The 72,089-nt window shown below is 40.2% G+C and overlaps 1 long non-coding RNA gene across 1 annotated transcript; it reads left to right on the top strand.

Moving 5' to 3' along the window:
- Nucleotides 1-13,308: 13,308 nt before the first annotated feature.
- Nucleotides 13,309-26,615, top strand: LOC134292455 (uncharacterized). The gene is made up of 2 exons (XR_009999705.1): nucleotides 13,309-13,840; nucleotides 26,087-26,615. It is a non-coding gene; the product is annotated as an uncharacterized LOC134292455 (long non-coding RNA).
- Nucleotides 26,616-72,089: the final 45,474 nt, after the last annotated feature.

Here is a 72,089-nt window from a genome sequence, read left to right as displayed (position 1 = left end):
CCCCCCCCCCAGCCACCTTAAATGCAGTGGTTCCCAACCTTTGGTCCTCTGGGTCTTTTCAACTTCAACTTCTAGAAGTCCCAGGCAGTTTACCAGCAGTTAACAATTGTGGGAGTTGGAGTCCAAAATACCTGGAGGACCAAAGGTTGGGAACCACTGCTTAAATGGCTGTGTAGAAATGCCCAGAGTTAGGAATACATTTTCCTTGGCATATGTTTTGTATGGGGTGTATCCAAACTGCTCTGATTGAAACACAGAAATAAAAATATCAATGTGATGTTTCTGTTTTACATAACCAAATGGCTAGATTAAAACCTATTACATATCACCTTGAAAATTAATTTGATTTCATAAGAGCATATTCCATTTTATTTGATTTGACTTATCCTACGAGCCAGTAAGATCACTAAGATCATCTGGAGAGGCCCTGCTCTCGGTCCCACCTGCCTCACAGGCGCGGCTGGTGGGAACGAGGGACAGGGCCTTCTCGGTGGTGGCTTCCCGGCTGTGGAACGCCCTCCCTGGAGATATCCGACAGGCTCCTACCCTGCTGTGATTCAGAAGGGCCCTGAAGACATGGTTATGTTCCCAAGCTTTTGATGAGTAAATGATAAAGTTGACATGGCCTGATTTAAGGATGAAGCATGAGGATCTCGGACGAACAGAATTAATTATATATACGTTTTTAAGGTTTTTATAATGTGTTTTAACAATGTTATTAATTGATCTGTATGTATTGTTTTGTTTTTATGATTGCATTTTTGAGTATTAAGTTTTGTCAATATTTGTAAGCTGCCCTGAGTCCCCTCGGGAGAAGGGCGGTTTTTGTTTTTTTTTCGTGTCAGGAGCAACCGGAGTTGCTTCTGGAGTGAGAGAATTAGCCGTCTGCAAGGACGTTGCCCAGGGGACGCCCGGATGTTTTGATGTTTTTACCATCCTTGTGAGAGGCTTCTCTCGTGTCCCCGCATGGAGCTGGAGCTGATAGAGGGAGCTCATCCACACTCTCCCCAGGTGGGATTCGAACCTGGCAGCTTTCAGGTCAGCAACCCAACCTTCAAGTCACTTAGTCCACTACGCCATCTGGGGGCTCCTAAGACCAGTAAAAACATCAAAACATCCGGGCATCCCCTGGGCAACGTCCTTGCAGACGGCCAATTCTCTCACTCCAGAAGCAACTCCAGTTGCTCTTGACACGAAAAAAAAAAGGGCGGGGTATAAATGTTGTAAATAAATAAATAAATCCCAAGTAGTGCAAATGCTGAATTTTAATGAAAGTTGTAATCGGCCTGTCTTTTGGATCTTCTGGGGAGGCTCTTCTCTCTGTTCCACCAACCTCACAAGGTCCACCTGGTGGGAACACAGGAGATGGCCTTTTTAGTGGCTGCTCCCAGGCTCTGGAACTCGCTTCCTGGAGAGGCTGGAATGGAACATTTCTTCCAAGGGATATGAAGATTTTCTTCTTGCCAACAGGCTTTTGAAAAATGATTTTTCTTTTTAAGGGCAGGGAACACGGCAGGAACAGACTTTGTGTAGTATGCTGAAATTTTTATTTGTTGCTTTCATTTTGTGGTTTATTTTTAACTGCTTTGATCCACCACTTAGTTAATTTATATTTTACATTTTATATGTTGTGAGTTTTATTTATCTTTTACTATTTGAGTTGCCAAACTGGAGAAAAGGTGGAATAACACGAACAACACATGAAGCACTTAAAAAAAAGATTAAGTACCCATTTCAATGGCAAATAATATGAAGTTGTATGTTCACAAAAGATCATTTCTTAAATACGTACGGATGAATGGCTTTCTCAGTGAAGAAAGAGAGAATGTCAGCTGTATAACAGCTTTACATGTCCTCCATGTTTTGGCTCACACCCTCTGTAAATCTCTTTTTGGGCTATCCCAAGGCCCCTGTTGCATTCCTCAAGGATTTACAAGGCACAAGAGAAGGAGACACCAGCTCCCAATGAATGTGTTTATTCAGAAGTGTCTTGAAGCTTTTCCAGCTTTTCAGGTACTTCTGTCTGATTAATCTTCCTGAAAACTTTGGCAGTGTGCGTAAAAGCACTTTAGGTATTACTCCACTCCGCCACTTTTCAGCACATCTATTGTAGCCTCTTGATGGGAATAACTGCCGTAGACCTGTGTATGAAAGGGATATTGAATTGGAAGCTGGGGATGAGGCTGTAAATGTAGGTTAAAATGAAATTTCTTGCAAAAGATTTACCAGCTGTGTAATGGCCCAATTTTAGAGTATGGAAGAGATTCCAGTCTGCAGCAACCTCACTTATCCCACTGTGATGAACTGATCCGTAACAATCCATTCAGATGGTCTTTTCTGTTAGTTTCCATGAACTTTGGCTCAACATGTAAGGAAGCTTTGCAGATACTTTTTAAAATGAAGTTATTCTCATTGCAACTATGACATCCATTATTGTATCTTCCATTATTTTAACACAGTTTAATAATGGTATTGGTGGGTCTAAATAGGGTCCACACAGACTTCATTGTTTCTCGATACTCATTTTCTGGGGATAAAAACATCTGGTGAACTGATCAGAATTAATCATCAGTCATGATAGTGGAGGGGAGAGGAATCCACTGAGGAAATGTTGCTTGAGCCACCACCAATACCTTCTGCCAACACACACATAAAATCCAGAGCTGACCATGCAAATCGCTATCATTCATCCTAACCCACAACTTGGAGACTTTAAGAAACCAAACTGTCATTGCGAATTTCTTGGTAGAAAAATGGGATGCTAATGAGGCAAGGGGAAAAGTTCTGAAATGGTGGCATTTGCTACAAGTATAGAACAACAGGAATAGCCCATCTGTGATTTACATTTTGCTTTTCGTTCTTGTCTAAAGGACTAGAAATGTACGCTTTCACTTAAATGGCACAATAATCAACTCCTTGTGCAATGTTTGGGTCTTGTATTTAGGACAAAAAGGAACAGTAATACATTTTAAAATATCTAGGTGATCGCTTGAGAAGACTGCTTGGAAAAGTGGTTCTGGAAAAAAGTGGTCATGTTAATTGGGGAATTCTGGGAGTTGTAATCCAAAAAATAACTTTTCCACTTCTAGATCTCAACATTTTAAACTAGTTGGAGAATACTGAGTAAATGCCTTAAAATAGACATCCTTCGATGGTGGTGTTATTAACAGCTAAATGTGTTACTATATTGGAAGGGTGTCATTAATTCAGTTATTGAGTTATAATATAGATCAGGGGTTCACAAACATTTTCAGGAGAACACCCAGGCACCCAGAAACCCCCAAAAATAAGCCCTTAAAAATTAAAACAATATACCTGACCACCATTAAAGTACTTCTGGAGTCCTCCTGGCGCATAGAAACGATGCACCAGGAGGGAGGGCAAGGAGCAATTTTCCTCCTCACCCCCGGTCTCTTGGTGCATCATTTCTTCGTGCAGTTTCTCAAGTCACTCCTGACACGAAACAAAGATTCTACGTGCAGGAGAGCTCAGAAGTACTTTAATGGTGGCCAGGTACATTCTTATTTTGGAGTTTTTGGGGAGGGAGTTGATGCCCCCTTGGTATTCCGAAGTCATGGACCCTGAAAAACCCACAAGGGCTATGTGGATGGGGCTTGGGGATCGCGGGCCCAATCCACACTTGGCCCACACTTGGAAAGCCCCGGATCTTACCAGGTATCAAATTAATTTGGGACAAAGCAGGGTTTTCCTGCTTTGTCTTGAATTAATTTGCTTTTACCGGAAACGTTTAGATGCCTCTGGTAAAAATGCGAGAGCTCTAGCATTTTGGGCCCTGTCTGGATGGGCCTTCCATGCTCATGGAAAAGAATCCCATTCATCCAATGAACATTTCTAAGGAAATCCTGAAAACTGTGATAGGTTCCTGGAAATTATTGTCCTTGGTTTTTTGTTTTATTTATTTATTTATTTATTTCCGGCATTTATACCCTGCCCTTCTCACCCGTGGGGACTCAGGACGGCTTACAACAGTTGGCAACATTTAATGCCAATAACATAATAATAAAACAAAAACAGTACGTGTCATCAATTAAAACTATAAACATACATGATTAAAATACATTATAACATTTAAAACATATGTAAATTAGATCCATTTCTCTAAAAACCTCATGCTTCAGCCTTCAATCAGACCATGTTGATTTTATATGAATATTTCATATTTATTCCAGAAAAATGGATGTTTTAAATTGGACATGCTATAATTTTATTTACATAAGGGAAGCAAGGTTTGGAAATGTTACTATCACAGGTCATCTCTCCCAGAATTTACCGACCAGAAAGACAGATTAACATTTTCATAATCGAGTCATTCCATGGAAAGGATGTAGACAGTCCCAAGAGTGCTCCTTATCTCCATTGGACTTGATCAAGGTACAGTAGAGTCTCACTTATCCAAGCTAAACGGGCCAGCAGAACCTTGGATAAGTGAATATATTGGATAATAAGGAGAGATTAAGGAAAAGCCTATTAAACATCAAATTAGGTTATGATTTTACAAATTAAGCACCAAAACATAATGTTATACAACAAATTTGACAGAAAAAGTAGTTCAATACGCAGTAATGTTATGTTGTAATTACTGTATTTACAAATTTAGCACCAAAATATCATGAAAACATTGACTGCAAAAATGGCTTGGATAATTCAGAAACTTGGATAAGCGAGGTTTGGATAAATGAGACTCTACTGTACTACAGAATTTCAGGAATTGGAGACTAGCTGGAACTGGCTTTGCTAGCTTGTGGACTTCAAAACAGAGCTAGAGATGTTTCCATGTTGGGCACGGATCATGTCAAGTAGACAAAAATGAATCATGTGGCCTCTTATACATCACCAAAATTGACTTTATCACAACTGTCTGTTTTCTTGCAGTAATCGCATTGTTGAAGCAAAAGGTAATGTACAAGTGGCATATGATTTGAAGACAATCACATCCACACCTGTCTTTAGTTATGCTATTGTATCCCATCCTTACTTCTCCCTTCTCTGGGTTCTCTTGTTTTCCCTGTTGGGCCTCTTATCCCCCCGCCCCAACCGACCTTCTTTCTATCGGCTTTGCAAAATGGATTTTTCTACCTGAATTTATTTTTAAGTGTCAGAGAAGCTGACACAGGTCCCTTCTCTTTCTAAGTTTCTATTTGAATACATTTACTCTGTTGGAGGGGACAAATCTGCTGGTGTTTGGAGGGAAAGCAGTATGGAGGAATCGCCCAGAGAGATGGAGTGTTGGATTAAGGAGAGGGACTCATTTCTCCATATATATAACTAGCCTCAGCTCATTTAAGAATAGTGAGGGGGATACAGGAACGGAAGAGGATGTGATCATTGGATTTTGAAAAATTTGGCTTGTTGTGGAAATAAGGATTGGTGACGAAGCTTCAGTGGAGACAACTTTTCCCCATTATAGCTAATTCAGTAGTGAATTTCCCTTCCGAGGAGTAGATTTCTCTCACTTCCTGTGGTCTCACCCTCGTTTATAACTATGAATCATTTATAAACTGGATGTTTGCAACTTGGCGGTTGCCTGTATATGTATGGATACAAGTGTAGGTGTAGTTATTATAATGTAAATAAGAAATATCATAAAACATCTCAGAGTGGGATAGATTGAACAGTTGACTGTGTCTGTTCTATCTTCCATCCAATAATAATAATAATAATAATAATAATAATAATAATAATAATAATAATAATAATAACAACAACTTTATTTTTATACCCCGCCTCTATCTCCCCAAAGGGGACTCAGGGCGGCTTACATGGGGCCAAGCCCGAATAAAAACAATAGCAATATAAAACACAACAATAGACAAAAAACATGCACAATTATAAAAATTTAAACATTAGCCAATAAAAACAAATGACAAGAACTAATAAAAACACGGATTAAAACGGAGAGGTTGTAAAACGGAGACTGGGTAAGGTGCACCATATAAATATTGCAAACACGAGGTGACTGATAAAGTGCTGCAAATTCTTGGAAGTGAATACCAAGTATTTAAGTGCTGAAGTGAAACTTCAAGACCACCTTTCTTCCTTTTTGAAGTTCTTTATTGTGAAACTTAACTTGGATAATGTCCCAAATGAGAATAATTTTCAAATAGAGGACTGTCCTCCAGCACACTTTCAAACAGAGAACTCATCTCTGTAAAATACGATACAAGTCCATTATGCAGAACCTGAACTATAAATGAAACGATTGTAAATGTAGTTGTAAAAAAATTATTTGCTCCTGTGTATAGTGGTAGTCTGTACCCCGCTCAGTCCTATGATAATCTATAATTCGTAATTACACAGATAATAATTTTATTTCATTTCTGGTATGGGGTAGATGTCCCACTGCACCACTGAAATGAAGGAGCACTGATGTAGCCTTCTTTCTTTTAAGTGTGTGGGATTTTTTTAATCATAAGAAAGGCTGTTAGTGAAAGGTATTTCAGCACACCTAACAACTCCAGATGGATTGATTAAAATTTGAGGTTTTGCAGAGCAAGGTTTATTCCTGGGAGGGGCAGGTGTGTTCCATTGGTGTTTTTAATAGTTGAACTAAATCTGAAGTAGCTCCTTCAGTTTCACTTACTTGGGATTAAGGAGATGATCCAACCGCAATGAAGACGGAGAAATGGCATGTATCTAAGTATAGTTATGGGCTCTGGGTAAGACAATTGAAGCAGGGTTACCAAAATAAGAACTTAATCCAATAACACCACTATATTTGCTAACACCCATGAAATGCGGTTTAGGTTTTTATTTTATTTTTTAGTGGACTGACAATATTTATTACACTGTAACTCTTTCCTCTTCCATCTTTATAGTGTGGTTTTGCTCCACTGGGTCAACATACATATGCCAGGTCACCCCTTCTGAGAGCTTGGAAAATCCCCCCCCTCCCCGCACCAGGCTATGGCTCTTAGAATAACTAACCAGGAGGGAAAGAGACAAATCAAAGGAGTTGTAGTCCCAAAATATGTATTTGTTTTCTTGTTTCGAGCATTTACATCCTAGCCTTTAACCAAAATGCTTTCCAGAGCAGCTTATAAATTGTTGATTTGACATTTCTATTCCCATAGGCTTACAATCTAACAAAACACAACACACAGGGAAAAGGGGATGGCTTCAGGGAAGGAGATTAAAGCCAACAAATGTTGGCTATTCTTCCCAACTTCAGGGGCCACAGCAATGGCAGGAAGAATGGAGAGAGGACTGCTTGCCAGCTGCTGGGACCAGGTTTTGTTGTTTGGTTGTTTTATAACATATAACTCACTAGCTGTGCCCAGCCACGCGTTGCTGTGGCGAAGTATGGTGGTATGGGAAATAAAGTATTGAGGAATTGGTGGTAGTGAAGGTAAAGGGTAAAGGTTTTCCCCTGTAGAGTAAAATCTCACTTATCCAACATTCGCTTATCCAATGTTCTGGATTATCCAACGCAGTCTGCCTTTTAGTAGTCAATGTTTTTGTAGTCAGTGTTTTAAATTCATTGTGATATTTTAAAGCAGATAATATAAGATTATAAATGGGTTATAGCTGTGTGGAAGGGCCTTGAGTCTACACTACCATATAATCCAGTGCAACTCTGATAATCTGTATTTTATAGGCAGTGTGGAAGAGGCCTTAGTGAGGCCTAACTCTGCCTGTCCCCTGGGCTGAGTGGGTTGCTAGGAGACCAAGTGGGCCGAGCTTAGCCTTTTAACTGGCAGCAATTGGATAAAAACAATTCTTCCTCTCCCTCTAATTAGGACTTTATATTTCTATTCTTTTTGTTGTATGAATGTAGAGGCATGGATGAGGGGTTGTGCTGCCAAGTTTAGTGTTTCTGGGATGTGTAGTTTTGTTGTTTTGTCCTAGGCCGAAATTTCATTACCCTTTTATATATATAGATGAGTTTGCTGCAAGCCTACTATTGAAGTTGTAGATAGAGAAAAATTTGGAGAATTATGATGTTTGGAAAGGTATGACCTTGTTAGAAATCATAACCTTTTGGAAAATGGAAATCTCCATAGCCTTTTGGAAAATGGCATTTACCATCATTTTGGGAAAATCAGGAATCTCCCTGAGAAGAGTTAAAAACTAGTTCAGTCAACCTTCTCCTTAGTAGTAAATATCCACTAGTATTCATGCAAGGCACACTCAGTGGAATAATGTAAAAGGAAGCAAGGAAGTCTTAGGATAAACACAGTTCTTAGTCTCTGTTAAATTCCCAAATCAAATAGCAGTCTTACTTCAGACAAAGAAACAGCAATAAATCCTTAGGAGCAGTTTCCCAGATGCAGACTTGAAGCAGGCACAAGGAGAGCAAAGAGCCAGTTTGTTACCAGCAAGAGCTGGCTGCACCTACTTTTGCTTTATAGCCCTGAGTCCCCTCACAGCTGCTAGGGCAGTTCCTAATTACTCAGCTGCATTTCTGGCAGCTATTCTAGCTGAACGACATCTCTGCTCTGTTTCCTTTCACCTCTCCTAAAATGTGGGTACTTGCAAAATCTCCTTCTCAGATTCCAACTCACCCTCAGATTCATGAACACTTTCATGAATCCCTAACAGCATTTCTCTGTTCTGAGAGTTTAATAGAGTCTCTGTCTAGTCTGAAAGTCCAATGGAGTCTAATGACTTCTGCCTCTGGCTGAAAGCATATATTTTCAAAAATGGAGTCTGAGTCCTGAACAGTCCCAATTCTGATCACATGGTCTGCAGCTCCTCCCACAATATAGAGTTAAGGAAATCGGCATAACAATACACACCTATACAATACAGTAAGCAATGTGAATTACATACTTAACAAATAACTAGTGGAGACTTGAAGAAGGTTGCTATTTCCAACAGAAAATACATTAATATGAGATATAAGGACCAAAGGGCACTTTATGATAGGCATAATATGGTTACTGACTTGTTCAAACACATATCCTCACATATTCCCTCTTCTTCTAGTGTGACATTTCACTTATCAATAAGACCAAGTTATCACTTTGTATACTCCTGCAGAGATGCACATCAGCATGCTAGAGGCGTGCAGAATTTTTTAAAAGGAAAAGTGACAGTTAAGAGTGGAGGTCATCCATTTCCCCTCCCAGGATTCAGTTAACCCGCTACTGCCAAATCATGCCTTTGGAGTCTTTCCTGGCAACCCCTGCATTCCGGCAGGGGCAGGTATCTACAATGAGATCCTTATTTTGCAGAGCTGATTTAGCCCTGAATCTGGGACATATTTGGATCTGCTGCAATACATTTGTTGGTTTAACATGGACTTTCCTGCAACATAATTTTGTTCGTTGCTCCACGTGCAATGAAACCCTTTCCCATAAGAATGGAATGTGTCTATGCAATAATTAGGGAGGGAAATCTTTGATACTTTTAATGGTGTCATTTCTAAAACCTGGCATATTGCTTCTTTGCAGGCAGCATTCTGAACTGAACAACCTCCCCACTGAGTTAGAGAAAAATAATGTTAATTTGATTTAGTCTCATGGATGTGTTCCAATACCACAACAGCTGGGGCAGCATATTAGCAAGGAGCTAAATATTTTGAACGTCAGATTCCGGGAAAGGAACAGACTTTGTGGGATATTCTCTGTTTCCCTTTAAGCATTCAACATATATACTCTTGTCATCACCTTCCAAGCATTCTTACACATACCCAGTAGCCATCTTTTATCTTTTACTCCTTTGCCTGGTGTCTTCACTGTCACATTCTGCACTGTCAAACTATCTTTACTTTTCTTAGATTGTATTTTATTCTCCCATGCTATATCTTACACCAGGATCTCCATTATAAAAATCCTACACAGAGCATCATAGTAATAATACTAATAATACTAATACTAATAATAATAACAACAACAACTTTATATTCTGCTCTATCTCCCCAAGGTACTCAGGGTGGATTACAGAACATATATACGGCAAATATTCAATGCTGTTATACAACTAACAGGGACAGACAATACATAAACAGAGGTACACGCTTTTCCCATCTTTTCAATTTCCGACATCTGGTGACTGTGCTCAACTCTGGCCACAGTGGTGGTGGTGGTGGTGGTGGGGGGGGTTGATCCATCTTCTATGCTGAAGAGCTTTGTTGTCCTTAGACGTCCTCCCGATCAAATCACCAACTTGTCCTTATGGGTGCCTTTATTACCTCCCCACTTAAAGCGGTACCTATTTATCTACTCACATTTCTGTTTTCAATCTGCTAGGTGGGCAGGGAGCTGGGGCTGACAATCGGTGCTCGCCTCGATCCAGGCATGAACGGCCAACCTTTTGATCAGCAGGTTTTTCTGCATCTTAGCAATTTAACCCACTGTGCTAAGCCCGCTTCTTGGATTTTACATGGATAGGCAAAACCACCAATAATAGGAAATCTTATTGAAATGAAAAACCTCTAACCAAAGAATACAATAGAGTCATGTTGGAAGACCTGGAAAATGTCTTGAGGGCCATATTTTTTTCCAAAAGTGGATATATGAAATCAGGGTACAGGTCCCATAACGACAGGAGCCAAACTGTACTTATTTCTTTACCTTCCAATAATTGTATTATCTAACACTTCAAGGAAATCACAGCATTTTCCAGACATTTTGGCAGGCAACAGTGTCACTCCCCTTGCCTTTTACCAAGAGTTTCCATTAACAAAAATCCACATAACAAGGAATCATGGGAATTACAGTCCAAAAATTCTTGTGGACTGTTATGTGGCCAAAATGGCTGTAGAGTCACACTGACAGACCCAGAAATTCCTAGAGACATTTTAAAACTCAAATCCATAAGTAATCAAATTTGCAAAAGTCAACTCCACAAATGTGGTGGGCCAACAGTAATTGCTGATCTCACAGGTGCTATTAGACTTCTTTATGCTTTTTTGAAGTAGACTAAAAAAGGCATCTCTTTGAAAGATACCTTCACAATTAGAAGCAGCAAATTTCTCGGTAGGATTTGCTTAGGAACAATGGCAGAGAGAGATTTCTGGTTGACCACTTTGGGAGATGGACACTCAACTGGACAAGCATTATGTTTTTCCAAGCCATCAGAGTTGCTACACATCCTGGCCAATTCCTATATTATAACTGGGCTTTTAATCAATTTTTAGAAAGTGAAAATGATCAAAATCTTAACTTTTTTACAAACATTGACATGCCATGATCTAAGCCAGAGAGTGACAGATTTTCAGTGACAGGAAATGCTCCACACCTGCATTGGTAATAAACCAATATGCTCCTTCTCAACATACAATTAGCAACCTGGCTTTTCTAGAATTTAGTACAACATACCTTCTGAATACTCTTCCATTTATTTGATGGTGGGAATTCCTTTTCTTTAAAAAGCCACCGCTGCCTCTCCTTATATCCGGACACACATGCTTGGAATTACAGTTAAATAAAAATTGAACCTCATAAATGATTTCTTTTAATGCAGCTATAACCTAATGGATCTTTTATGGGAGATCTGAAATGTAATTCTTCCATACAGAGCCTGACCAAACAATTTGGGATCGTTTTATACAGCCACAAGTGCAGAGCTGCCTTGGCTGACACTGCCTGTGGGTGAAGTGTAGATTTTATGACCCAATAGACACAGATGAACCTCAAGCAGAGTCAGCTTTTATAGCTTGTAAAATCAGCGATTGGAAAAAGATACAGCTTGATGTAAAGGAAACTTAAGGAGATGAGGAAAGACAATGGTCATTGGCTCAGCCAGCAAAAGGATTCTGCTAGAACAGAAAAAAAAGAGAATAGTTGTGATTTCCAAGTCAGTGGGACTGGGTTCAGCACCTTCAAAGTTTAGACTAAAACTTTGACCACCTCATTGACATGAAAGCTACCAGCTGCCAGGGGAACAAATTTATCTCCCAGAAAGAAAACCATGGCAGTCTTGTTAATGGTGCCGTTTACTCTGCCTATTTTAAATCATATCGTTGGAACTAAAGGCAAACACTCAAAGGAAGAAGAAGAAGAAGAAGAAGAAGAAGAAGAAGAAGAAGAAGAAGAAGAAGAAGAAGAAGAAGAAGAAGAAGAAGAAGAAGAAGAAGAAGAAGAAGAAGAAGAATACAAATGATTCAGTAAAGAACTGGTGGGATCACAAACCTGCAAAGATCGTGGAAAATGAACACGCAAAGATACTGTGGGACTTCCTAATCCAGACTGACAAAGTTCTGGAACACAACACACCAGACATCACAGTTGTGGAAAATGAAAAGGTTTGGATCATTGATGTCGCCATCCCAGGTGACAGTCGCATTGACGAAAAACATCAGGACCTCAAGATTGAACTTCAAAGACTCTGGCAGAAATCAGTACAGGTGGTCCCGGTGGTGATGGGCACACTGGGTGCCATGCCAAAAGATCTCAGCCGGCATTTGGAAATAATAGGCCTTGACAAAATTACGATCTGCCAACTGCAAAAGGCCACCCTACTGGGATCTGCACACATAATCCGAAAATACATCACACAGTCCTAGACACTTGGGAAGTGTTCGACTTGTGATTTTGTGATATGAAATCCAGCATGTCTATCTTGTTTGCTGTGTCATAATAAAATAATAATAATAATAATAATAATACACTTTATTTATATGCCGCCCTTCTCCCCTAGGGGACTCAGAGCGGATTACAGCATTAACATACATAGGCAAACATTCAATACCTTTACAATAATATACAATGGGACAGACAAACACAAACAAAGGCAAAAATATACAAATTAATGGTAGAAGATAAGGAATTTATGATTAGAGCAATACATAACAAATGGAATGGGGTTAAATCATTAAGCATACAAGAAATAGAGGAAATAATTAGGAACATGAATAAAATAAAAACAGAAAAATATAACGAATTAGAAAAAAGATGGTATTAAGATGGTATAGAACTCCTGAACAACTGGCTTACATGATAAAAGGGAAGAATTTGAAGTGTTGGCATTGTAATGAAGAAAAAGGTACTTATTCCCTTTTGTGGTGGGAATGTTCTGAATTTTAAAAAATTGGCTAATGATACAAGGAAAAACTCAGGAGTTATTATGGATAAAAATACAAATTAATAATGATTCGCTACTTTGGGGAGTCTTGGATCATCCAAGTATAAAAACTAACTGTCAAGAGTTATTTAAAGTAACAATAAGAGCAGTACTCACAGTGATCGCTAGAGGATGGAGAGACAATTCGAAATGGATGTTAAGTAATTGGAATGATTATATGTATGATCACGTGTTGTTAGACATTACAGGAATTATGTCTAAGCAAGTAACAAGAACGAATAAACAAAAGGACATTACAAATAGATGGAAGGACTACTTAAACTGGGTGAAAAATGGAGGAGCCAACAATTACATCAAAGAAAAAAAAATACAAAGATTTTACCTGTGGATGGACCTGCAAGATTAGTAGAAATATACTGTGGTTGAGGAGGGAGGATGAGGGAAGGAGGGAAAAATATAAGATGATTTGGATAGCAAATGTTAAAGAAAGGGAAGTACTACTGTTATGATTATGTATATAAAATCCAATAAAAATATTTAAAACCTCTTTAAAAAACAAACAAAGGCAGAGGCTTCTTCTTTAATTTCCAGCTTCTGGAGACGGTGCCCATCTCTAGTTCTGTGGAGATGCTTTTTTCCTTATTTTAAGCCAAGGAGCCTGTGTTCTTACCGGCAAGATTGCTTGGAGTGTCTCTTTGCCTTTTCCTGCAGAAGCAGTACCTATTGATCTACTCACATTTGCATGTTTTCGAACTGCTAGGTTGACAAAAAATGAAGCTTACAGATGGGAGCTCACCCTGTCTCACAGATTCGAACTGCAAACCTTCAGATCAGCAATTCAGCCAACCTTCAGGTCAGTAGTTCAGCAGCACAAGGGTTTAACCCATTGTGCCACTGCAGATCACAAGTAGAGCAAAAGAAGTCATTCTTCTTGCAAAGTAGAACACAGCATTTACAACAGGAAGGCATCACAGTGACACCTCAACTTCCCTGATTTGTGGCTGGATGCATAGTTCTTTCTATTCGCATAATCATCAGTCATTGCAGTATTCTCATGTATGGCATCACTCACTCACTAGGTAAAGGTTTCCCCTGGTGTTAAGTCCAGTCGTGACCGACTCTGGAGGTTGGTGCTCATCTCCATTTCTAAGCCGAAGAGCCGGCATTGTCCATAGATATCTCCAGGTCATGTGGCCAGCATGACTGCATGGAGCGCCGTTACCTTCCCACCGGAGCGGTACCTATTGATCTACTCACATTTGCATGTTTTCGAACTGCTAACAGCGGGCGCTCATTCCGCTCCCGGGATTTGAACCTGGCACCTTTTGGTCCGCAAGTTCAGCAACTCAGCGCTTTAACACACTGTGCCACCAGGGGCCCGACCACTCACACACTAGTTGGCCAGAAAGAAATGGAAGGGAGGACATGCATGTGAAACTATGAATGTCCAAAAAAAGAGCCCCAGCAGTCTTTCTTTCAATATTCAGTCTTCTTACAGAAGGAGCAAGAGAATTGCATCCCTTGAGTTTGACGTAGTAGGGAAGAAGGGTGGAAGGAAAAGAGGAACAAAGAATGGAAGGGCTCACTCCCTTTCACCCATGAGGGGCCTTTTTTTCTTGCTGCCTCTCTCCTTCCACCTCTTCAGCAGCAGGAACAGCAGAAAAACAGCCTAGAAAAGTTGGATTCAAACTAAGACCTGTTGTCAATAAAGCAAGGCACATGATCATCCCTTTAAATCTTATCTAGTATATTGCTCACTGCTAATTTTATTTGGTGCCAATCCCCTAGCCCAGCAAATGCTAGGATAATTTTAAATCCTTTTCGAAGGAGAAGGAAGTGCACAAAGAAGCTGGGCACATTGGCCAAAGCCCCGTTGTTCCTCATAAAGAGAGTTGATCCATTAGGGCCCCTTCTACACTGCCATATAAAATCCAGATTATCTGTTTGAGTTGGGTTATATGGCAATGTTGACTCATATAAACCAGTTCAAAGCAGATAATCTGGATTTTATATGGCAGTGTAGATGGGGCCTGGTACTTATTGATTGAGATTTGTTGATTCACCAATGCAACAGTTGATTCAATATATAAAATTTGGGCCATTTCCTTGGGACAACATGCTGTTCAATGTCTTGCTTGCCAGCAAGAGTAGACAGTTGCCAGGAAATAAGATAAATACAAACTTGACTATCATTTTGAGTGGATATGTGTGTGTGGCCCACTCAAGGAACACAACAAGCTGCTTTTAGAGCTGGTCTTTTCTATTAGGCTTGTTCAATTCAGCTGGAGGGCGATCAGTTTTTAGTATCCAAATTTTGCTGGGTGCCCAGATCCATTTTCGGGAGCCTCCTGAAAATCAGCAAATAGAAAAATCTGTTTTTGGCTAGGCAGCTGAAAGATCCGGGATGATCCAGCCAATTTGCAGCAATGGGGAACTTACAAGGCTCCCCTTTCCGTTCTTGGGATCCTTTCATTTCTTCCCTTCAATGGAGATTGGGTTTGAGGGACGGGGTTAAGGAAGCACCCTTCCTGGGAGCCTTTCCTTTCTTCCTTTCAAGGGAGCCTGTGTTTGAGGAATGAATAGAAGGGAAGAAGCTGCAACTGGCTGCCACATGGGCCATTTTGGCTGAAAAAACAAGGCAACTGAGCCCTTACCATTATGGCCAGCCAAACAAACTGGATTAGCTGAAGGGAACCAACCAAATTGAATCTATGCACAAGCCTATTTTCTATCTCTTCCCTAGAGAACAAGAGTCTCCCAAGAGACTGAACTATTGCTTTTTTAGGTGGGAAATGGTGTAACTGAGATTAAAAATCAGTATCACTAGAAAGGAGATGATCCTTCCCCTCCGTACTGCCCTCGGCAAAATGTTTGCCAAACCACCTTGCAAAAAACACACATTTGTTTAAATGCAATGTACCACCATGTTTATAGCCTTCACCAGAGCTGTATAACTCCTGATTTTATATTTATGCCATAAACTTAGCTTACTCCTTGAGAATGAATCTAGACATACTTGCAGGAAGCAATGGAATGTGCGGTGCCTCCCTTGCTGCAAACCAAACCATAAAAGTTTTGCTTTAAATTAAACAAATGTAACCTGTCTGGCTCGGGCAAGCCAGAGCTGTTGGTTAAGCTTCAGGAAACTCTGGCTTCCATCACCGGGAGTTTAAGAGCCACCACTCAGAATGTTGCACATTCCCACACAGACAGACAAAGAAACTGGACCAGCAGGAGAAATTGATTGGCAGTTGGTTCACAGCAAACAGAAGGAAGTACTTCTTCGTGCAACACTTAATTAACTCATGGAATTCATTGCCAGAGGAAGTTGCAACAGGCAGTGACATTGATGACTTTTTTAAAGAATGCAATTAAGTAAATTAATGAAGAATAAGTCTATCAGAGAGATAGGAAAGTAAGTAGGCAAGTGCCACTGCATTACATTTACCCTATACACCTTTGTTAAAACAGCAGCAACCCTTAAGTCAATTATAGTTCTATTAAATGGGGAAGGTTTGTTTTAATTTTATAAATTCTACACCATTATTTAAATGTATGTTTTTACTATATTGCTTCTCCATGTGTTCTTCAATCCACCTACTCGGATTTGTTTTTTCTTTTTTCATATTCCACTCCACTTTCTGTGAGTCTTTGGTCTCCTGATTCTTTCCTTTTGCTCTTTTCTTCCCCATATATCTCTCATCTTCCACTTCTCGTTATTCTTTCCCCTTAATTTCCATCCACCTTCATTTGTAGCTTTGCTTTCTTGCATGTCTAACTGTGCCAAGGACTATGGCACTGCAGACTTCCTCTTCGTGCTCCTCCCTCCTGTTCCAAGATGCCCATTGTACTACTTACCACAGATACTGCACAATGAAAACCTAAGTCAAGAGGAAACAATTTAGCCAATTAAATATCACATTCTTCCTGGCACTTCTTCCAAAATGTTGTCAAATTATTTTAAATTTCACTGAGAGAAATGTACTGTACACTCTGGTTTATTATTTTAAAAATAATGTAACAAAATTAATATTAGCAAATTGATTATTATTGTTATTATTATTAAGATTATTTTTATCTTGCCTTTCTCCCTATAGGAACTCAAGGTGGCTTTCAATAACTCCTGATCTTTCCATGGGTTTTATGGTACAAAACTTCTATGAGTGTGCTTCCATGCAATATACTTCCCTGTCTATAGAGGCTGTACACCTCTGATCAATTCAGACAAAGGTTATGTAAACTCCAAAAAAATGGAAGAATCATAGCGGAAGGGTACAAGAACAATAGTTTGGACAACAATTTGTTCAGAATTTTGAAACATTTATTTATGGACAACAACATTTGAATCTGCTGGTTGGAGAGCCAAAGGAGCTTCAGCCCAAACTAGTAATCATTCTAAGCTGTGAATTTGATAAGGATATGTTGATAACTATAATATAAAGAGAATAAACAGAGAGTAAACACTGTGCCCCCGGTGGCACAGTGTGTTAAAGCGCTGAGCTGCTGAACTTGCGGACCAAGAGGTTGCAGGTTCGAATCTGGGGAGCGGAATGAGCGCCCACTATTAGCCCCAGCTTCTGCCAACCTAGCAGTTCGAAAACATGCAAATGTGAGTAGGTCAATAGGTACTGCTCTGGCGGGAAGGTAACTGCGCTCCATGCAGTCATGCTGGCCCCATGACCTTGGAGGTGTCTATGAACAACGCCAGCTCTTCGGCTTAGAAACCTTTACCTTTACTAAAAAGAGAATGCTCTAGACCACTGCTTCTTAAATTGGGGATCCTGACCACAAATGGGGTCCCCTTTAGCTCCCCTTAGCTCAATGTTGAGGTTGCGAATAAATTGGCAACAGTTAAAGTTTTCTGATTGCCACTTAGCGGCTGTTTTAGAAATTTATACAAATCTGATAGCAACAATGTGCAGTGTTTACAGTAGACTCTGCAGAAAAAGCTTCAAATGTACTTCATCAAAAGGAAATTCAATTTGTTTAGCAAACCTTGCAAATGCTGATTTATTATTATTATTGATTGTTCAATTTTTATACCTATTTTATATGGTGTTGTGGTGTTGTGTAAAAATGTTTCATGTGGAAAGGGGTAGAGAGTGGAAGAAGTTTAAGAAGCCTCGCTCAAAACTCCACATTAGTGAAGAAGCAGCCAGTTATCGGTACTAATGTTCACATCGTGTTTTGTTATGCTACTGACAGAATGTCCACTTTGCCTCCGTCTGTTAATGAATACATATCACTGATAAGATCTCATCATAATCTCTCATGTACAACCTATGTGCTTATTCTAACAGCAAAAATCTTTTTATCCTCTTTGGAACATGAATGCCAGCACCCGCTGACCCTTCTACCCCATGGAGCTGGATGCATTCCAGCTCCCGTTTGCCGAAGCAGCCATATCAGCAAATCCCATTTATAGTCATTCCAAGAGCGGTGTGCTCTAGCGATAATAACCGTAACAATAAGCCACATACTTAATTCAAAGATTTACAACATCGTGATCAACCGGGAGTCGCAAAAGCATGAAGCAAATCAGCATGGAAGCCCTGCTGGTTTAAAAATTAAAGCTCTCCACACTCATTAATGCAGGAAATGAAACCGAGAGATAGAATAAATCACTTTTAAAAACATACACACACAACACAACACATAAATCAAAAGCGGTGTCAAGTCTGCTGTCACAGAACTGAATAGAAACTCCTAAGTCTGGATTGGCAATGTGGAGACCCCCACTCTTTCTAGATATACATCCCTCCAGGGGTCCGCTCCTGCCATCATGTGACAGGAGAAAGACAGAAATACTGAGTGCACTCAGCAGTCCTGAAATAACAGCCATCATGCTAGTATATTTACTGTAACCATATGAAGCCTTATGCTGCTGCTACTGAGCCAGGAAAACCAGAGGGAGATGGAAAGCAGAAATAAAATCCAGGCTCTATTTAATTAAATGTGCTTTAAGACATCTTTAAAGGCAGGGTACAAGATAAAAACAATAGTAGGGCAAATAATACAATCCAACACAATCATTATCTGTTACAGCAGTTATTGATAAAGTCAAGAGCCCCGTATGCTAAAAATGTTTTTTTCCCGAAAAAGTGGTTTTTCAAAGCTTTTCTGAAAGATTGTGTGATAGTGAGTTGGTAGAGCCACGTTCTAGAGCAGTAGTTCTCAACATGTGGGCCACGGCCCAGCAGTGGGCCATGAGAACGAAAATCCAGTCCACAAATCTCTTTCCTCTTTGTTCATTTCATTTCCAGTCCTTTCCGTAGAGCTGACCATTACATTGGATAGACCACATCAGCTCTAGATTATTAAATATGGTTTTCTGTGGGTGAGCAGATGGTGACTACTGGATGGCATATGTTCTGTATCAGAAACTAGAACTGGTGTGGTATATCCAGTGTACTTTTGTGAATCATCACCCCAAATAACCAACCCGAATCTAAAGTTGACCAAAAACTGATTCGTAACCCTTTCGGTACTAATATTGGGGAGTGGCTCATGGTCAAAGTGGTCCCTGGTCAACTGGGCTCTGGTCAAGAAAAGGTTGGAAACCACTGTTCTAGAAGTATGGTGTTATCATGGAAAAGGTTGTTTCATTTTCACATACTAATCTAGCCATGTAAATACAATACCTAGGAGACACACTACAAAAAGGTGTGTTCCAGGGTTTCTGCAATCACAACTTTCTGACCAAGTCTAAGCAGATGATAACCAGGAGCAGGACCTTCTCAGTGGTGGCCATAAAATTTTTGGAATACTCTTTGTATTCTCTAGGTTTGAATTCTGTTGGGTACTACTTGTCAAATAAAAAGGTATTTCATTTATTTATTTTTCCAAACTTTTTATGGTTAACATGGGGGATTTTGTTGCTGCTGTTAGGATTCCAATTCACCTTCTGTTTAATGCTTCCTTTTCAACATTTTATTGCTGTTAACAGATTATATTTTATCTTATCCTTTTAAGGATAATGGCAATTTTTAAAAGTCAAAAAAAGGTTTAAGTGTCTCAATAAAAGATGTCAAATAAGTATGTTTTTATTTTCTACTCCATCCAAATAGAAGCATGTATCTATCTTATAACTAGGATGACAGGTATGTTGCCATTCAAATATGTATGGACAGTAACTCCCTAGGCAGGATAACCAATGGTGTTTCACCCCAGTCATAATCTAAATCTATTGAAAATCTGTGTTCAGGCATGTTATCTGTGCCATGGTTGTTGTTATTCTTGTTTGTGCCTTCAAAAGCCTTAAGGCAAACAAACCTATCGCTTGATTTTCCAGGGAGGGTTTTCCCTTACCTTGCCCTAAGGTTGAGAGAGTGTGACTTACCCCAAGACACCCAATAGGTTTCTGTGTCAAGCAGCAATTTGAATTTTCATCACCCGGAGTCCTAGGGCCCTTCCACACAGCCATATAACCCAGAATATCAAGGCAGAATAACCCACAATAGCTGCTTTGAACTGGGTTATATGAGTCTACACTGCCATATATTCCAGTTCAAAGCAGATAAGGTGGGATTTTATTCAGCTGTGTGGAAGGGGCCTTAGTTCAACAATCAAACCACTTCACTTTCTTGGCTCGTTTTGTGTAACACATAACCTTCTAAAAGAATTAAGATAGAAAATGTTTATACTGAAAGCACTGATGTAGAGAGCTGATAAATTGTGAGTAATGTCAATAAGCCTCTGTGTTAAATAATGGACCTGAATCTGTTATTTGAAATCATCATAACCTTGCAAAGATAATAGCTAAGGCTGGAAATATTCAAGTCTTTAGATCCAAACAATTAGGGACCTCATCGCACTTACCTTTTTTAGAGTCCTATGATGCTAATGGGCATGCTGCCCATCACACAATGTCACTAGATTTCTTATTGAAGCTCCTCCTCCAACTGGAGTGGAAGCATTGCAGGACACTTCCCTCCTAACACAGGTAGGTTAGCGTCGCGTGAAGAGGCGGGTTGTCCATGTGATGAAATCATAAGAAAAATGAACAAATTATTCAACATAGTGGAAGAATTTACAGCTGCTTTGCTGATTGATTAAATAAATCCCCATGTGCTTTCAGGTTGCTTCCAACATGACCCTAAAGCAAACCAGTCATTGGGTTTTCTTGGCAAGATTTGCTCAGAGTGGGTTTGCCATTGTCTTCTTCTGAGGCTGAGAGAGTATACTTGCCCAAATGTCAATTATTGTATTTCCATAGCTACATGAGGATTTGAATCCTGGGACACACCTACACTGACCACCTCAGTTGATGGGATGACCAATTAGTCCTGCAGCGGCTAAATGTCACATGGGGGTTCATCCAGATTAATCTGGGGGGAAACCCAAATCTGGATACACAATTCAGGTGGTGCCAAGAGAGCTGGGTCGGTTCCTAAACAATCTAGCTCACATGTGTCAAACTCAAAACTCGTGGGTCGAATCCAGCCCACCATGTCATTTTATGTGGCCTTCCAGTTGCTGGACTACAACTCCTGTATTCCTCATAATTAGAAATCATGACTAGAGCTGATATTATTTATTTATTTTTATTTACATAATTTCTATCATGCCTTTCTCACCCAAAGGGGTTCAAGGCGGCTTATAGAGCTGGCAAAAATTCAGTGCCAATAAAAACAACAATACAGTAAAAACATAACAGTTAAAAATGATGAGAGTTGTAATACAGTAACGTCTGGAAGATGGCAGTTTGCTTCATTTAGGATAGTAAGGTTTGGATTTAGATACATGGTTTGGGGATATGATGTCTGATTTTAAAATAGCCCTTAACCTTTCCCCAAACTCAGGGTCACAAGTTCTGTAGGGTTGCAATTCCCATTATCCCAAATCCACATGGGAGTTGTCATTCAATGACATCTGAAGACCCAAACTGGAGCACTGACCTCTATGTAAAACAGTAATAGTTGGTATTCTGTATCCACAGATTCTCTGGCCATGGATTCAATAGCCCTTTGAAGGCAACCATAAAGCCAATGTGGCCCTCATTGAAAATGAATTTGACACCCCTTCTAGTCTGGCACTCAAACCATTGCCCTAAGTAAATAAACTAGCATATTAATCAAACGACCCATAAAAGGAGTAATCAACAAAATAACAGCTATAAATAAAAGCTCTCTTTGTCAGAAGAAAAATGTGTTGCAATGTTTTCACAACATACCAAAGTCACTACAGCATGCTTTTTCCATGCTTTAAGGCACAAGTTAAAATTGGCTTCCTAGCTAAAGGTTTACTATTTAGATCATTAATTACAACCTGCAGCATCAGTTTAGTGAAATCAGCTGAAAAAGATATAAATGCATACAGATGTGCTCACATGTGTGTGCTCACACACCCATCAAGTGTTACTTTCAAGTAGTAAATAAATGGATAGGCTTGAAAAGCTGATGCACTCATTCTAAAATAAAGATGCCTCTGGAGAAATGTTCTGTATTCCAGATGTGCCTCCAGTTGACTCTCAACATTTCTAAGAAAACCCATGATAAAGCTGTAAAAACTTCTATTGCCATGAGAGTTGACAACAATGCATTTCAATGACGGGAGGGGGTGGGGGGAAGGTTCAAACTGTCTCTCATTTTATGTAGGAAATCAAAGACAGGATGAAAATGATATCACAGGTGTGCACATATGTGGAACAGAGAGGAAACGGGAATTTCCCAGTTTGGGGAAAATTAGGAAGATTGATATTCCATCTAAAGTTCTACAGAGAGCAATACCATCCTAAGCAATTTGTGTTGCGATTCCAAATATTGTTGGGTTGGGAAAGACCCCTGCCTGAAGCTCTGTAAAGCAGTGGTTCTTAAACGTTGGTCCTCCAGGTCTTTTGGACTTCACAAGATTATCACGATGCCAAAAACATCATAACTTTGTCTAAAGGCATCATGAGCAATTTTAAATGATAGTTCAGGGTTTTCCATCTTTAGAACGGTCAGATCTGAAGAAGTGACACTAGTTGACCTAAGGTGTATAGTTGGACCCCAACATTTCCAAACAATGATGAGTGCTGACACTTGGCTATACAACAGAACCAATACCAAACTGAGCTATGGGTGAGAAGGGATTGGTTGATTTTACCCGTGTGAATGTCAGAAAGCAGCACAATACATTCCCAAAGAGGCCAGGTCTGTTTTTAACACAATTAGGCATAACATACTTTTTTCCATTGTAGGCTATACTCAGGATGTGGTGAAGTCAGTCTCTCAGAAAATTGCTTTGTAGCTGACCAGGAATCGGCAATGTTTATGAATATACATTATTATAACATGGCATTTCTTGGATCCATGAATGAAAAAATATCCTATTTGTTTCTGCATTTGCAGGAAAGTTTTATTATTAGAGATCTCTGTAAGTCCACTCCTTTGAGAGAGTGTTTGAGATATTTGTGTATTTTTAAATAGCCACATTTAAATTGTCAAAAGATGCCAACAAACTGTGAGGGACAGCCTCACGCTGTTGGTAATTGCCAGAGGGCAATGATCAATAGGGGTCTTTTGTTAGCATTACGGGATCACTATTGACTCAGGAAGTTCAGTGTCTCAGTGGGTTAGGCTGAGGCTGAAACGGACAGGCATTCTTGCCCTTGGCTGCTCAGAAGCCAGTAACCTGCACTTAGTCCATTAATTATTCCTGTCCGAGCAGCAGCGGATCGTTATGATCTGCAATCAGCTGAGGAAAAGGAAGTCCCGAGCCAACACAGAGGCCCCATTTAGAGAACCAGGAAACCCAGCCTTCCCGCCATTCGCAGCTGGAGCCATTGTTTGGTTTTGCTCATGGTTCCTTTCATAAATAGGTAACACAGCACCCAACAATCCCATCAGTATCCTTGAAAACATAGCACTTTGAGAAATCTAGCATGCATGTTGTAGCTGCTGCTGCTGCTATTATACATGGTATAGGGTGAGTATCCCTCAGATTCGTCCAATCCACACAAAACCCATAGCTCACTAGACCCACGCCTTTCATGAAAGTGTGGGTCTAATGGGCTATCAAATTAATTCAGTTTTATTGGATACGTCGTTTGGACACCTCCGGTAAAACTGCGAGAGCTCCTGCGTTATGGGCCCAGTGTGGATGGGCTCCTAGAGGCTTCTAGGAAGAAAACTTATGTAGGGATCTCTAGGTCCTCCAATTCAATTCTATGAGCAGCTTCAACCAGACATTGACCATAGAATATGCTGGAGGACCTAGATATCCCTAGAGAAGTGTTCTCTCAGGCTGAAAAAATATCGATTTTTTTTAGGATGTTATCCTATGTGTGTGGGGAGGAGCATTAACTTACAGTTAGGGTAAGTCGTGTAGAATTACACAACACATACTGTATATACTCGAGTATAAGCCTAGTTTTTCAGCCCTTTTTTTAAGACTGAAAAAGCCCCCCTCGGCTTATACTCAGGTGAGGGTCCTGGTTGGCTTATATTTGGGTCAGCTTATACTCAAGAATATATGGTACATTTATTATTTTTCTCTATTATTATTGGTATTATTAAATTTATTCTTTTTCTCTATTATTGTTGCTACTATTACATTTATTTTACTCTATTTTTATTATTATTGTTAATACATTTATTATTTCACTCTGATCTTATTATTGTTGTTGCATTTATTATTTTACTCTATTTATTGTTATATGTATTATTTTCCTGTATTATTATTATTATTATTATTATTATTATTATTATTATTATTATTACATGTATTATTTTACTCTATTATTAAAAGGATACATAAGCACATTTACATTGAAGAAGATGGGAATAATGATTTGATCAGAGTTGGACAGTCTTATCTTAAATTTGAGCTTGATGTAAATATTCAAAAACATTTAACCTACTGATGCCTCAATTAATGTAATTTTATTGGTATCTATTTTTATTTCTGAAATTTACCACCCTTGGCTTATACTGGAGTCAATGTTTTCCCAGTTTTTTTTTGTGGTAAAATTAGGTGCCTCGGCTTATATTCGGGCCAGCTTATACTCGAGTATATATGGTAGTTCAGTTTGTCATTCCTTATCACACGTTGTTCTTTTTTTGCCTTTTCTTCCAAGATTATCAATTTTCAGATTTATCACATGAGCAAGTGCAATTCCTGCCCACTACATTAAAAAATGAAAGCTTGGGGGGGGGGGGATTCTTTGGAGATAATGGACTTTCCTCTCCAGTCTGAGTATTCCCAATCACAGAAATCTGAGAGGTCTGCATGGATTGTTCCCAGGGATTGTGTGATGCAGTCCTTGGGCCCAATCCACAACTTCAGTGATGGGTTAGGGATGGTAATATCCGTCAATTATGATTTCTATTGAATGTGAGTGCTTTAACAGCTCAAGGGCTTGCTGTTCTCAATGTAAAGATGTTTGTGAATTTTCATCAAAAATGAAACTGATGACACAGGCTGGATCTGCACTGCATTATATCCCAGGATCTGTTCTCAGATTACCTGCTTTGAACTAGATTATATGAGTCCACATTGTCAGGTAATCTGGGATAAGAAGATAATCTGGGATCAGATCCCGGAATATAGGGCAGTGCAGAGCAGATTGAGCCTGTGTCACCATTCTCCTCATTACAGTATTGTATATTTAAGGGTCTTGCACTTACACATACAATCAGCATAATTTTTGTGCAACTCTGGCTGCATCCATACTGATTAAAAAGATATAAAATTCCAGATCTTGTTCCTTTTTTTCCAATTTTATTTTGGAGATCCATACATGTTTTGTTTACCCCAGAATATTTTTGGTCAGAGACTTTTCCCCAACCAGGGGGGAAATGAATGGGGAGAAAAGACTGAGTATGCAATAGTTCCCAAACTGTTGACTATTCCTAGACATTTCAAGATGTCTACAAAAATCACTGTGCTTTATATCTTGGGTGTTTGCTCCTTCCAAAAGAAAGCATTAAAGCCTGGGAAGAGATGCAGAGAAAGTAGCTATGAGAGCGTATGTTCTTCAAGTCCGCGGCTTCAGCACAGAAGTAATTTAACAAAATAAAAAAGCCAGTGATCCAGACACACCTCAAAGCCATGTTATTCTATGCTATTCATACCACTTTTCTTGTTTACACAGAACATTTCTTGTTTTCTTTTCCAGAAGAATGCTGCCAATCGCCAGAGGCAGACATGTTTATCAAGCTGTGTATCTTGACGTCTGACATAAAATCTTTGGTACGGCCCAAAAAGTTTCTGTCAGCACCTTAGAGACTGTGAGCCCAATGGAGTTGGCATGGGACCAGAGAGAGCAAGGCCAGCGGTGGAGCAATTGACACCAAGCCAAGAATTACAAAAAGAGGGAAAGTCATACTCGAGGAGAACAGCCCCTTTTCTCTCTCCATTCTGCTTAATATTGAACAGAGGCATCTAAACCACAAATCTGCCACAGTTTAGGTGAAAAGGGTGTAGAGATTTTTTTTTCTTCCAAAGCAAAGCACTTCTTTGCTTGCCAGCCTAAGGGATATATCATCATACTAGGTGTCAAAGCCGTGTCAATGAGATGATAAAATTTATTGCATAAAGTATGCCCTCTTGAAAAACAAAAACACCCTTCAAGAAACATCAGAATCAGCCTTTGTTTCTGTTTTCAATTTTAACCATTATTTTTTAAATAAAGGTGAATAACTTGTTCTGACATCTCAGCACATGACTTCATAAAATTGCCTGAAGTATGTAGCAGAGGGTTACTATACTGTGATAAGAAAAAGGGAGAATGCATTTGATGACTGATGTATTTCAAATCACCAATCGCCTTCATTATATGCCAGCGTTTCTCAACCTGGGGGTCAGGACCCCTATAGGGGTCATGAGGGGAGTTCAGCGGGGTCACCAAAGACCAGTATTTTCTGTTGGTCATGGGGGTACTGTGGTCCAATTTGATCATTGTTGGGATTTAAGGGGTTCTTTGATTGTAGGTGAACTATAAATCCCAGTAACTACAACTGGTGGCATAGTGCGTTAAAGCGCTGAGCTGCTGAACTTGCGGACCAAAAGGTTCCAGGTTCAAATCCCTGGAGCGGAATGAGCACCCGCTGTTAGCCCCAGCTCCTGCCAACCTAGCAGTCTGAAAACATGCCAATGTGAGTAGATCAATAGGTACCGCTCCGGCAGGAAGGTAACGGCACTCCATGCAGTCATGCCGGCCACATGACCTTGGGGGTGTTTACGGACAACGCCGGCTCTTTGGCTTAGAAATGGAGATGAGCACCAACCCCCAGAGTCGGTCACGACTGGTCTTATCGTCAGGGGAAAACCTTTGCCTTTACCTACAACTCCCAAATGTCAAAATTAAGCCCCTCCCAACCCCACCAGTATTCAAATTTGGGCTTATCGTGTATTTGTGATAAATTTGGTCCAGTGAATGAAAATACACCCTGCATATCAGATATTTCCATTATGATTCATAGCAATAGCAAATGACAGTTATGAAGTAGCAACGAAAATAATTTTATGGTTGGGGGTCACCACATCATGAGGAACTGTATTAAGGGGTAGCGGCATTAGGAAGGTTGAGAATCACTGTTATATGCAATAACAACAACAACAATAATAATAATAATTTTATTTCTTCCCCGCCTCTCTTCACAGCTTGAGGTGAGTTACAACATTGCTAAAAAACATAATCATTCAAAAATACTCTGTAGAATACACATATTAATATTAAAACATATTTCCACAAAATACACATTAAAATATACAAACAAAAGTTAAACATAAAGTGGAAGTTTAAATTGCATCATTAAAACTGTCTGGGTAAGCCTGTCAGAATGAGAGGTCTTCACTTGTGTCTTAAATCGCAACAGTTGATTTAACTGTTGGAGCTCTACCAGCAGGTCATTTCACAGTCATGGGGCGGCTGAAGAAAAGGTCCTCTGGGTAGTGGTTGCCAGTTGGTTCTGGCAGGATGGAGCAGACACCCTCCAGAGGACCTAATTTATTTAAGACATTTCTACCTCGCTTTTCTCCGCGACATGGACCCAAGGCTAATATCTTCATTGGGCCAATTTAAATAGCCAAAACATGGGCAAGATTTTAAGATCTCTAAATTTCCCCTTCCGTTTTTGGCATGACAACTTTCAAAATTCCTCAAAAGCATGGTCAGTTTTTCTAGTTTATGATACATAAAAATGGAGATAATATCTCTAAAGTTTTGTTGTTGTCTGCATTATGTCCTGAGATGTAATAAAGCAAGACAAGTCTGCATACATGCAAAAGAGACTCTGATTAGTGATGGAATAGAATGAGGTTACGTCTGGCATAGCTTGAAATCCATCATGGTATAGTGGTTTGAGTGTTTGAGTGGGGCTCATGGAGACCAGGGTTTGAATCCATTCTCAACCATGAAAACCTTCTGGATGTGTTGGACAAGTCACACTTTTCTGCCAGTCTTAAAGGAAATCAAAGGCAAATCTCAAGGCCACCACAACTTAGAATCACCTGGAAGGCACAATAAGTACTGGGAGTAGGAGAAGCAAAAAAATATCTAATATCAGTTTGTTGAAATATAAACTGCACTGCAAGCAATTACTCTCTCAGAGCAAAAAAGAGCCATTACTATCAATCTATCTAATATTTAGTGGTGACATTTGACATCCAAGAATATTCATGCAGCGAAGAAAAGATCATAGGAACAAAGAGCAAACCTTCTCAGAACAAATACATCCCTATAACATTCATAAGTAATGTAATTAAATCCACATCAAAGAAACTATTTTGAAAAACATGTGGCCTAGCATGACTTATGACACAAGGTGAAAAGGTTCAGAGGAAATAATCATCAAACCACAGCAGGGAATTATATAAGTCTCTTCTTGCTTCATCCTATAGAAGCATATTGGATTATCCTACTTCATGTTGAAGGGCTTTATTTGAGGTGGGCTGGAGCCTTCTCAAGCAAAACTTATTGCTTTCCATGGAAAACGCAACTGACATCTATGTAGTTCCAACTGACTGAGACCATGGCCAGTTCTCATTTTTCAATTGCACTTGCAGCACTTGAAATTCCCAGAACAGAAAAAGTTTCCAAGCTATCTGTTTCTATTCTATTTTCTTTTCTTTTGTTTTTTTAGTAAATCACACTTGCTTTTCCATCCTTCCCTTTTTTTCACAGCCTACATTTTGTCACTTATGCCGGTGGGCACACTGCCCATGCCTGCGAAGATCCCATCTTTCAAGCTCTCTAAGCAGAGCCAGCATTCATTCTGATTTATGTGACATAACCTGTGAAATCTATAACATGGGAAGGGGAAGGGCTGGCAAAAAAATTAAGCAGCTATTTAATGTTGAATATGTAACAGAAATTCGTGGAGCAAGAGATACTTGTTGTAGCCCAGCTGCCTGCTTGATCACCCAAACACCACACAGATCAACAACAATAATACGTTTATTAAGAAAATAGTATCTAATATTAAAAAATAGTATCAAAATAGTGTTCAAAATAAGTAGACTAAGCATTCACTAAAGTACCAGCAAAACCCAGTATGTAAAAACAATGTCAGAGTTACATCCATGAGCTAGATTTCCAGAAGCTTAACAAAAAAAACCATGGCCAACTTTGAATATGAATTTCAAAGATCACTGAAGGCAAAAGTAAGCAACTGTAATCCAAGGGTTGTTGCGCTTAAACTAGAATTATATCCAAAATCTTGAAAACATGAATCATAATCCAAAGGCTTGATACTTGAACTTGACTATAATCCCAAAGGCTTGAAACTTGGGACAAGATTTGTAATTCAAACCGGAGGCATGGAATGTAAACAGGAAAACAAGATACAGGCCCAAGAACAAAACTCCTAACTGCGAGCTCCCAAAACAGGCACATAAAAAGACTCAAAAATCCATTGTTGATCTCCCCACCGAACATTGACTCCAATTCCTTAAGAATACTCCCTCTTGCCCATGACATCACTCTTTCTCACACCTGGGTTCTCTTTGTTTATCTTTCAGCCTCTGGGAATAACAAATTTGTCGCTGTTTCATACTATCTCTATAAATACTGGGTTAACTGTAACCCTTCTGTATTCTCCCAATTCCTTTCAGAGACAGGCCAATCCTCATGAGAATCACTGCCAGTTTCCCCAACAACAGATCTACCCAAAACATTCCCGTCGTCTCAAAAAGCACTTTTGCTTTCCCCCACAGAAACACCAGGCTCAAACAGAAAATCCTTATCCTCATCCTCAGAGGCTTCACAGGGTCAACAATACTATTCCAGTGACCTAGAGCTGGAGAAAGTAGCTTTTCTACTCCAAGAATCCACGATGGGTGTGGATTTGCTACCTGATGGTCTCTTGAACATGTAATTAAAACAAAAATATTCACAACCCAACACTACATTGTGGTTCCTTGTACTATGGAAGAAATTACAATGAATTCCTTTTAAAAATATACTAGTCCTCCTCACAGTCTGAACAGACCCAATCAAGCAGCACAGATAATTTCAGGGCAAAATGAGCCACTTTCTTCAGCAATGGAGCAGAGAGTGACATTTCATAAGCTGGAGACTTCCATGACAATGGTGTAGTGAGTCCACCTCAGGTTTTAATCTGAAGTTCAAAGGAGCTAGCATTACCACCTTCCCCCAAAAAATCCAACCATAACAAATTCTCTGTTTAACATGGAAATCACTGCTTGCCACTAAAACCACAAGAGCCCCTCTCTCCTATCCAGGTAGCTTTGCTAGCCAAAACATCAGTATAATATGTCTGTTTTTTGCATGGCCATGTCTCCATTATCTCCTGCAAATGTAGCCAAATTAGATGTTATTCCAATGATATAATGTTTTCCAATGACAGAAGACCAGTGGCAATCCTGAAGTTCCTTCATTCTTTAGCTATCCAATAGTAATGTCAATACTATATCTGTTTCCTTCTCAGTGAATGCTGTACTACCCTGAACTTTACAGTTATTTCAACCACACCATGCCTAAGTGAATTGAGCTTATTGTTCTATGAATTTTATTTCCTTTGTAGTATCTGATATATAAATACTTCTAGAACTGTTCTATGAAGACAGCTGAACTGCAGCCCTCAAAGTTCTCTGGGGTCAAATTTGATATTAGTGAGTTGGCTGATTTTCCATGTGTGACTGATTACTTTTTTACAAAGCTGGTGAACATCCCCAAAACACATTGTAACTTACTTGAAGAAGCTTAGATATCTCAGCTCACCATCCTTTCCTAGGAGCTCCCTAACCTGTCAAAGGCTTGGACAACAATGTTTTGAACATACAGCTTAAAGATTCAAATCCTCAGTTGCCTCTCACTTTGCATGTGCTGCCTCTTTTGATTTTAAAAACAAGGCAGTAACATTAAGTGACACTGTCTTTGAAGCTGATGTGACATCTCTATTCAACTCCCAGCATCTTCAATGGCCTTTTCTCCCTGGTAACCAGCCGTTACCAAGTCATTTTGTCAGCAACTGAAAACAATTCAGCTGAGACCTTGAAGTTCTCATTTATGGACTCAATGGTATCCCACAGCAGATGCCTTCCTTAGTACTTTGGTAGCATTTGTATAGTACTTCCATGACAATACAAGTACCATTGAAAAGAAAATGTCTCAAAGACTCAAGGGCTTGGAATACACAGTGCTACATATGAATAAAACCTATTTCAGTACAGCACAGTTGCATTATTTGTTTGGGGAGAGTAAAATGATAACACACACCATAGTCCTTGATCTAATTTGGTAATACTTAATATATTTTTATCATAATGAATCATATGCAATAACTTATCCAATTCTCCTGCCCTGAAATATATATGCAGTTTGATCATTTCTGTTCAAGTTTGTGCTCATTCATAAAATAGCCTGAAGTTGCTGCAAGAGCTCTGAACTCGCTTGCTCGGTTTGTATGTGTGTTTAGAGCAGTCTTTCCTAAACTTGGGTCAGCATATACAGTATTGCTAGGCTACAACCCCTATCACATGTAACCACTGCATATGCCCACAGAGGATGTTGTAAGATAAAAGTCCAACAATACTCAGGAACCTAAGGTTGAGCAAAAGTATTCCTAAATGGAATGACAATCTGTTGTGAATTATCACACCTACTTCTCTCCTCCCTAAAATTTAAAAAAATCTGTAATATATTTTGATTGTTCTACTTTTTACAGATATATTAGGAAATGCCCATTGATCATGTTGTGCAGGGCAATTATAGGACTTAAACAGTTAAGCAGTGAATGTGCTAAAATATGTTTTGTCACCTATGTGCACTTTGAATACAATGTGCTAGGTTTAAAATCTGTGCATCCTAACTTGGGAATAAGCCCCATTAGCAGAGCAAACCTATTATTATTCAGAAATCAATTCCATTACATTCAAGTAGATATATTCTCACTGGGAAGTCTGCATAAACACATTTCCTGGAGGGTAAATCCCACCACTTAACGAAACTAACTCCTGAGTAAATATGCAGTACAGGCTTACTGTACTGCATATTCAGTGAATTTGAGAATTAAAAATAGACTGTTTACATATTTTCATCATGCTTCAAAGTTAGTTTGTTGTATCATAGATTGCTCCAAATCAGTATCTACACATTCTTTTCAAATTCCATCCAGGCTTTTAAAATTATGTGATTAAATCTTGTAATTATTTCATTATTTTAATAACCTTTGAAATGAATTACCTTATTATTCACAGAGAGAGAGAGAGAGAGAGAGAGAGAGAGAGAGAGAGAGAGAGAGAGAGGACAATGTTTTAGACAAAATGCCATTCTTTCCTGTTTTTCTTCTTACTGAACAAATATAAGTACATGTTTGTTTATGTCATTTTAGAAGTTGAGTCTCATTCTGATGGGATTCTGAAAGATTGCAATTCAAGGCTTTTTTGAAATAAGGAAAAAGCAACACTCATAATTTGTTTATCACCAAAGGTGACAAAAAAAAGATAATGATGCTTTTTTGAAATTCATTTGAAAGCATAGATTGGGATGGCTATGGCCATGTAAATACAGTGAAAAGAGTGTCCTTTCCACGCTCATCTGATTTTTTTTTTCACTGTCAGGAGTGACTTTGCTTCTGGTGGAGCTGGAGCTGACAGAAGGAACTCATCCACGCTCTCCCCGGGTTGGTTTTGAACCAGCAGCTTTCAGTTCAGCAACCCAACCTTCAAGTCAGCAGTCTGCTGGTACAAGGGTTTAATCCACTGCACCGATGTGGGCTCCCGGTGACACCAGAATATTCATTTTGTTTCGTATATGTTTCACCTGCAAAATGCTGATGGGTATGGGAGCAATAGTTGGGCTATCTCACTCTATCTGAAGGTAGGGCAATCCTTGAGACTTCTTAATGCTTGCACAAAAGAAAAGTCTGCTTTTGTATGGCAAATGCCTCTCCTCCTTTTGCACTTTCAGGCAGACCTTTCATCATCCCTGACCACCCTTCTTCTCTAATAAAAGGAGCGAGTGCAACCATGGCTCCATTCTATTTTCAAATGGCATGTTTTCGAGCGACAGTGAATGTCCCAAGTGATCGATCCTAGCAATTAAGTGAGAAATATGTGCGGCCCTGAAACAAACACCCTCCACAAGGGAATGAGTCCAAGATGTAGGGCGGACATGAACCCTGTGTCTAAGTGCCTGTTTCGGCATTAATATGTCATGTTGTTGGTTCCTTAGGATTGAACTGTGTGTACGCACACCAATAATCAACTGAACCTCTTTAAGGCGATACCTCTCCCGGCCTTTTATAAGTCGCACAAAACTGTAGAAATGAATCAAGATTAAGGAAAAGCTTAGCTTCACCCTTTGTGATGAATGGCATCTACTTGACTGTCCTATGGCGGCCAAATGCAAGGCATAGCAGACGGTTAAACAGAAGTCATTCTAGCATGGTATATGGACCAACAGGGTCTTAAAACCAGCTACAAATTCACTTGGAGAGGGAGGTAAAGGCGCTTGGCCACAAAAGTTCACTCCCTTGCTGAAAACAAGAAAGGTAGAAATTGTTTCCTATGAGGTTCCTGATAAGAATCATGAAGGAGCGTAGTAAAATATGGCCATTCTTTGTCAGTGTGACCCCTTGTTCTGAGCTCTGGAAAGTACTGAACGCTCTGCAAGGAAAGCAAAACAATGACTTCCTAGCCAAATAAAACTTCTTGGATCTTGGATCCCAGATGCACTAAAACCTAGGGGCGAACTTTTGGAGGGGGTTTTAAATCACAATACTTTTCTACAGTCTTTGGTGTGGTTTGAAACTGAATTTTATTTATATCCGTTTTCAGTTCATTGGGGCAGCTACATAATTTCAGGATCGTAAGAGTAGGGTTGCATACTTTCTTCCCTTGGGACATAATAATTGTTTAGATCCTCACCTTTGGAGATGATAACTGTGCATTATTTGTTCTGCTTACTTCAAAATCTGGCATGCACACCACATTGACTGCTTAATGCTCTGAAATCATGGGGGTTGTAACTTTACAAAGTCTTCAACCTTCTCTGCCAAAGAGTGATAGTGCCTCACCAAGCTACAAATTCTGGAATTTCCTAGCACTGAGCCATGGCAGTTCAAGTGGGGTCAAACTGCATTGATTCTACAATGTAGATGCACACTAAGCCCTACCCTAATGCCCAACTTTTGTCCACCAGGTGTTTGGGACTTCAGCTCCCAGAAACCCCAGCCAGTTTGGCCAAGTCTTAGGCACTTCGAGGACCAAAGCTTGGGGATCACTGCCTTACACAATTACTATCAAAGAGCTCATCTAGTGTCTCACTCAAATCCCGGGATTCTCTATGATGCAACCATAGCAAATAATAGCACTATGTGTGGTTTCAAAGGGCTTGTGGCCTGAGGTAAGGCTAGTTTTCTATTCTTAATTACATCATACAATTAAATTGTTTTTTTCCGATCTGTTTTTCATTATTGCTATTAAGTTAATGAATCTTTTTGTAATGAATCATTGACATACCGTTTGTTTGTTTCCTACTCGCTCCTCCTAGATAAACCACTGCCAAAAGGACTGTTGGTTTTGTGTCTTTCAACCTGTTCTGCTTTGAAGTGTGGCCTCATTTTTGGCTTCTTCTTTTAAGGGCTAGCTTTGTGCATCAAGGCACATGCCTGCACATAAATAGTATTGACAGTACACTTATTGACCTTGTGAGCAGGGAGGTGAGAGAAGCTCTTTGATTCCAGTTGAAGGCAAGGTCTCTTCCAACCTGAAGCACCCATTTGACTCTCCAAAAAAGATCATCTAGCCCAGTGGTTCTCAACCTGTGGCTCCTTAGGTCTTTTGGCCTATAACTCCCAGAAATCCCAGCCAGTTTACCAGCTGTTAGGATTTCTGGGAGTTGAAGGTTAAAACATCTGGGGACCCACAGATTGAGAACCACTGATCTAGCCACATTGAATATCTATTATTTATTTATTTACAGTATTTATATTCCGCCCTTCTCACCCCGAAGGGGACTCAGGGCAGATCACATTGTACATATATAAGGCAAATATTCAATGCCATATAACATAGAATGTAGACAGAGACAGACGCAGAGGCAATTTAAACCTTCTCCAGTTTCCAGCTTCCTGAGGGTGTGCTTGATTCCGGCCACAGGGGGAGCAGCTGCTTCATCATCCACTGCGACGGCACTTCCTCATTCCAACGGCAGCTGGGTGATTTTTTTATGGTGTTGTAAATTAGCCTCCCCACATATAAGTGGTACCTAAATTTCCTACTTGATAGATGCAACTATCTTTCGAGTTGCTTAGGTCAGCAACGAGCAGGGCCTATATTTTATTTTTAATTGTCAGGTGCTCACCCCGACATGGGCTGGCCTCGAACTCATGACCTCTTGGTCAGAGTGATTTATTGCAGCTGGCTGCTAACCAGCCTGTGCCACAGGATATGTCCATCCAGACATATCAGAAGGGGCATTTCATACCTCTCCATTTCTTCTATCTAAACAAGAGAATTATCAGAAGTAAATCCTGCCATCAGCAGAAGAGGGTAGTGGGCAATAAGGGAAGACCACCTGATCCCTTGGACTACACCTCCTAAGCAGGACTGCTGCCTCCAGGCATAATGGGAGAGGAACCTATCCTGTTCTCTGAGTTATAGTAAGATGCAGCTGGAAATTGGGATGAATATACATTTTCTTCTTTGCCCCAGTCAGCAAAATGTCTTGGGCTGCCCTGGTCTCACTTTCCCCTTGAAAGAACCTCAACTGATTATAGTGACAGTCAGTAGCTTTCATGTCACAATCTGCTTTGGGTTTTAGTGAGTTCAGCACCTTGTACAGCTCCTTTTAAGTTCACATTAAAACCCAGAGGCAATTCATTGCCCCATTTGACATGGAGACTAAGGGATGCTAGGGAATGATCAGCTCATGTTTGGATACTGCTTTGTTTGTTTCCCTTTTTCCCCCAAGTTCTGAAACGGAAACATTTTCCTCTCTACAATATGCAGAGAAACCCTCGGGGAGCAGACTTTCACACAACATTCACACAAACCGGGCCAAAATATCGAAATGCCGCCTGGCTCCCTTCATATTTGCATCTCAGGAATTCAATCCACTATGTGGTTGTTAAAAATGAGATTGCTCTTTGGATAAAAACAACTAGGCCTGGGAAGAGAGGTTAGTAGAGGAGGCTGTGGGTCAGCAGCAACAACTAGAGAGGAGACCAAAAGGATTTTGCCCGAATGTGATACTATACGAGTTCAAACTTTGGCAACATTTTGGAATGTAGGAGTTGGCTTTACAATTCATTCCCGAGAGGCATTTTCTTTTATTTTTATTTTCTTTCTTTCTTTCTTTTTTTAGAAATGAATATGAAGTCTTTGGAATGAAGTTCAACAGAGGGTTGAGAAATGCAGATCCTCATCATTCACTATGCTCTTTACGCTTGATGGGATCTGCTACAACATATGGAGGGCTGCAAAGTTCTCACCCAGGAGATGAAATAAATACAATCAGCTTTTCACACATATGCAGGTTTGACTTTTGTGGATTTGATTATTTGCATATTTGATTAAAATGTTTTCTCTAGGCCTCTATGGGTTGGAAGTTGCCCATAGGGTCACACTGGTGGACCAAGAGATTCCTCGAAAGAACATCTCTTTGTCGTGAAGTTTGCACAGAAAAACCTAAAGAAGGGTTTGAGTATTCTCACATTCACAGGAGTCCTGCATCTCTAAATCCAGCAAATATGTATGGATTGCTCTATTAATTTGCCTTTTTGTTTATTTCAGGACTCCAGAATGAAGCAATCCTATGCAAAGGTGGGATCTTGTATGGTTACGTTTCTCCTAAAGTAGACGCATAGATCCAATTGTTGAATGGAAGATCAACACATAGGAAAATCCAACTAATGTATTAGGTCTATTTTAGCCTAACAGTATTATCTCACAAACAAATCTTACCAAATTCATAGGAATTTCCTCCCCAGAAAATGGGAATTGATTTTTTGGTCCCTTCACAACCTCTCCATCTTGCCTTCCTCAGCCCTCTCCAACAGACTCTCTGACGCAGCCTGTTCCCAGGAGATCAAATTCCATCCGGGGTCGGCACTGGGGATGTGCCTTTATTTAGACAGAAACGACAAACATGCAAAAAGGCAATGCAAACACAAGGGAGAAAAAGGGGAGTTTTGGACACTGCAACACGACAGCTGGGAGATTTTGTTGGTGGTTTATATCTCAGGCTCTGTTTAGGACTTGCTTTACAACCTTCAAGAGCTTCTTATTTGTGTCCATGTGCTTGTAATTCTTTCTCCTTGTTTAAGTTTTCCTTCTCTTCTCCTCCTCCTTCGGGACAGAAGCTTAGTATATATTTCAAAATACTGTTCCACTTCCACTCTGCCCTCATCCGCTGTAGGCAGCCTAAAACATCCTCCTCCTAGGACACACGCACATGTAGAAAGCTATTTTTAAAAAAACAACTGTCTGGCCCATAATTCCCACAGAAAAATTATTCCAAATGAAGAATTATAGAAATGGGGTCTTTCATGATGTGCAATTATAGTATTATATCACACTTTAACTGCCACCCTATGTAATTCTGAGGTTTCTGGAGCTCTCTGGCAATGCTCTATGGCAGAAATGTCTTAATAGTTGTTGTTGTGTCCTTTCATGTCACTTGTGACATGGTGATGCTTTGTGCTATTTGCTTTATCTTCATCTGAGACTGAGAGAGTGTAGCTTGTCCAAAATCACACAGTGTATTTCTGTGGCTGAGCATGGATTTGAATCCAAGTCTCCCAGTATTCTAGTTCTAGTTCAACACTATGCTGGTCCCAAATGTCCTTCCTTAAATTGCAAATCCTAAGATTCCCTGGGATGTTACCATGGAAGCTAAAGTAGAATCACAGAGCTATGTCACGTGAAAGGATTCTCAAACGGGCCTTGCTTCTGAGCAAAGATGCCTGTGAAAGAACAGCAACCTTGTCATCTTAAAATGCTTGTCTAGTCAGAAGTAAGTCTCATTTAGCTAAGAATAAATCCCCTTTTGCTGAGGATAAACAGCACTGAACTCCATGTGCCTTGCTTCTGAAATTAGAAATAGTAAGTAAGTAAGTAACTTTATTTTTCTATCCCGCCTCCATCTCCCGGCTGAGATTCGGGGCGGCTAACATGGGACAAAAGCCCAAAAATACAAACAAGTAGAACAATTAAAACATGTTACAATAAAAATGCAGTAAAATCGACAATTATACAAACAGTTACCTTAAGCAAAACAACGCAATAGACCATCAAAACTCAGTTAACTACTAAAATCAGATTAAAATAAAATAGAATAATGGATCAACCAGGTCACACTTTCAGCTACCCTGAAATTTTTCTAGGTGTAAATCTCCACTGAACTCGGTGGGACTTACTTCAAAGTAGGCATACCTAGGAGTGGATTGTAAATTAAACCAGCAACTTTACACTTTCTTTTTCTAAGCTGAAATATGTGGTAGCACATTTGAAATCAGGACAGCAGAATTGTAGCCATTTTCTTAGGAGTCTGCCAAGAAAACTAATGATGAAGTAGGCATAAAATAACATATAACCCCACTGATTAAAATCCAACAATGCCGCAAAACTGCAGGTATAACAGGCTGTGAAGTGTAGCATGTCAGGACTTCAATAGATATACTTGTAGGAAGATGGCAACAAACTGGCTGCCTTCCTGTAATATGTACTGCTATGTAGGGACTTGAGCAGGGTCACATACTGATGACCTTATTTTAACATGCAGTGCCATGTAGGGACTTCAGTGGAATCTACTTGTAGGGAAATGATAACAAGCTGACTGCCTTCCTTTCTCCGAAAACCCAGATTCTAAAAGTTGGATCTTTTGAGGCTCAGTTGGATGACCTCCCAATGCCCTGCTTGATTTTAGAAGCAGGAAACCCCTGCTGAGAAGGCTTGTCTGTTTTTCCTTCTTTTCACCAACACATAAGAGGTATAAGTCACGGGAACTTCCTCAACTGCCAAGCCAGGAAATCCCATCACCTAAGAGCTATTCCGTCCTGATAGTATTCAGTGACTCCATTGTCCCCAAACTAACACCCATTTGTGTTGTCAAAGGTTTTCATGGCTGGAATCACAGGGTTGTTGTGTGTGTTCCAGCCTGTATTGCCATGTTCCAGAAGCAATCTCTCCTGATCAACCTCTGAGGATGCCTGCCATAGATGTGGGTAAAATGTCAGGAGAGAATGCTTCTAGAACATAGCCATGCAGCCCAGGATACACACAATAACCCTAACACCGATTTCCCCACCTAGGAAGCCCTATCCAGCCTAAATAGGATAGACTTGGACAGAGCAGATGGACTCAGATTTTCCTCCAATGAAAAATGTATTAAAGTCCCCTCCATACACTCTTCACCAATCACAAGCTGCAAAATATGACAACAATGAAGGTACTTTGAACCAATAAGACAGTGGATCATGATTTGTACCAATCTGAACAATGTATTTTCTTCCAAATGTCTATAAAATACTGATGTCCATAAACGGAAGGCATGTCAGATCCAGGAAACTTCACTGGCATCTTTCTTTGATCAAGGAAGCAATAGCCTCTAATTATATCCTCATCTCTGCATATCTTGATTGGAAAACATTGGAGCTAGAATGCCGGGAATGAACCCCGGGATTCGGTACAACACAGTGGCATGTGGGAACTTCAGCACAGTCACAAATTGACCACTTTTCTTTAACTTATAGTAGCATATACGAACTTCAGTGGGGCCACAAGCTTCCTTATATATAGTGACATGCACAAGTGGGGTCTTCTGTTAACAAGCTGGCCACTTCCTTGAAGATGCAATAGCATGTAGGAACTTCAACGGAGTCTGCTTGTACAAAAATGGCAGCAAGCTGTCCGCCTTCCTTCAATATGTAGTGGCATCAAGGAATTCCAACAGGGCCACAAGCTGGCCACCTTTTTTTAACATGCAGTGGCATGGAGGAACTTCCATAGGACCACAAGCTGACTGCCTTTAACATATATTGGCTGAGATCTTTTGGCACAGCACCCAGTGTGCCAATTACCATCGGGACCACCTGTACTGGTTTCTGCCAGAGTCTTTGCAGTTCAATCTTGAGGTCCTGATAGCGGCTGAGCTTTCCCTGTTGTTTTTCGTCAATGCGACTGTCACCTGGGATGATTATATCAATAATCCAAACCTTTATCTCTTCCACAACTTTGATGTCTGGTGTGTTGTGTTCCAGAACTTTGTCAGTCTGGATTCGAAAGTCCCACAGTACCGTGTTCATTTTCCATTGCCTTTGCAGGTTTGTGATCCCACCAGTTCTTTACTGCTGGGAGGTGGTACTTGAGGCATAAGTTCCAATGAATCATTTGGGCCACATAGTTGTGCCTCTGTTTGTAGTCTGTCTGTGCAATTTTCTTACAGCAGCTGAGGATATGATCAATGGTTTCATCAGCTTCCATGCACAGTCTGCATTTTGGGTCATCAGCTGATTTTTCAATCTTGGCCTTAACTGCATTTGTTCTGATGGCTTGCTCCTGGGCTGCAAGGATCAGGCCTTCTGTCTCCTTCTTCAGGATCCCATTTGTGAGCCATAGCCAGGTCTTCTCCTTATCAGCTTTTCCTTCAATTTTGTCAAGGAACTTTCCATGCAATGTTTTGTTGTGCCAGTTGTCAGCTCTAGTTTGTAGTGCAGTTTTCTTGTACTGATTTTTTGTCTGCTGTGCTTTGAAAAGTTTCTGGTTTTTTATTATTATTACGGCATGTTAGGAGCCCCCAATGGTGCAATGGGTTAAATCCTTGTGTCAGCTGAAGTGCTGACTGAAAGCTGGGAGCGGGGTGAACTCCCATCTGTCAACTCTAGCTTCCCATGTAGTGACATGAGAGAGCCTCCAACAGGATGGTAAAGCATCAAAACATTTGGGCGTCCCCTGGACAACATCTTTGAGGACGGCCAATTCTTTCATACTAGAAGTGACTTGCAGTTTCTCAAGTCACTCCTGGAGCCTCCAGTGGCCTAGGGGATAAATGCCTTGTGACTTGAAGGTTGGGTTGCTGACCTGAAGGCTGCCAGGTTTGAATCCCACCCGGGGAGAGCGTGGATGAGCTCCCTCTATCAGCTCCAGCTCCATGCGGGGACATGAGAGAAGCCTACCACAAGGATGGTAAAACATCAAAAAACATCCAGGCGTCCCCTGTGCAAAGTCCTTGCAGACGGCCAATTCTCTCACTCCAGAAGCAACTCTGGTTGCTCCTGACACGAAAAAAAGTCACCCCTGACATGAAAAAAAACCTGCATGTTCAAGGTAGACAACCAGTTTATAACCATTTTCCTTGAAGCAGACCGCACTGAAACCTGTACATGTCACTGCATATTCAAAGAAGGTGGCCAACTTGCAGCCACTTTCTTACAAGCGGAGGCTATTAAAGTTCCTATATCCCAGTGGTTCCCAAGATGTTTTGACCTTCAACTCCCAGAAATCCTAACAGATGGTAAACTAGATGGGATTTCTAGGCATTGTAGGCCAAAACACTTGGGGACCCACAGGTTGAGAACAACTGCTCAATCCGACTGCGTGTTAGAAAAATGCGGCAAGCTTGTGCCCTGCTTTCTTGGGAAACATTGCACTCAGTGGGTTTTACTTCAGAGTAGACCTGGCCAGTCTTGCCCTGCCAGAGAAGCGGAGCCCAGGGCGGTTTCTTCCCCTCCCTTCCCTTCCTAGAAGAGGGAACATGTGTTTTCCATAGACGGCGCTTTGAAGCGCAGCAGATCGGGTTGATAAACGGACGTCTCTTTCTCCCCCGCTCTCGTGTTGATTTAACTTGTACCCGTTGCAAAGGAATGGCTGGACTTCCTCCCGGGCTCTCTCTCCCCCGCCCGGAGCCCACAAGACGTGCACAAATGATGGTCCGGCCAAGAGCGGCTTTTTCCTAATTATGGCCAGGACGCGCATTTGAACGCAAGGAAGATCTACCCAAAGGCTGCGTGTTATTTATATATCCGAGGGATGGATCGCGTGCTTTCCTTTAAACCACTTGGAGCTGTTTGAAGAGGGGGAAACTATTTCTTCCTTGAGCCTCCGGAGCCCCGATCTGCTAAACAAACGTCAACCAAGGGAAGGAGGGAAATGCAAACAATCCTATGTGAGAAACCAGATGAAAACAACTCCTGGCTCCAGCCAGGGCGTCTGGGGAGGAAGGGATCTGAGGTTACTGATTCTCTCCCTTTCTTTTTCACACAAGAGGATCCCTCCTCTCTACCACCCAGGCTGCAGGGTTTTTTTCCATCAAGCCTCCTTGAGAGTCAATGGCACTCACATCAGTGGCTCTTCTGTAAAAAAAAACAAACTACTTTTATTTCAACTTAAGGGGGCCCCTGGTGGCACAGTATGTTAAAGCGCTGAGCTGCTGAACATGCGGACCAAAAGGTCCCAGGTTCAAATCCCGGGAGCGGAATGAGTGTCCGCTGTTAGCCCCAGCTCCTGCCAACCTAGCAGTTCAAAAACATGCAAATGTGAGTAGATCAATAGGTACCGCTCCGGCGGGAAGGTAACGGCGCTCCATGCAGTCATGCCGACCACATGACCTTGGAGGTGTCTATAGACAACGCCGGCTCTTCGGCTTAGAAATGGAGATGAGCACCAACCCCCAGAGTCAGTCATGACTGGACTTAATGTCAGAGGAAACCTTTACCTTTACCTTATTTCAACTTAGGATTCAACCAAAGTGATTCACCTGCATGGTGCCTGCTTACCTTCACAGTGGAATTAAGGCAGTTTGTCATCACTTGAACTTTTGTGGCTCAATGCTATGGAAACATGGGCATTGTAGTTTGACAAGATCTATAGCCAGCATGTTAAAGCGTTGAGCTGCTGAACTTGAGGACCAAAAGGTCACTGGTTCGAATCCAGAGCACTGTGAGTGCCCACTGTTAGCCCCAGCTTCTGCCAACCTAGCAGTTTGAAAACATACAAGTGTGAGTAGATCAATAGGTACCTCTCCGGTGGAAAGGTTACAGTGCTCCATGCAGTCATGCCGGCCACATGACCTTGGAGGTGTCTACGGACAATGCTGGCTCTTTGGCTTAGAAATGGAGATGAGCACCAAACCCCCAGAGTTGGACACGACTGGACTTAACGTCAGGGGAAAAACTTTACCTTTACTCTTTGCCAAATATCAAAAATTCCACAGTTCAAATATCACTTTTAGTATGAGATGTATCTGCACTCTAGAATTAGTGCAGTTTGGCATCACTTTACCATGGTGCAATGCTGTGGGATCGTGGGACGTGTAGTTTTACAAGGTCTTTCACCTTCTCTGCCAAAGAGTGCTGGTGCTTCACCAAACTTACAAATCCCAAGTCTCTGTTGCATTGAGCCATGACACTTACATTGGTGTCAAACTGCATTAATTCTGTAATGTAGATGCACCCCTAGGCCTTTTTCATACTGTAGAAGTATATCATTTTGACATCGCTTTAACTATCATGGTAGGGGCTGTGGTGGCGCAATGAGTTAAATCCTTCTGCCGGCTGAACTGTTGACCTGAAGATTCGAATCCACGAAACAAGCTGAGCTCCCATCTGTCAACCCTAGCTTCCCATGCAGGGACATGAGAGAAGCATCTCAGCAGGATGGTAACACATTCAGGGACGTCCCCTGGGCAACATCTTTGTAGATGGTCAATTCTCTCACACCAGAAGTGACTTGCAGTGTGCTCTCAATTTGCTTCTGACCCGATAAAAAACTGTCATGGTTGCATCCCATGGAAAGCTGGGATCTGTAGTTTCACTGGGTGTTTTGGGCTCTCTGACAGAGATCTGTAGTGTCTTGTTAAACTATAAATCCCAGGATATAGCCATGGCAGTTTAGGTGGAATCATAATGCTATCATTTTGCAATGTGAAAGGGAGTCTTGGATATAAATCCCATTAGACTAATGGGATGCATCATGATTAAGGCTGAAGTCATATAAATGGAGGCAAGAACATTGCAATAGAAGCTAGGCTTGTTGCTTATAAGTGATATCTGTGAGTCACTTTTCAAAAGAATCAGCTGTAAATCGCTTTCATTGCTACCAAATGAGATCTACCATCTCCCCTTAAGTGTGGGAAGAAAGTCCTACTATATGTTCCGGGGCTTTTTTCTGCCCAGTGTTGACAAGGTCATGACCCTCAAAGTGTTTCCTTCTGACTCGATGCTGCCCATAGAACAGCAATGGCTTCCACTTATTTCAATAATATTCACCAAAAGGGTCATATTTTGCAGCCTAATCTTACTTAGAAACAAACTGGGTTTCCTTATCTGATTTCTGATAAGTTTTTACCTGGACTTAAGACCATCTTTAAAGAGATGCAATGTAAAATCATCTCCCAAGTAGCATATTTGTGTGTATATTTGTTCTAATGTGCCTTTAAATCAATTGCAACTTATCACAATTCTATCTTGGCACAATTTATTTGGAGATTCATGTCTGGGATTACTGTCTATGTTTTAAGTTATTTTAGCTTTTGTGAGAAGTGTTATTATATTGTAATTTTATTGTGTTTTTATGAATGTAATACTGTTTTGGGCTTGTCCCAGTGTAAGCCGCCTTGAGTCCATTGGGAGATGGAGTGGGGTATTAATAAAGTTATTATTATTATTATTATTATTATTATTATTATTATTTTATGACACAGCAAACAAGATAGATATGCTGGATTTCGTATCATAAAATCACAAGTCGAACACTTCCCAAGTGTTTAGGACTGTGTGATATATTTTCAGATGATGTGCGCAAATCCAAGTAAGGTGGCCTTTTGCAGTTGACAGATCGTAATTTTGTCAATGTCTATTGTTTCCAAATGCTAGCTGAGATCTTTTGGCACGGCACCCAATGTGCCGAACACCACCGGGACCACCTGCACTGGTTTCTGCCAGAGTCTTTGAAGTTCAATCTTGAGGTCCTGATAACGGCTGAGTTTTTCCTGTTGTTTTTCACTGTCATCTGGGATGGCGACATCAATAATCGAAACCTTTTTCTTTTTCACAACTGTGATGTCTGGTGTGTTGTGTTCCAGCACTTTGTCAGTCTGGATTCGAAAGTCCTATTATTATTATTATTATTATTATTATTATTATTATTATTATTATTATCAGGATTTTACAAGATGGGTCCATGGCATTTAAAGCAGAATCACAAAGTTATAACTATGTAGTGTGAAATGGCTATTGAAAGGAATCATATACCTTGCAAAAATCTCAGATGAAGGATGACATCTATGTCATGACAAGCTGTTTAGTTGATTTGGCCATTTGGGGGAAGGTGACAAGTGCTCTGTGGTTTGTATAATCACCAACTGGGCCTCAGATTCGTTCCAGGATTTCCCATGTAATGCACAGTGAAACCACTTTCTTCAATACCAGCTTGAAACTGCATTAAATAGTCAGTATGGATGGGGCCAGATTGTCCTGTGCAAGATGTTTCTCATAGGCCAGGAATGGGGAGATAACACGGTTGAGGTCCATATGTCCATTCCGTGGGGCTTTGCAAGGCCATATCCCTGATTTTTAACTGTCTCCAAACTCCCTAGAATCTATTCCCTCCCAGTATGAAAACAAGAGAGACTGGCTTAACCGGACATTGCCTTGAAACTGACAAGTGAACATACCTTGCCAGATGGCTTCCGACCTGACTTCCTTTTGCAGGAAACAGTGCTACCAGGGCGGTGGACGTAGTGATGACTCTGTGATCTTTCGGAGAAAACATGCAGAGACTGGATAAAAGCCAGCTTCTCAAGTTGTCTTTAGAAACAGACCCACACACTCTTATGATGAAAGCCAGTTCTCTGGTTGTCTCCATAGAGAAAGAAAAAGAGATGGGATAAAAGCCAGTCTCTGGTTATCTTCTCAATCTCTCTCTCTCTCTCTCTCTCTTTCACTCAGAGAGACAATGAGAGACAGGATAAAAGCTGTTCTTTATCTCTTTCTCCCTCCCCACACACACACACACACAGTGGATAAGAGCCAGTTTTTATATAGTTACTTCGAATTTAGAACACCATCCCAAAAGAGTACTGTATTTTGCTGGAAGGGTTGCTGTTATTATGCCAACTGTCTAAAACGTAGGTGTTTGCTTTTATGTGCTTTTCCCAATACTGGAGGAAAGGAATTTGGTTGCCCAAAACATTGTGTATAATTACACAATTGAGATCTGCAATAAAAGCAGATTCTAGAGCAAAACATTGTCTCAAATGAATTAGAAGGGATCTGTCTGTCTGTCTGAAAAGGCCTTCCACATTACACAATTATAGCACTATAGTTCCACTTTAACTTTCATAATTGAGGTCCTATGGAATCTTAGGAAAGGTATTTAGATTTCTCAGCCAAAATGTTCCAGTGTCTTTGCCAACTACAACTCTAGGATTCTGTTGTCAAAAGCTTTCATGGCCGGAATCACTGGGTTGCTGTGAGTTTTCAAGGATGTATGGCCACGTTCCAGAAGCATTCTCTCCTGACGTTTCACCCATATCTATGGTAGGCATCCTCAGAGGTTGTGAAGTCACAAACTCTGAGGATGTCTGCCATAGATGTGGGAGAAACGTCAGGAGAGAATGCTTCCGGAACATGGCCATACAGCCCAGAATACTCACAGCAACCCATTCTGTAGGATGTTGCCATGGCAGTTGAAGTGGAATCATAGCACTTTAATTATATAGTCTGGGAAGCACTAGCTGACTTATCCCACAGCCCAGCTCATCCTTCAAAGAGGATATATACAATGATATTTATTGTATATATATGGGACTTTTCAAGCTTCCTCTTGTCTCAGAAAGATTATTTTCCATGCATAAACCATTATAGGAGACATGTGTGATAATGTTCTAGGAAACCATGTATAGTGGTTAAAAGAAGCTGCTTGTGGTTTCCTGGTGCATAAATCTCCCATTATCCATACAAAGTCCATACATTATCCATAAAAGTCCACCATTAAAATCCTATATATACAGGAATTTTGAGCCAAAGAAATTAAGGAGGCAATTCATGTTAGGCTTTATGTGCGTTGTTCTTCATCACATTTTAGCAAATGCCACCTTGTTAAACACATCCACTGAATTAAGAGCCCGTGGAAAACATCCCCGTTTACCTATAGAAGTTAAGTGCAATATTAATGTCACCCCAAATTATTTATCGGTAAAGACGATTAAAGCTGAGATATGAATTCAACATGAAAAGCATATGAATTCAACATGCAATGGATTTCCCAGTCTAGGTTATTTCTTTGGAAACATGAGCCACCTGGTGGTGGAAAACGAAAAGGCCAGGTTGAGCTCTTTGGGAAGAAAAAGAAAGAAAAATTAAACCAGGGCAAATCTACTCTGTAGAATTAATGCAGTTTGACACCACTTTGACTTCCAGAACTCAGTACCATGGAATCATGAAAGGCCCCTCGGTGTCAAGATCTCAAAGCCTTATAGTGGTTTGAATGATTTTAATGTGTGTTTTAATCTTATATCTAAGAATTTTGTCTATTGCATTTTCATTATGATTTAATCCATTTCCAACCTTGGGGAGAAATAGGTAAGAAATAAACATTTGGGTTGCTGTGAGTTTTCCGTGCTGTATGGCCATGTTCCAGAAGCACTCTCTTCTGACATTTCACCCACTTCTATGGCAGGCATCCTCAGAGGTTGGGAGGTCTGTTGGAAACTAAGCAATTGCAGTTTATATATCTGTGGAATGTCCAGGATGGGAGAAAGAACTTTTGTCTGTTTGAAGCATGTGTGGTTGTTGCAACTGACCACCTTGATTAGCATTGAATGGCCTTGCAGCTTCAAAGCCGGGCTGCTTCCTGCCTGGGGGTATCCTTTGTTGGGAGGTGTTAGCTGGCCCTGATTGTTTCATGTCTGGAATTCCCCTGTCTTCTGGGTGTTGTTCTTTATTTACTGTCCTGATTTTAGAGTTTTTAAAAATACTGGGTGGGAGAAAGAACTCTTATCTGTTTGAGGCAAGTGTTAATGTTACAATGGGCCGCCTTGCTTAGAATTCAAAAGCCTTGCAGCTTCAAGGTCTGGCTGCTTCCTGGCTAGGGAGATCCTTTGTTGGGAGGAGTTAGCTGGCCCTGATTGTTTCATATCCAGAATTCCCCTGTCTCCTGAGTGTTGTTCTTTATTTATTGTCCTGATTTTAGAGTTTAGACTTCTGGAACATAGTTACACAGCCCGGAAAACCCGCAGCAACCCAGGGACCTTCCGCACAGCTATTTAACCCAGAATATCAAGTCAGAATAACCCACAATATCTGCTTTGAACTGGGTTATAAGAGTCCACACTGCCATATGTCCCAGTTCAAAGCAGATGATGTGGGATTTTATTCAGCTGTGTGGAAGGGGCCCTAGTGATTCCAGCCAACACATTAATGTCGACAACACATTAAAAAAATATTTATTACATTCATAGACCAGCATAGTCAAACTGCATTAAATCCTTAGATATATATCCTAGTATAACCCTCAAACCTCTACATCACATTGGCTTCCCCTCTTTAGGGATAGCATTAGTTATGTTTATTCTCTTCCACGGCCGCATTTAACTACCTTTTGATAGCTCCATTTGTCTTGTCTTTGCAAGTTGTGAATACTGGAAACAAAATGAAATGTTAACAATGCTGTTCCCCAATGATAAGAATCTCCATGCTTGAATTTAATGGGTGCGTTTCCGTCCTATGGCCACTATGTGGCGCTGGAGAGAAGATGTTATGGAAGGAGGGGACAATATTGGCCTCCCCCGCTGCTGGTATTTGCATACCTAACCGGGATTGGTTAAAACGCATTCCAAGCGTCACCATAGCGTTTACTCCTTCCTCGACCAATGCTTGAGCAGGGCGTCTCTGATTGGTGTTCTGGGCGGCCGTCAATCACTCCTAATTTGCATAATGACCCTCGGTGGTTGCATGGGCTCCAGTCTGCATCTGCTGCTTAAAGGGAGAGGACAGGACGGAGAAAAGGAAAACAATATACAGGGAAGGGAAAATAATAAATATATGAAAATAAAATCATCCTGGCTTAAGGCAATGAAAGGCCTTAAGATGTAAGAGCAATTACAACAGATTTAAATTAAACTGATTAGAATGGATCAAGACTTGGATAGGATTGTAGTTTTAATTCAAATGTGAATACACTTTATTAAAATCAGTATAGTTTAGTATTCAGTAGGCCTGCCTAGAATAGTAGTAATAGAAATTGTTAAATTAAGCATAGCATTTGCAAATTGACACTTGCTGATTTTAATACATAAGGAGAAAATAAATTATAAGAAATACATATATTATTTAGACCAAGCATTGGCAAACTTAGGCCCTCCGGGTGTTTTGGACTCCAAATCCCACAATTCCTAACAGCCTCAGGCCCCTTCCTTTTCCCCCTCCAAAACACCCGGAGGGCCCAAGTTTGCCCATGCCTAATTCAGATTGTCATCAGCAAGATCTCGCCCATAAATAACCATTGAACTTTGGTCACTTTGAATAGTTTTCAAAGTTTACTTCTGAGTGGATTTCCCCCTGCAAACTAGAAACCGAACCAATGCATAAGCCTGGCAAATAATGCCAAAATAATACAATTCGACACTGCATTATGTTGTCAGTGCATATACATTCATTTATTTATTTACTATATTTATATTCCGCCTTTCTAACCCTTGGGAGGGACTCAAGGTAGTCCAGAATATATTAATGGCAGAAATTCAGTGCCAACATAGATGTATTAGAAAAAAATCATAGTAACTAAACACTAACATATTGCTATAAAAATCTTTGAAAACATTAAAGGTATACATATGCAACATTGAAACACCAAGACAAAGCATGAAAACATCCTAATATAAATATTAAAACCACATGATGCAAAAACAGTGCAGTTCAAACTGCAGTACACATTGCAGTGTAGATCCTCCTGTCGATTTATAATGTTTCCATGAATTTTATGGAGGTTTGACTTTTTTATCTTTATAGTTTTTATTGGACCTTTTACTAGCTTGTGCACAAGTGGACGTTTATAGCGTTTACGTATTTAACACAGGGTTTTCTTTTTATCCCTTGCGCCTTTATGTGCTTCACACTGAGAAGTTTTCGGGGTTTTTTTTCCATCTTTGTCTTTTTTGGAACATATCAGTGGCTTGTGCTTTTGTGTACTTAACACGCAGTGTTTTCTTAGGAAAAATGATAATAAAGAGGTGGCTTGGCTAATGTCTTCCTCTGAACAATATGATTCCAGTGCAAACTCAACTGAAACTATCTATAGACCCACTAAGAAATCCAACAAATGTTCAGTTCAGCAAAGGACAAAAAGGACCCTTTCACCTCTACAGGAGCCTACCAAATACCATGCAGCTGTGGACAAGTCTACATAGGGATCATCAAAAACAGCATTGACCAAACACGAATCAAGGAACATGAAAGACACTGCAGACCAATCCAACCAGAGAAGTCAGCCATAGCAGAGCAATTGATGAACCAACCTGGACACAGCATATTATCTGAGAACACAGAAATGTTGGACCACTCTAATAACCACCATGTCAGACTACACAGAGAGAAGCCATTGAAATCCATAAGCATGTGGGCAATTTCAACAGAAAGGAGGAAACCATGAAAATGAACAAAATCTGGTTACTAGTATTTTTTAAAACTCTCCAAAATCAAGACGGTAAATAAAAAAACAACACTTAGAAAACAGGAGAATTCCAGACATGACTCAATCAGGGCCAGCTAACACCTCCCAACAAAGGATTCCCCCAGGCAGGAATCAGCCCAGCTTTGAAGCTGTAAGGCTAATCAATGCTAATCAGGGTGGTCAAAATAAAGAACAACATTCAAAAACATGGGAAATCCCAGATAGAAAAAATCAGGGCCAGCTAATCACCTCCTAACAAAGGATTTTCCCAGGCAGGAAGCAGTCAGACTTTGAAGCTGAGGGCCATTTAATGCTAATCAAGGTGGCCAGTTGCAACATTCACACCTGCCTCAAACAGACAAGAGTTCTTTCTCCCATCCTGGACATTCCACAGATATATAAACCCCACTTGCATATTTTTCCAACAGACCTCACAACCTCTGAGGATGCCTGCTATAGATGTGGGCAAAACTTCAGGAGAGAATGCTTCTGGAACATAGCCACACAGCCTGGAAAACTCAGAGCAAGCCAATGCTCTGGCTAATATCTTCTTCTGAACAATATGATTCCAGTACAAATTCTACCAAAAGAGTCAACCTTAATTGAATAACCATAAATCTGGATGGAACAAAAGTGGACCAAGGCCCCAAACCACATGAAGCATTTGAACCCCATTATGTAGTCAGTTTAGTCATATAATCCAGTCTGAACTGCTTCATATAGGGTCTATATTTCTTGGGGAAAATCGTCATCCTGGCTGGAGCTGATGGGAATTGTAGTCCAAACTAACTAGAGAGCTCCTGGATTGAGAAGCCTGAATTATTGCTAGTAAAATAGTATATTGCTAGTATCTACTAGTCTGGTTTGGTCCAACCAATCTGCCATATGTATAATATAATGACGACTGAACTGCATTACATGAGTCTACACTAACCATATGATGCAGTTCCAAACCAGTGTACATGGAGCTTGACTCAGCTAGACTCCCTCTGCTTCCCCCCGCCCGTGCTGAAACATCCGCCTGGGTTCAAAGCTGTCAATCATTCGTTCTACTCCCCTCAACGTCATAGAGGGGCAAGGGACCAATCAACGCGCAGGCGGGATTTGGAACGCGAAGCCCATTGGTGGAGGCTCAGTGAGGCGCGGCTAAGGGAGGGAGGCGGAGAAAGGCCCTCCTCCGGCTCTAACGGGGGCCGGCAATGATTTACGCGCGCGTTTCATTATTGGCAACACGTTGGGAAGTTATTAAAGGCGAGATCTATGGCTTCCTTTTGCCTTCGGTACAATTGGCGGTGAGGATCCTTCCCGGTGCCAAATTACACAGGGAGCTGCCTCCAGCCGAGCCGGGGGTTTATGGCCAACATGATGGATATTATTTCCTGATGGTTTAATATGCTCGTATTTCAACACACACACACTTACAGATCTCAACTAGAATTATGTATGTATGTGTATATGTATATATATCTATATAGATCTATATTGATGTATGTTATATAGATATATTATCTATATATATATTATATATACGCATACACGTACACATTCATATTTACAGATTGGTGTGTATTGGTGTGGGCCCGGGCTGTGGCGCAGGCTGGAGAGCAAGCCAGCTGAAACCAGCTGCAATGAATCACTCTGACCAGGAGGTCATGAGTTCGAGGCCCGCGGAGCCTATGTTTGTCTGGTCTTTGTTCTATGTTAAAAGGCATTGAATGTTTGCCTATATGTGTAATGTGATCCGCTCTGAGTCCCCTTCAGGGTGAGAAGGGCGGGAATATAAATGCTGTAAATAAATAAATAAAATATATATTTATAAATCTCGCCTGCAGTTAATTATATATGTGTGTGTATATGTACTGTATATAGTTATATAGATCTACTATATGTGTGTGTGCGCGTATAGATATATTACATAGATATTTATGTATATAGATACAATATATATAGATATATATGTATATAGATATATTACATAGAGATATATCTGTACAGTAGAGTCTCACTTATCCAATATAAACTTGTTGTGAGTTTTCCGGGCTGTAAGGCCATGCCCCAGAAGCATTCTCTCCTGACATTTCGCACACATCTATAATGGCAGGCATCCTCAGAGGTTGTGAGGTCCGTCGGGAACTAGGCAAGTGGGGTTTAAATATCTGTGGAAGAAAGAACTCTTGTCTGCTTGAAGCAAGTGTGAATGTTGCAATTGATCACCTTGATTAGCATTGAACAGCTTTGCAGCTTCAAAGCGTGGCTGCTTCCTGCCTGCAGGAATCCTTTGTTGGAGGTGATTAGCTCCCAAGACAGAAAAAGTGGGCCTGTCCTTTGGATTTTCTTGCTTTTTTCACTTGCAACTATTGCTAAGCGGCCTAGACATTTTGAACGCAAGAGGGCGTTTGATGGGCGACCTTTTTGTCCCACGAGCCGAACACTTCAAGCAAAAGCACTATGGTAGAGAGAGCACAGGGGTATTGCTTTCCACACTGCCAAATAATCCAGTTTCAGAATGCAGATTAACTGCATTGAACTGCATCGATGTAGTAAACTGATGTAATCATTGAACTGCATTATATGGCAGTGTAGATGGAGATATGTTTACTAGTACAGTAGAGTCTCACTTATCCAACATAAACGGGCCGGCAGAATGTTGGATAAGCGAATATGTTGGATAATAAAGAGGGATTAAGGAAAAGCTATTAAACATCAAATTTGGTTATGATTTTACAAATTAAGCATCAAAACATCATGTTATACAACAAATTTGACAGAAAAAGTAGTTCAATATGCAGTAATGCTATGTAGTAATTACTGTATTTACGAATTTCGCACCAGAATATCACGATGTATCGAAAACATTGACTACAAAAATGTGTTGGATAATCCAGAACGTTGGATAAGCAAGTGTTGGATAAGTGAGACTCTACTGTATTGCTAGTACCGGAGAGGCTTTGGATTGGCTTCAGTTTAGTTTTGTATTGGAAGGAGGGAGGGAGGGGGGAGGGAGGGAAGGAAGGAAGGAAGGAAGGAAGAAGGAAGGAAGGAGGGAGGGAGAGACGGAAGGAAGGAGGGAGGGAAGGAAGGAAGGAGGGAAGGAAGGAAGTAAGGAAAGGAGGAAGGAAGGAAGGAGGGAGAGAAGGAAGGAGGAAATGAAGGAAGGACGGAAGGAAGGAAAGGAGGAAGGAAGGAAGGAGGGAGAGAAGGAAGGAAGGAGGGAGGGAGCGAGGGAAGGAAGGAAGGGAGGGAGGAAGGAAGGAAGGAAGGAAGGAAGGAGAGAAGGAAGGAAGGAAGGAAGGAAGGAAGGAAGGAAGGAGGGAGGGAAGGAAGGAAGGAAGGAGGAAAGGAAGGAAGGAAGGAGAGAAGGAAGGAAGAAAGGAAGGAGGGAAGGAAGGAAGGAAAAGGAAAGGAAAGAGGGAAGGAAGGAAGAAAGGAAAGAAGGAAGAATGGAAGGAAGGAAGAAAGGAAGGAAGGAAGGAAGGAAGGAAGGAAGGAAGGAAGGAAGGAAGGAAGGAAAGGAGGAAGGAAGGAAGGAGGGAGGGAAAGAAGGAAGGAAGAAAGGAAGGAGGGAGGGAAGGAGGGAGAAAAGGAAGGAAGGAGGGAAAGAAGGAAGGAAGGAGGGAAGGAAGGAAGAAGGGAAGGAGGGAGAGAAGAAAGGAAGGAGGGAGATAAGGAAGGAGGGAAGGAAGGAAGAAAGGAAGGACGGAGGGAGGGAAGGAAGGAAGGACGGAGGAAAGGAAGGACAGAGGAAAGGAAGGAAAGGAGGAAGGAAGGAAGGAAGGAGGGAGAGAAGGAAGGAAGAAAGGAAGGAGGGAAGGAAGGAAGGAAAAGGAAAGGAAAGAGGGAAGGAAGGAAGAAAGGAAAGAAGGAAGAATGGAAGGAAGGATGGATGGATGGATGGAATCTGCTCTATACCTCAAAAATAATAGCGAAGCTAGCATTTCAAGTAATCCTCGAAAGAAAGGGGCAATATACATATAAACAAACAAGAGAGAGAGAAAGAAAGAGACGGAAAGGGAAGGGTTCTACCTCCCAAACACAGTAGCGCTGCCCACTTGCCAAGTAATCCAGGAAAGAAAGGAGCAACACGCATTCACATACAGACACCTGTAATGGCACCTGGGTTACGCGGTGATCTTTTGACAGGTCCTTCTTGGATGGATGTGATGCCCATAAATCAATCCATTGGTTTAATAAATCTCAGCAGGCCCGGGGAAAGGGGGTAAGAACTGAGCCCCATGGAAATGTCACTTCCTCCCATCAAGCCAAAACCTAACACCGAAATCCTGTTTGCCGGCCGCTCCCCGAACCGTTACAGCGTGTTACAGATTTGCAAAGCTCCATCAAGAACAGAGGCGAGATTAAGAAGAATAACTTCAGGCTGATCAAATGACTCCCCGTCCCCGAGTCTCCCTTTAAGTCCCTCGCCTGGAAGGCCTTTGAAACCATAAATCCCCTCCGTAAATAATAAAAAAAAAGAAGGGGAAGCAAGGATTTTATTTAGAGTCGGATTTTCCACCCTCGGGGAAGAAAAAGTGCAGAGTGCATCATGGCTGTCGCGTGTAATTTATATCGGCTTCTCCAAAGGAAAGATTAGATTTGAATAAATGTATACATAAATAAATAACACTGGAGAAATTAGGCACGGTTCCGTTAAAAAAAAAACCCCAAACCGATTCAAAAAAGTTCCATGTGACCTTGGGAAGTAAAATTTCATGGGCAAGGGGTGAGTGACTTGTAAATCCAAACAATCCGTGTGTTGTTGTTCTTTTTTTCCCCTCTCGAAGCTTTCTTATATTACTTGGATTGAGGATTAAAGGGAAAAAAGATCTGATCCATGACAACTCTTCTCATATTTACAAGGACGCAGATTCAAGGAACCCTATGCCATCCATACTGTAGAATTAATGCAGTTTGACACCACTTTAACTGCCAAGGCTCAATGCTATGGAATCCTGGGAGTGTAAAAAGTATTTAGCTTTCTCCACCAAAGTGGAGGTTGTGAGGTTTGTTGGAAACTAGGCAAATGGGGTTTAAATATCTGTGGAATATCCAGGATGGGAGACAGAACTCTTGTCTGTTTGAGGCAAGTATAAATGTTGCAATTGGCCACCTTAATGAGCATTGCAGCTTCAAAGTCTGGCTGCTTCCTACCTGAGGGAATCCTTTGTTGGGGAGTGTTATATGTCCCTATTGATTCATGTCTAGAATTTCTATGTTTTCTGAGTGCTGTTCATTATTTACTGTCCCGAATTTAGAGGTTTTTTTAAAAAAAATACTGGTAGCCAGATTTTGGTCATTTTCAGGTTTCCCCCTTTCTGTTGAAATTGTGGACAAGGCCATTGAATGTACAAGGCCATTCAATGCTAATCAAGAGAGGCAACTGCAAACTTCACAGTTGCCTCAAGCAGACAAGAGTTCTTTCTCCCACCCTGGACCTTCGACAAATATATATAAACCCCACTTGCCTAGTTTCTAATATATATAATATATATAATAACAACACCTGAGGATGCCTGCCATAGATGTGGGAGAAACGTCAGGAGAGAATGTTTCTGGAACATGGCCATACAGCCCGGAAAACTCACAGCAAAATTATAGCTTAAATGTATTTGTGTTTTAATTGGCCATTATATATATAAAGGGTCACTATATAACTAAGGACCCTTAAAACACAAATATATTTAAGATATACTAGATAGATATAGATAGGAAGGTCTAGATATATAGATATGCTTTTTTGCTGCATTTTACGCACATGCTTCTTTCTATGTTGTCGTGGAAAGTTACATGAATATATTATTGGCTGTTGTTCCTTCTCGAAAAATAATTATCTCTTATTCAAAATGATAGAGACCAAAAACTGGGGAAACCATCAGGTGCTGCAGGCTATATTTTAAAGGAAAACATTTGCAAAACCAGCTCAGACTTAGAAACCCCTCTGAAATGTATGGGGTCGCCATAAGTCCACAGACGATTTGAAATCACACAAACACACACTTTTAGTGTTTTAGGGCTGCAATCGTCTGTCTGATTTCCTTGGCAACTGGTCTTCCTTGACAGGTTTACGAGACTTTGGAGTAAAGTACTTAAGTATAGCCCATATTGTAAGTGCAACTCAGCCAAGGTCAGGCATTGTTAAATTCAATAAACAAGAAGGTTGTGTGGCATCAGCTTCCAGGGAGCCAGCCTTTCAAGGGGTGCATCTATACTGCAGAATTAATGCAGTTTGACACCACTTTGACTGCTATGGATCAAGAGAGTTGAAGTGTTGTGAGGCCCCAACATTCTTTGGCAGGGAAGACTAAATGCCTTGCCAAACTAAAGCTCCCAGGAATTCATAACATTGAGCCATGGCAGTTGAAGTGTTGTCAAGCTGCTTTAATTTTACAATGTGACTACATCTGTGTTGCCCTTTCTTCTCTCGCGTGGTGTGGTCTGGGAAACAGCAGTTTTTACCTCTGAAAATTCCTTATATAAGGGATACATCAAATTGTGAAAACACAAAGGATTATTGGACATGGGGGATACTTCTAAATGTAATCCCAAATCCATTATTTTCCATCTTTTAAATCCTCGAATCTTTCTGGGCTATGAACTGCTTTCAGACTATAAAACACCACTCTGTTGACATTTCACCAGCGACCTATATGGCTCCCTTAATAGAAAAATAAATAAGACTTTTGAGGTTAATGTTGTAGGTGAGGCTTCTTCCATCGCCCCCTCAGGCATAATGCAGTTCAAGTCTAGCACTTAATATGGGAAAGGTGACTTTTGCACTGAGTTTTCCAGAATCTAGCCCATGGATGACAAGGGGATTCAGGGAAATGTAGTTAAAAAGCAATTTTTAGATCTGTTCAAATGCCATTGATTCCCATGAAAGAAGTGTAGAGCAAAGGGTGGGATTCACATGAGAACATTAGCCCTTAAATAAGAATCTTGCTCACCAGATGTTTTCCTTCAGACCTACATTTTAAACTTTAAATAAACTTTAACATTTCAGTTATTTTTTTTATTCCTGGATTTGATTACCAGTCTCCACCTGGGCTCCTTCCACGCACATTATCTGCTTTGAACTGGAATATATGGCAGTGTGGATTCAGATAACCCAGTTCAAAGCAGGTATTGTGGGATTTTCTGCCTTGATATTCTGGGTTATATGGCTGTGTGGAAAGACCCCTGGTCAACAACCCGGAGTGGCCTCTGCTTGCATTGAAATCTCTCTAGACTATCTTAATTGTCAACAAAACTAAGGTCTTAAAACAAAATGTAATCCTGTGTTTCGTTATCCTCTGTTATGTTTAACATGCTTCCCTGACAGTGGTACTTGCATGATGTTTGTTATGCCTTTTTTAAAAAAACTTGACTCCAGAAAGGTATTTGTGAATGTGGGGTTTTGTTATGTGAAAATTACAGTTGGATATTGAAAAATTGAACTAAGCCACATCCCGATTTCTGTCAGGATTATGTTTTCCAAGGCTGGATCTACACAGCCCTATATCCCAGGATTTGATGCCAGATCATCTGGCTGTGGAGACTCATATAATCCAGTTCATATAATCCAGCTCAACACCGATAATCTGGGATCAGATCCTGGGATATAAAGCAGAATAGATCCAACCAGAGGTGCAGCTTTAAGATCAGACCCACTGGAGACTCAGGCCCCTTCCATACAGCTGTATAAAATCCACATTGAACTGGATTATATGGCATTGTGGACTCAGATAATGTAGTTCAAAGCAGATATTGTGGATTATCTGCTTTGATATTCTGGGTTATATAGCTATGTGGAAAGGCCCTGAGGGCGCATCGACATTGTAGAATTAATGCAGTTTGACACCACTTTAACTGCCCTGGCTCAGGGCCCTTCCACACAACCATATTACCCAGAATATCAAGGCAGGAAATCCCATAATATCTGCTTTGAACTTTGTTTTTTGAGTCCACACTGCCATATATTCCAGTTCAAAGCAGATATTGTGGGATTTTCTTCAGCTGCGAGGAAGGGGCTTCCGTTCTATGGAATCCTGGGAGTTGTAGTTTGGTGAGGCACCTGCACTCTTTGACAGGAAAGCCAAATATTGTAAAATGATGACTCTCGCGATTCCATAGCATTGAGCCGTGCCAGTTCAAAGTGGTGTCAAATGGCCTGAATTCGATGGTGCCCATAATTTTTAAAAGTGTGGATCCAGACTGTAACCTTGATCCCCGTGTAATTTGTCCAAACGCCGGCCCTGAAGCAACGCTTCCCCTTAATGGACCACAGGGTGGGTGCTTTGGATTTATTGCGTGGATAAGTTATGGCCGCCAAGCGAGGAGGGAGGCAGAGCCTGCGAATCATCAGGAGCGGGGTTTGGAGGCTGCAGGGAAAGCAGGGGAAGCAGTCGCAGCCCATCCACCCGACTTCCGTGGGGTCAACAGACCACAGAGACTGTCGCAGCAGCTGAAGACAATTGGCTCGGTTTCCTCTGTTCCTTTCATGTCCCGAAGCGCGAGCAGGATATTGAAAGGCAACACCGGGATCGTAACGACTCTTTGAAGGTGTGTCTAAGGCCAATGGCATCTGATAAATCAAGGGAGCTTGGCGAAATAGCCCCAATTTAATGGACCCCACAACGCGCATATATTTTTTCTTTGTGGGAACAGCTTGAACCAAGGCGAATAACAAAAAAATAAATCAAGCATGTTTTGTATATATTTTTTTTTCAAGGTTTCACTAAGAATGTATCTACATCTACACCGTAGAATTGAATAGCTGCAGATCTAATGCTATCCAATCCCGAGAGTTGTAGTTTGGTGAGGCACCAGCACTCTTTGGCAGATAAAGCTCAAAACTACAATTCCCACTATTCTATATTCTAAAGTGATATCAAGCTGCATACATTCACAGATGAACCCAAGGCCTTCCCATCTCTGCCAATGGCTGTATCATTGTAGAAATAATGCATCCACTATGCTATGGAATAGTGGGAGCTGTAGTTCTACAAGGTCTTTAGCCTTATCTGCAAATAATAATAATAATAATAATAATAATAATAATAATAATAATAATAATAATATGTGCTATGTTAATAATAGAATATATCATGTTATATGATACAGCCAATGACTGTATCATTGAAGAAATAATGCAGCCATTATGATATGGAATAGTGGGAGCTGTAGTTCTACAAAGTCTTTAGCCTTATCTGCAAATAATAATAATAATAATAATAATAATAATAATAATAATAATAATAATAATAATGTGCTATGCTAATAATATAATATATTATATCATACAGCCAATTGCTTTATCATTGTAGAAATAATGCAGTCATTATGCTATGGCATATTGGGAGCTGTAATTCTACAAGGTCTTTAGCCTTATCTGCAAATAATAATAATAATAATAATAATAATAATAATAATGTGCTATGCTAATAATATAATATATCATATTATATGATACAGCCAATGGCTGTATCATTGTAGAAATAATACAGCCACTTTGCTATGGAATAGTGGGAGCTGTAGTTCTTCAAGGTTTTTTGCCTTATCTGCAAATAATAATATTGTGCTGTGCTAGTAATATACTGTATGTACATATAATATTGATCACAATATTATAATGTAATACCATATAATACTAGTAATAATACCATATAATAATATAACAAGTATATATTACATATAATATTACTAATAATATTGCAGTATAGTGGTATAGTACAATATAGTAATATATAATACTAATATTGTGCTATGCTAATAATATATTGTATGTACATATATTTATAATAATATTATGTTATACAATATAATACTAATAATCAATATAGTGGTTATATTTTATATATTGCATGTGATATTGCAGTGTGGTGTTGTGCTATCCTAGTAATGTAGTGTATTGTATATACATATAATATTGGTAGTGATGCTATGGTGTAATACAGTATAGTACTCATAGTAGTGAAATATAATATATCATATCATAATGTTCTTTATTTACTGTCCTGATTTTAGAGTTTTTTAAAATACCGATAGCCAAATTTTGTTCATTTTCATGGTTTCCTCCTTTCTGTTGAAATTGTCCACACACTTGTGGATTTTAATGCCTTCTCTGTGTCGTCTGACATGGTGGTTATTAGAGTGGTCCAGCATTTCTGTGTTCTCAAATAATATGCTGTGTCCAGCTAAAATCAGGACAGTAAAAAAAAAAAAACATTCAAAAACAGGAGAATTCCAGACAAGAAACAATCAGGGCCAGCTAATCACATCCCAACAAAGGATTCCCCCAAGCAGGAAGCAGCCAGACTTTGAAGCTGAAAGGCTATTCAATGCTAATCAAGGTGGCCAATTGAAACATGCACACCTGCCTCAAACAGACAAAAGTTCTTTCTCCCAACCTGGACCTTCCACAGTTATATAAATCCCACTTGCCTAGTTTCCAACAGAACTCACAAGCTCTGAGGATGCCTGCCATAGATCCCAGCATGCATCCCAGTGATTCCAGTCATGAAAGTCTTCCACAACACAACTCTTGGCCACCTTGATTAGCATTGAATAGCTTGCAATTTCAGAGCATGGCTGCTTCCTGCCTGGGGGAATCCTTTGTTGGGAGGTGCTAGCTGGCCCTGATAGTTTCTTGTCTAGAATTCCCCTGTTTTCAGAGTATTGTCTTTTATTTACTGTCCTGATTTTAGAGATTTTTAAATATTGGTAGCCAGATTTTGTTCATTTCCATGGTTCCCTCCTTTCTGTTGAAATTGCCCACATGCTTGTGGATTTCAAAGCCAAAATTCCACAGATATATAAACCCCACTTGCCTAGTTTCCAACAGACCTCACAACCTCTGAGGATGCCTGCCATAGATGTGGGCGAAACGTCAGGAGCGAATACTTCTGGAGCATGGGCTATATAGCCCGGAAAACTCAGGCCCCTTCCACACAGTTGAATAAAATCCCACATTATCTGCTTTGAAGTGGAATATATGGCAGTGTGGACTCAGATAACCTAGTTCAAAGCAGATATTGTGGGATTTTCTGTCTTGATATTCTGGATTATATGACTGTGTGGAAACAACCCTCCCTGCAACCCAACAAAAATACTTCCTTGGAAAGGATTGCCTTTTAAACACCTCCTTTAACATCTGGCTGGATTTCACTTCTTTCTCTGCCCATAAATATAAACATTATCCCTTCAAACGAACTCCTCTGTCCCCTGAACTTGAAAGCAAGAACAAAACAAAACTGGCCTTGTTTTTGTTTAGGGTTTGCCTTTGATCCCTAAGAAATGGACCCTTCTTGGATTGCGTGGCTCATTAAACTAATGAGATTAGGAAAGATTAGCAACAACAGAGGGGGGGGGGAGTCGGGTGGGGTGGCTGGGGGTGTGTGACTAATTGTTTCCATCTGTCCTGGCATTTTATTAATAATGATGAGGCCAAGGGTAGAATTACCGAAAAGGAAGAAGGGAAACGGATCTTGGAAGGTCGGGGACCACACATCAGATCAATTAAGGTGGCAATGGAGGAGGCAGACACGAAGGAGGGGGAAGTCTGGACTGGAGTAAGCAAATGGGTGGCAATAAAATGCAGGAAAAAAGGAATATTTATGGCGTGTGTCTCTTATTCTAATGAGGAAAAACAGAAGAGAGTTGGAGCCTGGGAGGAGCAATCACGGAGGGAGGAGCTGACTCAGCTTCCCGCCTATATTTGCATATTTATTCTGATTGGTTCAGAGGCGTTGGCCATTCTATTCTCCTCCCTGGTTATTGACTTGCCTTGATACGCACACCCGGTGACGCAATCGCTCAGTCTATCCAATCAGGAGAACTCCGCGGCAACCTGATCATCATGGTAACACCTCTATTTTAAATAAAGGGAGGGGTTGTTTGTGAGCGGCCAATAGTAGAGCAGTATGCAAATAAGAGCGAGGGAGGAGAATGCGCAACCACAGGGATTGGTTACGTCTCCTGACGTAGAGTTTTGTCGGACGAGGGCGGGGATAGAATAGAACGATTTCAATTGGTGGAAGAGAGATTCTAGCACCTCGAAGGTGTCCAATCAAAGACGCCCCGCCTGGAAATATGGAAATGAAGGCTCTTTTGCATAAGAAGAGGCCCCTTTCTTTCTCCGCCTTCTCACTGGGGAGTAGCGTCAGCGCTGATTGGGTGAGAAATAGTGGGCGGGCACAGTGGGAGATCCTATCACAATCCAGGAATGCGTGGGCGGGGAGAGTAATGAGTCTCAATTAGCACTGAAAACGGGATTAGTGTTTCACACCAATTCACTTCCTTTCGTTTACACGTATCTCTATAAATCATTCACTTTCGTTTACAAAAGCACCGTCCCTACTGATACTTTTATTCCAGGAGTGCCAATTTCAGCAGATCAAATTAAGCAAATCATTGTGAAAAGAATTTGAAAAGATGCCAATTAGCAGAGTGGCTTCATAGTCAAAATGAACCAATATTCGGTGGTTTAAATATATATATTTATAATAATAATAACAATAATAATAATAACAATAATAAATCATTATTTTATCCCGCAGGGGACCCAAAGCGGCTTACAACAGATTAAAATCACATAAATAACAGAGTACATCTCTATATATCTATATCTTAAGGTGGTTTGCAGCACATTTGAATAAAACAAATACTATTTAAATATAAAACAAGTTAGACTGCAGAAGATAGAAAATGCAATTAACAAACATAAAACAGTTATATAAGCCCCTTGCCCAATAATCAGTTATGATGATAATAATGATTTTGTTGCTGTGAGTTTTCCAGGCTGTATGGTCATGTTCCAGAAGCATTTTCTTCTGACGTTTTGCCCACTTCTATGGCAGACATCCCCAGAACATTCGGAAAACACAGGAATTCCAGACAAGAAACAATCAGGGCCAGCTAACACTTCCTAACAAAGAATTTCCCCAGGCAGGAAGCACCCAGGCTTTGAAGCTGCAAGGCTATTCAATGCTAATCAAGGTAGGCAATTGCAACAATCTCGCTTCAAACAGACAAAAGTTCTTTCTCCCACCCTGGACCTTCCACACACACACATATATATATATATATACAGTAGAGTCTCACTTATCCAACATAAACGGGCCATCAGAACGTTGGATAAGCGAATATGTTGGATAATAAGGAGAGATTAAGGAAAAACCTATTAAACATCAAATTAGGTTATGATTTTACAAATTAAGCACCAAAACATCATGTTATACAACAAATTTGACAGAAAAAGTAGTTCAATATACAGTAATGCTATGTAGTAATTACTGTATTTACGAATTTAGCACCAAAATATGATATATTGAAAACATTGACTACAAAAATGCATTGGATAATCCAGAACGTTGGATAAGCGAGTGTTGGATAAGTGAGACTCTACTGTATATATATATACCCCATTTGCCTAGTTTCCTCTGAGGATGCCTGCCACAGATTGTGAGTGATTTTGGCTATGAAAGCCTTCGACAACATAGTTCCTTCCTTCTTTCCTTCCTCTCTCTGGTTTGTTCATTTGTATATTGCCCTTTTCTTTAGAGGATTACTTGGTCTTCCTTCTCTTGTTTTTCTGTATTTCACATGTGTAATACTACCTCTATAATGTCATTCCCTTTATCTCAAGCACATTTTATTTGTAATGAAGCCTAACATTTATTTCAAGAATACACATTTTCATGGAAGATATTCAGTACCATAAAGCAGCAGTTTAAAGGGGAGGTTTTTCAATCCCAGTGTAAGTTGCCTTGCTTTCGGATGTCCACAATGAAAGCTTGGGTATCAATCCATAATTTGGTTTTTAAAGGAATTGCATTGTTTTTATTTCACTTAAAATGCAAATTCCAGCATTTTGTGAACCCTGTGGAATGTATAGTTGGCTTCAATTATGCCAAATAGGAACACTGGTAGCTTCAATAAAAATGGATTTCCATATGGTTAAATCAGCTGCATTTCTTAATTTTTAATAACTTAATGTATTTGCTTATTCTGCTTTTGTGCAGTTGCTCCCAATCTCACACCATCCAAATGTTTTAGTCTTACTATCCCATAAGTCCTAGTTAAGATGGCAATGGCATTTTTTAATGTGTCAGAAGTGACTTGAGAACATACTGCAAGTCACTTCTGGTATGTGAGAATTGGCCGTCTATAGAGACGTTGGCCAGACGTTGTGTTAGTTAGGAGGCTTCTCTCATGTCCCCACAAGCTAGAACTGACAGACGGGAGCTCACCCCATCTCACGGATTCGAACTGGCAACCTTCAGGTCAGCAACCCAACCTTCAGGTCAGCAGTTCAGCCGGCACAAGTGTTTAACCCATTACGCCATCGTGGCAATGGCATGATATCATGAGAGTTAAAGTCCAAAAGATCTGGAGCACAACAGGTTGGAAAAGTTGGAAAGTAAGTATGCCCCTCCATCCCATATATATAAAAATTATATTATTTCAATGTCACTACTGTGTATCATTAATAATTATTTGGTATTATTTATCATTCATAATGTTTTTGTTGTATTTCATAACATAATGAAATTTTCATTGATGAAAAAAAAATATTCTTATGGATCAGTGGTACAGTAGATTTCTTTATTTAGTTGAAAAATTCACATATGGTATTTGTGTCCACAACATTAGGTATTTTCAATTATAATATAACACCCTCCCCAGAGATAAACAGCAAGCCCCAACCCTTTTGAGTTTTAGAAAAGCCTTAAAAACATGGCTATGTGCCCAGGCTTTTAACAAATAAATGATAAAGATGACCCAGACTGTTGGATAAAGTAGGAGGATATTGGGCGAATGGATTTTAAGCATATGTTTTATGTTTTATATTTTATACAGTATTTAACTGGTTGTAATACATTTTATATGTTGTTTTAATGATGTGTCGGCATCGAATTGCTGCCAATTGTACGCCGCCCTGAGTCGCTTCGGGTGAGAAGGGCGGGATAGAAATATTGGAAATAAATAAATAAATAAATATCTGACATGTGAAGCTTAATATAACATGTTAGACATATGCCTAATTTACAGCTGACATTTTTCTACTTCATTTCATATAAGAGAGGGCAATTTTCAATGGAAATAGAGTCCAGGATGCCACCTCAAGAGGAACTATACTTATGAAAGCTTATTTTGTTCTCTTAAGCTGGATCTCCACTGCCATATAATGCAGTTTCAGGATGTAGATTGACTGCATTGAACTGGGTTATACGAGTCTACACTGCCATCTAATCCAGTTCAATGCAGCTAATTTGCATCCTGAAATTGCATTATATGGCAGCGTAAATCCAATTTTAGTTAGTCCCTAAAGTGCTACAAGATTCCTTTACATACCTCAAGAACATGTCTTTTTGCCCAAGGCAAGGGACAGATCTGGTCAGACTTGTGCTTTTACAAATTCCAATGCTTCTTTCCTCCCATTTACTGTATGCATAGTTACATAGTTACAGATACTTGCTGAGTGAACAAGTGATTCATTCAGTCTGCCATTTCCATTTTGGGGCTGAAGTTCATTGTATGCCTCAGGGCTTCAATACCTACCTTTTGGATTTTTCTTCTATTTCATCACTGTCCCATATTTTTTGGTTCATTTATCCAAATCTTATACATTTGGATGCAGGGATTTTAGTTCAAATACACATGAGCCCCTTTTGGATTACAATTTATTTATTTTCAACTTTTCTCTTTCTACAGGATCCAATGTGGTTTACAAGTGTTTTAGAAACAGAGTACAGATTACTATTATTATTATTATTATTATTATTATTATTATTATTATTTCAATTCACATAGAATTTAGAAAACAAATGACAGTTCAGCTATAAGAAGATAAAAACACAATTAAAACACAGTACAAAATAAAAACACAATCCCACGAAAAGCTCTGTATGCCATATAAATAACACTATGTAACAAAATTTGAAAAAAGACTCTGTACCTTTTGTTATTATGTTATTTCTGTTTAATTTTGTGGTACTTACTTGGAAAATACTTGACATTAATTCAGGGCTCCTCCCTACCTAATGTGACCTTAAATGAATCCGTTGCACTTTATCTATTTATGAATTTGTAACTTATAATGTGCACCTTGCTTATCCACTGTTGCAACCTCATTGTTTTTAATTCGACTGTGTTGTGTTTTTTCGGTTATTTTGTATATATTATTATTGGTTTTTGTTATTGTTCTTTGATATTTCATATTTTATCATGGTTTTGTATCTGATTTTGCTGTAAGCCACACGAAGTCCCCTTCGGAGGAGATGGAGGCGGAATATAAATAAACTTATTATTATTATTATTATTTTATGACACAGCAAACAAGATAGACATGCTGGATTTCGTATCACAAAATCACAAGTCGAACACTTGTATTTTCGGATGATGCGCGCAGATCCCAGTAGGGTGGCCTTTTTGCAGTTGGCAGATCGTAATTTTGTCAATGTCTATTGTTTCCAAATGCCGGCTGAGATCTTTTGGCACGGCACCCAGTGTGCCCATCACCACCGGGACCACCTGCACTGGTTTCTGCCAGAGTCTTTGAAGTTCAATCTTGAGGTCCTGATAGCGGCTGAGTTTTTCCTGTTGTTTTTCGTCAATGCGGCTGTCACCTGGGATGGCGACATCAATGATCCAAACCTTTTTCTTTTCCACAACTGTGGTGTCTGGTGTGTTGTGTTCCAGAACTATGTCAGTCTGGATTCGGAACTCCCACAGTATCTTTGCGTGATCTTTGAGTATTATTATTATTATTATTATTATTATCATCATCATCATTAAATAGTTGTTATACTCTAGAAATGTCATTTTTGTGGCTGCCACAAACTATGTTGAATTGGTTAAGACTCGATTAGATATTCATTGGAAAATTATAGAAAAATGTTCTTCAGGATGTGCCACAAAAACAAGGTTTTGCAGTTTAATAAACCTTTTCCATGATTTTGTGATAGAACCAATTAGGAAAAGATGTCTATAACCCAGGAAAAAAGTCATGTTACATAGTGTTGTAAGTCAAAAGCCAGCCTGAATAAAATTGTCTTATTGATCTACTAACATTTGCATGTTTTTGAACTGCTAGGTTGCCAGAAGCTGGGGCTAACAGCAGGAGCTCATCCTGCTCCCCAGATTTGAACCACCGACCTTTCGGTCAGCAAGTTCAGCACCATAGACATCTACAAAAGACATCCACCACTGCAGTGTCAGTCACCTAACATGTGGGGTGCATCTTCACTGTAAAGTAAATGCAGTTTCATACCACTTTAGCTGATATGGCTCAATGGTATGGAATCCTGAGAGTTATAGTTCTGCAAGGTCTTTCACCTTCTCTGTCAAAGAGTTATGGTGTCTCATCAAACTACTGATGCCAGGATTCCAAAGCATTGATCCATGGCAGTTAATGGGATATGTGTGTGTTAGAATGCATTAGGCCAGATGTTGGCTAATTTTCCTAGGTTGCTATGGCTTCTTCCCCCAATTTCCATGTTGCTTTGAAAATAATGTAATTTAACCTACCCAACTCCTACCCCTGGTAGGCATGGAGGCTACCTGATTCTCCTTGGAAGGAAGCTCCATAACTGGGATGATACTACATTGGCAGATGTGGATAACTTGTATTTTGAAGGTTCCAATTTGATAGGGGAACCTTCACCTTTCTTTGTAGCAAGATTTAAGGTTCTTCGTGCTATGTTTTTCATTTTGTAGCTAACTTTTAGTTTACCATTTTGGTTCCCTGAGCTCACAAGATTGTGAATGACAGTATTGAGTAGCAGACAGATCAGTACCAACATTTCATTTAAGAATCTCTTAAATTTTGGACTTTCAGAGATGCTTTGGTGATTGGGCATTCGGACAACGTGGCCAGTCTAGCAAAGTTGATGGCGAAGGATCATCGCTTCAATGCTGGTGGTCTTTGCTTCTTCTAGAATGTTGATATTTGTCCACCTGTTCTCCCAAGAGATTATCAGGATTTTTCAGAAGCAATGTTGATGGAATCATTCCAGAAGTTGAATACGAAGTCTGTAGATAGCCCACTTTTCCCAGGTGTATAACAGGGCTGGGAGAACAATAGCTTTATAAACAAGCATCTTGGTATCCCTACAAATATTCCAATCCTCAAACACTCTCTGCTTCATTTTTAAAATGCTGCACTCGCAGAACTCAGACCTTATTGTATTTCAGTGTCAACGTTGACTTGTGTGGAGAGGTGGCAGCCAAGGTAGCGGAAGTGGTCAAAATTTTCTAACGTTACACCATTAAGCTGTATTTCTGGCATTGCAGACGGATTGGCTGATACTTTCAGAAAGAGCACTTTGATTTTCTCAATGCTCAGCGAGAGGCTAAGCTTTTCATATGCTTATGCAAAGGTGTTTAGAGTGGTTGGAACATGATGCTGGTAGTAGAATACCATATGTATTTCATTTGTTGGAGAAATTCATCTTTCGTTCAGAAATTTGCATATTTTTTCAGATTTTGGTAACACTTCAGCACCTCTAATAAACCACTTTAAGTCATTATTTCCAAGAGCATTTCTCAGTGTGTATGAATAGGAATTTTAGTCAGAGTATTGTACATTCAAAGAGTTTCCGGTCATTCTAGGAACTACATCAATGAAGCACCTTTGTAATCTTTGGTGCAGTTGCCCAGAGGCAACTCTTAGCTGTTGTAGTGTGGCAGCTTTTATGGCTTTGTTTATCTGTTTATCATCAAGTCTTAGAAAATTTACCTGTAGAAAGAGAAGAATATGAGAGGTCCAAATCAAGACTTATTTGCCCTGCTGTGGAAACGTATGGATGACTTCTCTTGGAGAATCTGGCTGTTCTGCATACTTATGTTTCATTTCAGTTTTTGCTAGCTGTGCATATGAAACAGATTTCATAGGTAAAGGTAAGTTTCCCCCCTGATATTAAATCTAGCCATGTCCAGCTGTTGAGATTGGTACACACCTCCAAGGTCATGTGGCCGGCAGATTTCATAACTGTACATTTAATATTCCCATGTCTTTAATACATAAAAATAATATTTCAGCTTCTAATTTCTAATATAAAGGTAAAGGTAAAGGTTTCCCCTGATGTTAAGTCCAATCATGTCTGACTCTGGGGGTTGGTGCTCATCTCCATTTCTAAGCTGAAGAGCCGGCGTTGTCGGTAGACACCTCCAAGGTCATGTGGCCGGCATGACTGCATGGAGCGCTGTTACCTTCCCGCCGGAGCAGTACCTATTGATCTACTCACATTGGCATGTTTTCGAACTGCTAGGTTGGCAGGAGCTGGAGCTAACAGCGGGCGCTCACGCCGCTCCCGGGACTTGAACCTGGGACCTTTCGGTCTGCAAGTTCAGAAGCTCAGCGCTTTAACGCACTTCGCCACCAGGGCTGTAAGTTCTAATATACAAGGCCTGAAATGTAACCATTTTATTATTATGGGTAAGACAAAGCTGATTTTCCATGACAAAGGCCAGTTTTCTGTACTCATCGCCATTCACACTATACAGTTATAGCACTATTATTCCACTTTAGCTGCCATGATTCTGTCTCATGGAACTGTGGGACTGGCAATTTAGGGAAATTATTTAGATTTTTCAAGGGATTAATCAAATTACAGTCTTCTAGATTCCATTGGATGAAACCATGGCCTTTGAAGTGGAATAATAGTGCTATAAATGTGCAGTGTAAAAGAGTCATTAAATTGTCTGGAGTATACGTAGCAAACCCTCTGAGGATCTCAGATTCCAGGCAGGCACATATAGGCATAAGTAAACTTTCTGATGCTCTGCTCAAGTTTCCTGGGGTGTTATAGGCAAGAAAACAGCACTTTGAATTGAATTCAGAAGTATTTGGAGACCAGAGCAATTGGTTCCCAACTGGTGATATATGGATTTTAAAGCACCTATGGTTATCCACTGTATTTTCACTAACTGTAGACTCTGTACACATCTCAAGCACAGTCCCACATGAAGAATATTTTACCAGTCAATTTAGGAGGTAATTAAGGCATGAATCACCATGCTTTCCCTAGGAAAGGGTACAGCTGGCACACCAGCCAGAGCTGGTCAAAGGCACTTTGCCCATGATCCCTGTCTAAAATTATCTGGATTATGTTAAACTCAAATGCAAAGCAGAAGCCCAGGGCTGCCTAATTATCTCTCTGTATTAGTGCAATTGCATTTGCACTGGCAAATCATTAATTAATCACAGCCGTTGTCTGAAGATAGATCTCAGGGGACTTCTTGGGAAAGAGGAAACAATCATGACTCTGGACTGGTTTCTGTCTCATAAACAAGAGGGAGGAAGCCCATACTCAAGCTTCACATCACCAAAGGAGCTCAACAGCAGAAACCTTTAGAAGCAGCCCCCTCCCAAAAAAGGGGGGATGAACTTCATGTGCAAATATAGTCTAATTGAGTAACAAACTCCATCAGAAGTGAAAGATGTAATGATTTTAATCATTAAAATTAATGTAATCGGTCTTGATAGACACAGTTGATTTCTCTATTTCCATTGTTTTGGGTAGAGTTACTATATGTAGGGGAAGTACACAGAGCAGGGGTGGAGAATCTTTTTTTTTCTGCCCAAGGCCATTTGGATATGTTTAACATTATTTGTGGGCCTTACTTGCCTTCCTTGATTGATTGATTTAAAACAATTATACAATTATATATATATTGTTGTGTTATTATAAATTATACAATAATAATGCAGTACACACCAGGAAGTTTAACCCTGGTCTCTATCCAGGGAAGCCTCACACACAGCAGCCATTGCTGCACAGTTTTGGGTACAAAGTATTTCTCTTTGATCACTGTTCTAATCTTGCATCTTGGATTTGGAACATATCCGATGTTTGTATCATTGACTCTTAAAGTCTTTTCTGTGTAATGTTATTTCCCTAATCTTCATCTGAGGGCCTTTCCACACAACCATATAACCCAGAATATCAAGGCAGAAAATCTCACAATATTTGATTTCAACTGGTTTATCTGAGTTCACACTGCCCTATTCCAGTTCAAAGCAGAAAATGTGGGATTTTATTCAGTTGTGTGGAATGGGCCAGAGATTC

This window comes from Anolis carolinensis, chromosome 6, assembly GCF_035594765.1.
Source record: "Anolis carolinensis isolate JA03-04 chromosome 6, rAnoCar3.1.pri, whole genome shotgun sequence".
NCBI classification, from domain to species: domain Eukaryota; kingdom Metazoa; phylum Chordata; class Lepidosauria; order Squamata; family Dactyloidae; genus Anolis; species Anolis carolinensis.
Note: the sequence above shows the minus strand (reverse complement) of the source record. Positions and strands in the feature narration are given on the sequence as shown.